Source organism: Microcebus murinus, chromosome 21 (assembly GCF_040939455.1).
Source record: "Microcebus murinus isolate Inina chromosome 21, M.murinus_Inina_mat1.0, whole genome shotgun sequence".
Taxonomy (NCBI): domain Eukaryota; kingdom Metazoa; phylum Chordata; class Mammalia; order Primates; family Cheirogaleidae; genus Microcebus; species Microcebus murinus.
Genome location: NC_134124.1, coordinates 3,695,092 through 3,756,039, shown reverse-complemented (window position 1 = coordinate 3,756,039; position 60,948 = coordinate 3,695,092). Strand labels below are relative to the sequence as shown.

The window sequence follows — 60,948 nt, the reverse complement described above, 5'->3', positions numbered from 1 at the left end:
AGCAATTCTGCTGCCTCAGCCTCCCGAGTAGCTGGGACTACAGGCATGCACCACCATGCCCGGCTCATTTTTTTCTCTATATAGTAGTTGGCCAATTAATTTCTTTCTATTTATAGTAGAGACGAGGTCTCGCTCTTGCTCAGGCTGGTCTAGAACTCCTGACCTTGAGCGGCCCGCCTCGGCCTCCCAGAGTGCTAGGATTACAGGCGTGAGCCACCGCGCCTGGCCTCCCCTAATGTTTTAAAATCGCTTCTTTTGCTTAATATTGTATTTGTTGTTGCAACAAAGCAGTTGTGGAGTATTGCATGCAGCAGGGTTTTTTTTCCTATATAGTATAGTACGCTTCTTTTTTTTAGTCGTAGCGAACAAGCACATAAACACGGCCCTCCGGACGAGCTCCACGTGTGTGGTACAGGCTGTGCCTATGCGCTCCCTGCTGTGCGCAGACCCCTGGCAGTGCCCTGTCCTGCCTCTGCGCCCACCAGGCAGTCCTCACCTCCTCCCTCCCCCAGAACCCCTGCTCCACTTGCTGTCTCCAGGAGTTTGACTGCTCTGATGCCTCTTACCCGTGGAATCATGCAGTGTTTCTCTTTCTGTGATGAGCTTATTGCACTGCGCATAATGTCCTCTAGGTTCATGCATGTTGTAGCACATGGCAGGATTCCCTTCCTTTTTAATGCTGACTATTCCATTGTATGTATATATACCACATTTCCTTCCTTCCTCCCTCCCTCCCTTTCTCCCTTCCTTCCTTTCATTCTTTTGTTCTTTCTTTCCTTTCTTGTTCTGTCGCCCAGGCTAGAGTACATTGGTATCAGCATAGCTAATTGCAACTTCAAACTCCTGTGCTCAAGCAATCCTTTGCCTCAGCCTCCCGAGTGGCTGGACTACAGGTGCATGCCGCCACGTCCAGCTAATTTTTCTATTTGTTGTAGAGTTGGGTTCTTGCTGTTGTCCGGGCTGGTATTGAACTCCTGGCCTCAAGCGATCCCCCCACCTCGGCCTCCCAAAGCGCTGGGATTACAGATGTGAGCCACTGTGCCCTGGCCTCATTTATCCACCCATCTGCCAGTGGACATTGATCTTTCTTGCACCTCTTGGTCGTTGTGAATAGTGCTGCCATCTCCAACTTGCCCTCTTGAGATACTGAGCTGAGACGGCAAAAAAAGAAAGGGGCTGTGGGCTTGGGGGAGCAGGTCCCTTCGAGGGTCTTCAGAGCTTCTGCTCAGCCTCGTGCTGGGACGTGAGACGGGGCGGCTGCGGTGGAGAGAGGACAGGCACAGGCTGGGCCCTGTGCTCCCAAACCACTGGCCGCAGCCCCCATTGTCCTCACACTGTGGGGGTCGTCGGGAGAGATTTGGGTCTGACCCAGCTTATAAAACAGGGAAATCACTCGCCAGCAACCGCCCCCTGCCCCGGACTCGGGAGCGAAGGACGCAGGCTTCCTTCCCACCACAAGTGCCAGGGGGAGCACAGGACGCACCGCTTGGAACGTGCAGCAGAGAACAAGTCACTTGTCTGAAATTCTAGTGTGACTCTGTGCCCTGTACGCTTATTTGTAAATCCGACAGCCCTCCCTCCTACTCACTGACGGCCTCCCCAGCCAGCAGCAGGCGCCTCTACCCAGGGTCCCAGAACTGCTGGCGTGGACGCCCCTGAACCCAGGCCTGGCTCGGAGCGCCGGGGACAAGCCCCTGCTCCGTTAAGCCCCCCGCCTGCCCAAGCCCCGGCCTTTCCTCCTCCCTCTGAGTCTTGGCGGGGAGTCTCCCCGAACCCCGAAGGCTGCTCTAAAGCCCATATCGTATGATCTCTTTTCTCACCAGGCGTGATACATGGTGACCATGAAGCCTCTGTCCCTCTGCCTGTGTCGTCACCATAGGAACGAAGCGAGGTGTCCGAGCGGACACAGGCGGTAGCGGGGCACTTGGCTTCACCGCGCCAAGGAGTCGGCTCTCCTGGCTGTGCTCCAGACCTGGCCACGTGACCTGGTGGAAACACGGGAGGGGAGGGCAGGTGCCCGACAGCTCTGAGCAAGCTGCATCTCCCAGCGTGGGGCAGAGGCACTTCCGCCAGTTCCGAAACCTTCATCTCCAAGAAAAGGCACCTTCGCTGCCTCCTCTGGCCGCCCGGGGCAGGGACGGCGGCTGCAGTTACAGTGCTCAGTGAGGGTGGGATGGATGCGTGCGTGATGCTCGCCCCATCCAGGCCCCCTGAGGTCCCTGTGCCATCAGCTGCGAGTCCTGGCTGGAAGGGAACTGGCCCCCCGTGGGGAAGCTGTGGCCAGGCCAGCCACACACACGTGCTGTCCGGCCCTCAGAACGCCAGGGGTCAGGGACAGCAGAGGGAACTGCGGGGCAGAAGGCTGAGACCCCGCCCTCAGGCAGTCACCAGGGCTTGGAACAGGTTAGGGGTCCTATGGCTGTCTGTCCCTTACTCTGTAGGGGCCTGGGGGGATCTTAGGCCACTCAAGGGAAAGCTGAGGGCCCCTAGGGCTGGGCTGCACAAGGTGGTGGCTTCTAGCCACGTGCCTCTGAGCACTTGAAATGGGGTGAGTTCGAATTGCCATGTGCTGTGAGTATAAAACGCATGCTGAGGCCAGGCATGGTGGCTCACGCCTATAATCCTAAGCACTCTGGGAGGCTGAGGCGGGTGGATTGCTCAAGGTTGGGAGTTCAAAACCAGCCTGAGCAAGACCCCCGTCTCTACTAAAAATAGAAACAAATTAATTGACCAACTAAAAATATATATACAAAAAAAAAGATTAGCCGGGCATGGTGGCACATGCCTGTAATCCCTGCTACTCGGGAGGCTGAGGCAGGTGGATCGCTTGAGCCCAGGAGATTGAGGTTGCTGTGAGCTAGGCTGACGACGCCACGGCACTCACTCTAGCCTGGGCAACAAAGTGAGACTCTGTCTCAAAAAAAAAACCCACGCTGGAATGCAAAGATCTTCACTGCTCTACAGACATACCCCGGGGGGGTCCCCCCAGACTCTCCCACTGTCCCAGGCAGGCAGCTCTAGGGTGGAAAGCGCAGCAGTCCTGCCTTTGATGTGGAACCTCCCCTCTTAGTGACTGCGTGCAGCCCTCATGCTCCCTGAATGCCAGGGGTGACACCGTGAGGGTCGCATGAAATCCCGCCCCGGAGCTCGTCCCTGGCGTGTACTGTGTGCACACTGAGACCGTCTACCATGATTCCCTTGGAGGCGGCAGCAGGGCGCTTGGGAAGCTCAGGGGACTCTGGCTGTCCCGCTGGGCCCACGTGTGGGGGTGTGCGCGGGACCCTCGGTCCCCCCGCCCTTGCATCCAACCCAGCAACGGAGCCTCACACCAGCCAGCACGGAAAACATTGCTTTATTACTGCGTCTGCCAACACACGAGGAGTGCGAAGGGCGCCCCCAGACCGCAGCCCTGGCGGGCGGGCCGGGAGCGCCGGTGGGTGAGCAGGACAGGATGGGGCTGGGAGCCACGCGGCGGCGGCAACACAGAGTCATGCAGGGCGCGGCGGGCGCTGGCCGCACGGGGCGGCCGTACATTCTATTGCTCGTTAAGGGTCGCACACATGGACGATGTACAAAAAGGAGAAATAGGTCTCTGCGTTAATGAAAAATACATTTTTTCTCTACAAAGGAATCTTTTCTAATACAAGAAAATAAATATTGCAACATAAGCCAAAAATAATTTAAAATTGCTCTTTTCAATATATTTTCAATATTTCTCTTGTATATTAACAAATGGCACATCACTTTCTTTGAAACAAAGACAGAAGGGTGTCTCCTCCTGTGACATTCATATCACCCCCCACCCCGCCGAACGATGCGGAGCACAAAGTACCCGTGCGTCTGAGGGAGACAGTGGCAGCAAGTGCCTAAAAGAACCACCGCGGGTCCCAGGCTCCAGCCCCGGCTCCTCGGCCAATGTGGCCAGCTGGGCCGGGGCACGGGAGAGTGGCCTCCCCAAGGGCCTTGCTACGGGGATCCAGATCATTCTTCCGAGCTTCGGCCGTGGGCGGCGCTCGGCCACATCTGGCAGTGAGCAGGGAAGTGCCGAGTGCAGCTGCTGCCAACGTCTGGGAATCGCCCCAGCCGAGCCCCACACGCGCCCCTCACCACACACGGACACGCGCTCACACGCACACACGTGCCGGGGCCTGGCGCCCCCAGCAGTCCCACAGCCGCGTCTGGAAACCTGGGCAGAGGAGGCCCTTGCACTGCAAATGCCCACATACGGTCGCCAAGGCAGAGCCCCTCTAACAAAATAAACCCTTTGCCTTTCTTCTCCTCATTTGTTCCAAAATACATTTATGATGCATAAAAATACTCTCCTCGCACATTTTCCTTGGTCATGGGATGAGGGGCACGCGTGGGGGATGACAGCCAGACGGGTGGCAGAGCAGCCCTCCCTCCAGGGTGGAGGAGCTGAGTGTGCGCAGCCGCGGCAGAGAGAAAGGCCAGCCTCGGCCTCTGGCCTGGAAAAGGACCCGGCCTCGGTCTCGGGGGCAGCAGGGCCCTCGCCACAGTGGACGGCAGGCTGGGAAAGAGTGACCCGAGGCCGTGGCTGGCGGGGGGCGGGCTGGGGCCGGGAGGCCATCCTTGTCCTCCGTGCAGCATGGCGGACAGCCTGGAGGTGGAGACAGCTGCCCGGCAGAGGCTGCTCCGGGGCCTGGCCTAGGAGGGAAGGTGCCTCCAGCCAGCCGGCCTCACGGATCCTGGCGCTGCAGGACACAGGCCCCAGGCGAAGTCTGGTCCAAAGCAGCAGCCAGTGGAGAAGAGGGCCCGGAGTCTAGGCGCAAACTAGAACAGGGACTCTCTGAGGATGACAGCTGCCCCATCCGCCTGCCCAGGCCAGGCCCGGCCCTGGCTGCAGAGCTGGGCTGCCTCCTGGAAAGAGGCCAGACTCTCGGCGTCCTCTCCTGAATTCTCCACCTGCCCGGGATGGCGTGGAGGGGGGAGGGGCAAGTGCTGACACTGCTTGACCCTGAGCTTTCCTGGCAGCCTGGCCCCTGGCAGGGTTTGGTTGTTCTTCAAGCTCACCCCTCTGCTTCCTGCGGGGTCAGGCCGGGCGATCCAGCCCAGACAGGGCTGCAGCCCGAGCTGACCCAAAGCTCGGAGAAGGAAGGTCTGTTCAAAGGCAGTAAACAGAGGCTGGGGCTGGCTGGGACGCTGACACAGACGCTGGTCACTGCTACCGAGGCGGGCGGGCGGACCAACTCTACATGGTGGCTCGTGCCATCCCGAAGCCCAGAATCCTCGCAGCCCACCCCGCGCCCTCGAGTCCCCTCGGACTAGACAGATCCGTCTGGTCCTCTGAACTCAGTCATCATCGTTGTTTCCTGTTTTGCTGAAATTCACATGAAATCGACAATTCACATTGTTGATGACAATGCCACTGCCGTACCTTGATAGTTTGGGAGTCGGGGCGGGTGAAGGTCGAGCCGTCCCCCATCCCGCTTATTTGCTTTGTGTGTTGGGGGGGTGGGACTGGGACCACGTGGTAAAGACTTTTCCATGCTGGTTTCACGGTCGGGATCCCCCTCTGTGACTCCCGGAGTTCGGGGAAGCTCACAGCAGGCCTGGCCCAGGATCCGAATCCGACACGCAGGTACGGTTCAGCAGCAGAAAAAGCATCCTCTTCCAAGAGCCTGGGCTCTCCTCCTCAAGCGTGTGCAATGGACGTCGTTTCCACACTTTGTTGCTAAAGAACTCCACTTTTTAAAAAAGTCCAAGTGACAGGTTGTCAGGTCCAGGCTGTGCTGTATAATGGTCAAAATATTCTTTGGCATCCACAGAATGATTCGACTGGTTCACTGGGCTTTTGCAAGGTTCTTGTTGGAGAAGTTCTGGCTTTACCAGTGGTGGAAGTGACCCAGGAGTAATTTGTAAAAGAAAAAAAAAAAATGTTTCACTGAATTCCTTTTGTATGTTCCCTGAGCTATCACCCTGGGGCCACCCCACTGAAACTCTTCAGACTACGACCTGGGGCTGAGGGTGGGGCGGGGAAGGCAGGGCCCTGGCGGGGAAGGGGTTAAGGCTCAGAGGAACAGAGGGACACGGGAAGGTCCAGCAAGACTCACAGCAGTCCCGGCAGGCCGATGCGGCCCGCCCTGGCCCCGGGATCCCACTGCTTGTTGGAAGGAGGCGTTTCCAGAAGGAAACCACGGAAGAAGCTCATCTCTTAGCAGGATTGGGAAACTTGAAAAGGCAAACGGTCTGGTCTCATCAGCTCTGTCTGGGCGTGGCCCCAGACACTGGCCCCGAAGGAAGGAAGGAAGTTGGAGCCCCAGAGTGATTCTCTGCGGTGGGCTGGTCTTCGCCCCACCACCCCGTCTGGGCACTGGCCTCCCTGGCAGCCTCACCCGCGGTGGCAGCCGGCTGTTCGGGAGTCCCCTGAGTAAACGGCACAGCTCAGGAAGGATTCCGGGAAGCCCTCCCCAGAGCCGCTGGGCTGGGCTGGGCGCTGGCAGGGGCAGAGCAGCGAGGAGGGAGGGTGGCGGGCGGGCGGCCTCAGGAGATGGGTGTCGATCAGGAACAGCTCCGGTCCCTCCGGAACCAGCGGGCCCCGTGCCCCTCGGTGCTTTCTCGCAGAAGCTCGTTGTGCTTGTGACAGTGAGTGGACTCTGGCCGGGGATCGCTTATCACACTTCCTCGGGGGTCAGTGGAGTGCAGCAGGACCCCCCGAGTGGGCCCCAGTGGGATTTGGGGGCAAGGCGGGGTGGGCCCTGGTCTGGCCCATCTGCCAGGAAATAATGCCCAAACGACAGTCCGTGTCACCCGGTGGCAGCGGGCTGGAGTCCTGAGCCCTTCATCCCCTTGCCTGCATCAGCCAGGAGCCCAGCGGCGCCACGCGGGCAGCGGCAGGGATGGTGCTCGGGACCCGGCCTGGTGCCAGCGGCCAGAGCCGTGGAAGGATCACGATGTCCTAGGCCAGCACGGAGGAAAGACGACAGTGTAGAATCCAAATCTCTCTCTATGTTAAAAATAAAACCACAACAGAGTGGCAGCCTGGAGGGTCTGGAACACTCAGCAGAGATTGGAAATGGCAGTTGTGACTGGGCTGAGGCCTTTTGTGGGGGGGAGGGCCCAGGGCAGGGCCCGGGGCAAGGACGGGGTGAGTTAGGAGGCCAGGACCCCCATGCGGACCACCTCCTCAGCCCCTGCCTCCCGGGGGCCTCGCTGCACCCCACTGTCCTCAGCCTCCACATCCGAGTCGCTCGTCTCCCCGTCAGAGAAGTAGCCGTCAGTCTCGGCGTCAAAATGCAAGCTGACCTTTGGCCTCTCGGCCGCGGCAGAAGGCGGCGGTCCAGTCCCAGCGTCGGGCCTGGCCCCCGGCGATCTCCGGGTGACCTTGCTCTCTCGAGGTGGCCGGAGCCGGCCCAGGGGCTTGGGGCTCGCTGTGGGGCCAGGCACTTGGACGACTGAGTCAGCAGCCGCCGGGGCCGCCTCGCCGGGGGTCTCGGGGGCCAGCAGCGGGGGGCTTTCGGGGGCTGCTAGCACGGGGCAGTCCCCCGAGGCGGGGCTGGACGGCAAGTGAGAGGACGTCCGCCGTGGTGGTGGCTTCCGGGTGGGGGGCCCTTGGCCGCCCCGGCCGCCGCCTGCGTCCTGGCCCCCCGGCTTCTTGGGGGGCTTGTCCGCAGCAGGTCTGTCCAGGGCCATCCGGGAAGCCGGCCCGTCCTGCTGGGCTGGGGGCGGCGGCGGCTTCTTCTTGGGGGGCGGGCGGGCCCGGCCGCGGGCCTTCCTGGCGGGGTCGCCGGGCCGCAGCGAGGGGTCCCGCATGAAGCTGAGCAGCGTCTCCTCGTCCTGCAGCAGCTCCTCCGACAGCAGCCCCGGCGCCGGGTCCTCGCGGTGGCCGTTGTTGAGCGGCCACTCGCTCATGGCCATGTTCTCCGCCGTGATCTGCACCGACTGCGCCAGCCAGCTGTTGAAGAAGGTCCCGTCGATGGGGAAGGGGGTGGACAGGCCTGGCCGGGGGAGAGAGCAGGCAGGTGAGCCGCTGGCGGGCGTGTGTCCCCCGCCCTCCCGCCTCCCGGGACCCTCCCTGCTGGGCGCAGGCCACTGCCTTCTTCGGTCCGTCCCCCTGCCGGCAGCGCCAGAGTGGGGGGCCCCAGCACAGACCCCTCCCCCAAGCAGGGTGTTCTGCCTCCAGGACTGGCTTTGTAATTTGGGGGGTAAAGTACATGTAGGCTCCTTGATCAAATATTAAAATATTTCTAAGATTTTCAGGGAGGATTGCTAAAGCAATTCGAGAACGCGTCTAGCAGGTTTTTACCAGAACGCTCACGCAGGAGAAAAAAAATTCAAGGTGGCGGCAGCAGAGCATCAGGCCAAGCGCGGGGCCCCGTGGGGTTACCTGCACAGGTTGCACGCCCATGCAGCGGGCGTGCCACCACCCCTCTGCTGGTGGGGACAGGGAAGGAGGAAAGGCGGAAAACATCCCTCCTGGGATTTTAGGAGCGTCTCCTCCCACAGTGCGCCAGCAAGGAGCCGGCATAAGCGGGCACAGCGAGGTGTCTGGGTGGAAGGCCGCTCTGGGACATCAGGGCCCGTTTTGCCTTTACTGGGGGCTTGCAGGGGCGGGGAGGCAGCTGGGGAGGCTCGCGTTCTCCCCTCTCGAGACAGGGGACACACGGGGTGACCTGGGCTTCTGTGCCAGAGACTACCGCCCGCTCCCTACGAAGAGCTCTGGGGGACGCACGTGACTTTCTGGGAGTCACAGCGCTCCCATCAGGCTGCTCTGCAGGAAGGAGACCTGGGGCAGAGCGGAGGGCGGCAGGGCACTGCTCGGGGTCTCCCTGGGTGGCTCCAGGAAGGTTGCTGGTGCTGAGGGAAGGGCCCGTGTGGAGGACTGCGGCAGAGTGGGGCAGGGATAAGGATTTCCCACAGAGCCTCTCCTCCCGGCGGGGGCTGGCCTGGGGCCTCTAGGAAGTGCCAGCACCCAGGACCCCTGCCAGGGGGACGAGAGGGCAGGGCCTGAGCGGGCTGGGTCCAGCTGCCACCCAGGTCTACAGAAGGCCCACTTCCCAGGATGTCAGACGGGGCTCTGAGACCCGTCTCCTCGGTGGGCGGAAGGTATGAGCATCCGGGCAAGGGAGGGCCCGGTTACCCCCTTGGGCCTCAGCCTCCCGCTCTGCGCAGTGGGTCGGGTGCAGGCGGGAGCCTGTGCCCGGGCTGGCCTGGCGCTTACTCACCCAGCTGCCCCAGCACGGAGTCGGGCCCCGGCTTCACTCTCTCCTTCTTCTCGGGGCTGTCCTTGGGGCCCTCGCGGCCTTTCCTCTTCGAGTCACTCTTCTTGCCCTTGGACCTCCTCCCAGACCGCTCTGCACCAGGGGAAGCGAGAAGAGGGACATGGTCACCCAGAGGGCCCCCGGCGGAACGAGGCCCCAGCCCCAGAGAGCTCCGCCAGCCGTGCGCACCCCGCAGGGAAGCCCGTTGGAGCCGGGTACGGCTGGTGTGGGGGCACAGGGTCACACAAGGAGAGGCCCCTGCAGGACGGGGACTGCAGTCTGACCCACACGACCCACAGGCCTTGGGAGAGAGCCCTGGTGGGTGGAAGGACAGCCGGGGGACAGGCAGGGCCCTGAGTGCCAGGCCGAGGAGCTGGGCAGGTGGAAAGCACGTGACCTGAGGGGTCAAGAGGCTTGGGTTCCCCTCCCCACACCAGTCTGCTTCCTTCAACAGTCTCCCGCCTCGGTCTCCCTGTTGGCTGTCGAGGTGTCAGTGGAGGCTCAGGGGGTGCACCTGGCTCTCGTGTCCTTTCGGTCCACGACCGTGCTAGGTGAGGGAGCAGGGAGGGACACGTCGGGGGAGGGGCCCAGCTGCTGCGAATCCTCCCAGATTCAACAGTTTAAGGGAAGGTCAAGGCACGTGGCCCCAGCTGGGGAAATCTTCCCAGCCCTGCTGTTGGTTCCCTGTGCAACCTCAGGCCAGGCCTCGGTCTCATCTGTAACCTGGGCCCACCGCCTAGTTACTCTGGTTCTTTATTTCCTCCCGAGACAGGGTTGCCTGGGATAGAGTGCAGGGCGTCATCATAGCTCACTGCAGCCTCAAACTCCTGGGCTCGTGATCCTCAGCCTCCCGAGTAGCTGGGACTACAGGTGTGTGCCACCACAACTGGCTACTTTTCCATTTTTTTTTTTTTTGTAGAGGCGAGGTCTCGCTCTGTTGCTCAGGCTGGTCTTGAACTCCTGGCTTCAAGCGATCCTCCCACCTCGGCCTCCCAAAGTGCTGGGATCACAGGTGGAACCACTGTGCCTGGCCCCGAAGCCTAGTTCCTTCGGAAGCAGGCTCCTGGGGCTCCCACTGCGCGCAGGACACAGGTGACCCGAGTTCCCTCTCAGCGCCCGTCAGGCGCGTACGTTCTGCCCACCCCAGCCTCCTTGCAGTCTCTCTACCGAGACGAGACGTGCTCTGATCTCTGGGTCTCCAGACATGCTGTTTCCCTGTCCTGTCCTTCAGCCGGCTCAGCTCACAGGCCCAGCGAGGGCCTCCTCCAGCCCCCAGGCCAGACAGCCTCAGCAGTGCGCTCATGGCCTCGTCCCACCCCGGGGCCGAGCATCGTGCCAGCTTTGGGCAAACCAGTCTTCTCTCCCAATGCCGCGTCCCAAACAAACGGCTGCCCGTGGCTGACACTCAAGACAAGCAGCGTGCGTGTCCCCAGGCCCGATGTGGCGATGCGGACTCCCCAGGATCGCGGCCATGCTTCCGGAACCCTGTGCTCGCGCTCGTGGCTTGCCACTCTCTGCTTCTGTGACTCCGGGCGCTTCGCAGGCCTCTGCTTCTGCAGGTGGATGTGTGGCCACAGCCGAGCGCTAGGAAGCCCGAGATGTCGCTCCAGCATCGCTGCTTCCAGGAAGCCGTCCCCGATGTCTGTCATTGCACTGGCAGGGCCTGCAGACCCTGGGACGCTGCTTCCGTATTTCTGCAAGGGGTGAGCTCCCCGAGGGCAGGAGCCCTGTCTATGCTCAGCTACTGCTGGCCCGATGAATAAATAGCAGACAGAGCCCGGGAAGCTCCCGCAGCAGCAGCCAGGAAGCGGCCGCAGTCGTCGGTGCGTGGTGAGCTCCACGTGGCTGTCGCCTGCCCCAACCCGGGCCCTGAGCTAAGTGGGGGGTGATCCCAAAGCACAACGCAGGCAGCTCAGCTCCGAGGCGCGGGGGTGGGTGGGGGAGGGCAGCAGAGGTCCACGTCTACTCCACTCCGCTCAGGGTCCGACCTGGCAGTGGCAGGCCCTGGCTCAGAAGCTCTCTGCAGCCGGCGATGTCTTCTGTTTTTTGTTTGTCTGTTTGTTTTGTTTTGAGACAGAGTCTCACTCTGCTTCCCAGGCTACAGTGCTGTGGAGTCAGCCTAGCTCACAGCAGCCTCAAACTCCTGGGCTCAAGTGATCCTTCTGCCTCAGCCTCCCCAGTAGCTGGGATTACAGGCATGCGCCACCATGCCCAGCTAATTGTTTTCTATTTATTTGTAGTTGGCCAATTAATTTCTTTCTGTTTTTTTTTTTTTTTTTTTTTTTTTTTTTTTGAGACAGAGTCTCACTTTGTTGCCCTGGCTAGAGTGAGTGCCGTGGCGTCAGCCTGGCTCACAGCAACCTCAATCTCCGGGGCTCAGCGATCCTACTGCCTCAGCCTCCCGAGTAGCTGGGACTACAGGCATGCGCCACCATGCCCGGCTAATTTTTTGTATATATATTTTTAGTTGGTCAATTAATTTATTTCTATTTTTGGTAGAGACGGGGTCTCGCTCAGGCTGGTTTCGAACTCCTGACCTTGAGCAATCCGCCCGCCTCGGCCTCCCAAAGTGCTAGGATTACAGGCGTGAGCCACCGCGCCCGGCCTCTTTCTGTTTTTAGTAGAGACGGGGTCTCGCTCTTGCTCAGGCTGGTCTCGAACTCCTGACCTTGAACAACCTTCCCGCCGCTGCCTCTCAGAGTGCTGGGATTACAAGTGCGAGCCACCGCGTCGGGCCCAGCCAACGATTTCTGCTCCATGTAAATCCAACACGAGGACACAGTTTTGGGGGTTCAGCATTGCCCTTCTGCACACCCCAGGAAGGGGCCTGCGTCTGGCCGTATCTACAACTAGCAGACGAGATCAACGCCAGAGTTTCTTTGGTCTTTAATTTCCAGATTTGTTAAATGCACGGAGTGGCAGGAGAGTAAGCGGAAAAGAGAGAAAAACGCTGCTGACGCGGGGCCTGAATCCCGTCAGATGGGGTCGGAGGGAGAACACACGGGCCCGTCCCATCTCTGGGGCAGCTGCCTCCTTCAGCATCCACTCCCAGGCACAGCAGGGTCCGGGGAAGCGCGCCACCTTCGGGCCCTCCCCGCCTCGGCGCCAGCGCAGAGCCACCGGGCCTCCAGGCCTGCACCTGCCCACACGCGACCTGTCCCGGCGCCGTGGCCCACTCAACCAGGGAGTCCCTGCTCCCTGCGGGCAGCCCTGACGCCACATTCCCACCTCTGGCTCCCCCGCGCCAACATGCGACCAGGGCCCTGCAGCCCCACCCGCCAACTGTAGAGCAGAGGGCACGGTGGCTGCCAGCAGCCCCTGGTCCCACACGCACGTCCAGCCAGGCTCCGAAGACACCTGTTCGGGGCAGTGCAGGGGCGGGGCGGGCGCCTACCTCGACATAGGTCCTGCTCGATGAGCTTCATCTGCAGGTGGAAGATCTGCTCCTGCAGCTTGCAGAGGGCGTGCTTCGTCCTCTCGCGCCGCGTCACCATGTAGCACAGGTTTCTAACCTGGGGAAACACAGATAGGTTTTCCGCCTCACTCGCCGCGGGCAGCCACCCCATACCTCCCGGCCGCGGGGGCCTCGCGGTGCCCAAGGCACAGGCTGCCACCGCCGCTTGTCCTGCCCAGGACATCGGGAGTCAGTTCCCTGACCCTGAGTGCGTCCTCAGCCCGTGCCCCACGTCCGATCCAAACCCAGGGCCAAGCACAGTCTTGGCCCCACGGTCCCTGGCTGGGCCGGCGTAGCTGCAGAGAGGGTCTGGTCAGCTCAGCCATCCTGCGTCCTAAGGCCCTTGCAACATGGTTGCTCTCCTCTAAATCCACAGTGCCCACGGCTTGTCAGGGCCTCTCCAGGTCACCAGGCCCATCCCTCTGCCTTCTGTCCAAGGCTGTCTTTCCTGGCCAAGACACTCTTCAGTCTTCAGACACACGCACCACGGCAAGATCTCACACCTGTCCCGAGCCAGGAGTGGCCCCGGTACTTGGAGCCTGATAGCTCCAGCAGGACAGCTTGGAGCGGACAGGCAGTCCCCACCCACCTGTGCCCAGCCTGCAGCCAATCCACGTCTGCCTGCGGGTTTGGGACCCGGGCCAGGCCCCGGCTGCTCCGGCCAGGGCTCCCCCATGCATGTGGCTGCACTCACTCAGCCACAGCCACGGGACGCAGCAGGAAGGGCAGAGGTCTCTCTGACGGACTCAGGCCAGCTGGGAAGAGCCCCTAGGGTTTGGAGACCAGCTCGCTGAGCCCCTGGGACGGGCACCCAACCTCCAGGGAGTCTGGAAGCACCTGAAGGACAGACCGTGCCGCTGCCCGCCTGGCACCTTGCCCCACTGCGCCAGCCCGCGCCAGCTGCTCTCGGGCAAGGCCACACTTCTCACACTTCTGGGGCCAAGACTGGGCCCCTCCCTGAGACACCTCCTTGCTCTGGCAGCATCTTCAGCTCGGGCTGGAGCCTCCAGTGTCAGGCACAGCTGCCACAGCTGCAGAGCTGGGCCCCAGGTCCCACCGGGGCTTCCCGGCTGAGGCTCTGGCTCCAGCGGGTTCCGTCTTTGAGGCCGAGTTCAGTGTTCACGTGCTTAAGCTTCCCGGGGTGACCCCTGGTTCCAGACCCTGCTGACATGACCACCCTTTCTCCTGGCCTGGAGGCACCATAACTGGACTTCTTTCCTGGGTGTGGGAACACTCCTTTCCTTCCTTCCGGAGCCCAGCTGTGAAGGTGTGCTCTCGTCTCAGGCTCCGCAGGATGGGCTCTCTGCGGCACTCCACGCCGGGCTGTGCGCCCCAGCCTGCCCCGTGGGCACCAGGCCCAGCTCCAGCCCGCCGGCACGGCCTCCTCCAACCCCCTCCAACCAGCGCACTCCCCACACGCCCTAAGCACCGGCTGCAGCTCTGGGAACCCGTGCTGTGCGAGGCCCTGGCTCGGCAGTCAGCAACGCTGCCAGGGTCCCTTTCTTCTTGGGGACTGCTGCCCGGCGGGGCAGGTGGATGCTGACCCCTCTTGACAGGGCCGGACAGCCCCGCCTAGAGCCGGGGCAGTGAGCACGGCTTCCTGGACAAAGAGGCAGCGTGGGGGTGGGAGCTGATCACATAGGGGGAGCCCAGGGCAAGGCCAGGGGGGCGAGACACAGAGCCAGGCCTGGTGGCTTGAGAGACAGGGGACAGGGAGCAGTGAGGACAGGCTAGGCCAGCGAGGGATGGGGGGCAGGCCTTGAGGCCAGGCCAGGGCAGCTGCACAGGGTTTTGGCAGAGCGGTGAGTGCCGAGACCTGGGACTCATCCTGGGTGACACGTCTCCTCTTCCTGCGTGCCCACAGCCAGCCCACCACCGCGGCCACCGGCCTGCCCTGGAGAGCAACCCCTTCTCATGGCTCCCTGCACCTCTCACGTGGGCAGCGGGCCATGCTGACCCTGTGCTGCCCCAGAGCAACCTCCTTGAAATGTAGGTCAGGCTGCTTCCCTCCTGCTCCTAGACTCTCCTCCAGCGGCTTCTGTACCAGGGTCAGTAACAATCCCTTGAAACTCATTTTTGGGCTGGGCAAGGTGGCTCACGCCTATAATTCCAGTACTCTGGGAGGCCGAGGCGGGAGGATTGCTTGAGGTCAGGAGTTCGAAACCAGCCTGAGCAAGAGCGAGACCCTGTCTCTACTATAAATAGAAAGAAATTAATTGGCTGACTAAAAATATATAGAAAAAATTAGCCGGGCATGGTGGCGCATGTCTGTAGTTCCAGTTACTTGGGAAGCTGAGGCAGGAGGATTGCTTGAGCCCCGGAGTTTGAGGTTGCTGTGAGCTAGGCTGACGCCACGGCACTCACTCTAGCCTGGGCAACAAAGCGAGACTCTGCCTCAAAAGAAAAAATAAAAAAGGTTAGGGAAAATCTAAAGTAGCCTTTACTTTGGAGGCTAGTTCAGCCCCATTACTGAGATCTGATCCTTCTGGGGTCTCTGCTGAATACTCTGTGTATCACATCAGGTCTTCCCATTCTGGCTTGTGGGAACCAGCCCCAGGTGAGCTCTAGTAATTTGGCTAACAGCTCCCTATAATTGTACTTTCCCGTCCCTACTGGGGACGGGGAAGAACGTCGCTTCCTGCCGTGAGAACACAGCAGTCTCAGGTCAGTGGCCCCTGGTCCCGTCTTTGTGCCTCGCCCTGGGGCCACCAAGTATGTTCCAGTCTCTCCAGAGACTCTTGGTAACATCCAGTCTTAGTACTAATACGTTCTGCTGGATGCTGTACGGTCCCTTTACCATGATGGCTCTTGGGTCAAAGAAACGACCACACCGTAGAATCTCGCCCAGGCTAACAGGCCCCTTCCACTGTCATTTGATTTTCTGATCATAAGGAGAAAACATTCTCACTTAGAAAAGCCTAACAGCACAAAAACGGGTCAGGTAGAAAAGTCTTCAATAACTAGGTCAGGGACTGATGATAAACACAGGTTCCACATTTTGATGAGGCTGTTTTGATGTCAACAAGTTCCGCAGGGAGCGGCTGGCGTGGGGCGGAGAAGGGGAGCAGGGCGACTCCGCTGGCTAGAAGAGACCAGCCACGGGGAAGGTGTGGGAGGCGGCGGCACGTTGGGCACCAGATGCCTGGGACTGGCGGTCTTTGAGGGGACTGGCAGATCTGCTCAGGTGGGAGGTGCTGGCGGGAGCCACCCCTGCCCCCACCCGATGCGGAAGAGCTGAGAGTGAGCGGGCAGGCGAGGGCAGGAGGGCAGGCGAGGGCAGGTGGCCGGGCAAGCAGGGAGGGGAGGAGCCCTGCAGCCAACGAGCAGCCAGAGACGGAGCAAGGGACCCAAAACATTAAGCACCACAAGGAAAGGGTTTCAAGACCAAGAGTAGGTCTGACTGTGGCAGCCACTGCCGAGGGCTAGGGGACAGGGCCGGAGGAGTGGAGGGGACACTGCTGGTGGCCCAGGTGTGGCTCTGTGATGTGTCAGGGGCGGGAGCGGAAGCCTGGCTGGAGCGGGAAGCCACCAAGCAAACACCGGGAGGGACAACACTAAAGGAGACTTGGGGATGGGAGTGGAGGGACCCACGACTGGAGGGACACAGGCAGAGAGGATTTGCTTTTGAGGACAGGAGAGGCTGAAACAGACGACGAAACTGGTGGGAGGGGACCTAGGGAGGGGAGGAAGGAGAGACAGAGATTCCAGGGCTGCAGGGAATGGGCTGGAAAGAGCTCCCTGTGGGAAGAGGGAGGAGACGGGAGGGAAGGACAGAGAGGGGCCCCAGAGGCCTCTGCTGGAGGGAAGGTGGCGGGTAGGAGGTTGGGCTCTGCTGAGAGAGGGGCGGGGTAGGGATGGAGACGCCAGGCATTCCATGGGGTTCTGTCCTGACACCTGCTGCTGTGGGGTCTCTCCTGGGGAGTTGGGGTTCCCCGGGCAGAGAGTGGTCTCTGCTGCGTGAGGCTCTGCCAGGAGGCAAGGGAGGGGCCTCGGGCCAACGCCACGCGGGGTGAGCGTGGAGACGCAGGACAGAGAAGGGCGGAGTGCCTGGGAGACACCTGAGCAGGTGAAGGGGAGTCCCCCGTCCCCGGGGAGGGTGTGGGGATCGCCGGGTGACTGGCGTGGGAGCAATCCAGTGGTGACCAGGCTCGGGTGGGGCGGGGGCACTGATGGGTTGAGAAGCCCCAGAGGCAGGAGGTGGGGGGGCTGAAAAGCCAGCGGTCTGGAGGCTGGAGCTGCCAGGACAAGGTGGGCTGCGTGTGACGGCACCCACAACCTGGACAGAGTGAGAGGGAGTGGCCGAGAGACGGGGAGGCAGGCAGCGGGCGTGGGAAGAGGGCAGGACCCGCTCCTCGCCGAGCCTCTCCCACGCGCCCCCAGCAGGTGTGTGCCTGAGAGCTGCCTCCACCCTCGGCCTCCTCCTCAGGCCAGGCCGGGCTCTCAAACTCCCGGCGACAGATCCAGAGCCAGAGGCAGCAAGTCCCGCACAGCATGCCCGCCCGCCAGCGCGGTTGCTAGGGGACGCCAGCCGGTGCCTGTCGGGCTGATGTCAGCGCTGCAATTTTTTTGTCAGCCGTGAATAACTCCGGGAGGCTGCAGTGGCCACGCCTGCCCGAGCCGGCGCCAGGGCCAAGGGCTGCGGCCGAAATTTTGGAAAAGCACATCTGGGCTGAACGGAAAACGGGGTTTCATGCTGGTGGCTCCTGCTTTTCCCAGCGAAATCCCCGCTCGGCCCCGGGGCGGGGGGCAGGGCGGGGATCAGCCTGGGAGGATGCTGTGTGTCCCAGGCCCTTTCAGTCCCCACGCAGAGCCACCCTCGGAGCGCAAGCCTCCTTCTGAGAGCCACATGGCTCGTGGGGCCAGAGCGGTGACAGTCACACCAGCAGCGGAGGGCACTGTGCCAAGCGCTGTCTCCCACTCTCACAGCAACCACGGATCCTTATTCCCGTTTCACAGACAGGGAAACTGAAACACAGCGAAGTGGAAACCGAAGCCGGAGGGCAGAGAGCCGGGAGTGCGGGAACTGGGCGCGAGTCCACGCCGCCCAAGATCAGGCTCAGGCCCTGCCCTGGTTTCCGAGGAATCCACGCCCAAGCTGGCCTCGTGCCCAGTCATGGGCTGGCCACTCTCGCCGCTGGCCCGGGCCGTGGCTGGAGACTGGGCCTGCTGTCCAGGCCACCGGCAGCCGCGGGTCTGTGCAGAAAGCCTCCCCCGTGGCGGAGTTCTCAGTGCTGCCCACGTACGCAAGTCGCCAACACGAGGCTCCGAAAGGCCTGGGGGCCGTGGGGCCGAGGGGGTCGGCCTGGCTGGTGCCTCTGCCTCTTCCCAGCCCTGCCAGGCTGCGCGTTCCTGCCCCTCCCCTCAGCTGGCACCTGGCACCTGCTGGCCTCGCTCGGGGGCTGCTCGGGAAGCATGTGACAACCCCCCCCACCCTGAGTCTCACGGGGTTGCACTGTCTTCAAAGTGGGCCCTGCTCCCTCTTCCTGCAGTGGGATGGGTCACGCTGGGCTTCGGAAGGCTCTGCACCCCCTGCCCCAAGGGGTCTGGTGGCAGCTCTGGCTGCCCTGGGACCCCAGAGCCAGCCAAGTGCAGTCCCAGGCCCTACCTGTGGCAGCTGACACTGGGGAGAAAGGGCGGGCGGGGGGCTGACACGGGGCTGCTTTTGCCCAGGAAACTTATTTTTTTTTTTTTTTTTTTTTGAGACAGAGTCTCACTTTGTTGTCCAGGCTAGAGTGAGTGCCGTGGCGTCAGCCTAGCTCACAGCAACCTCAAACTCCTGGGCTCGAGCGATCCTTCTGCCTCAGCCTCCCGAGTAGCTGGGACTACAGGCATGCGCCACCATGCCCGGCTAATTTTTTATATACATATCAGTTGGCCAATTAATTTCTTTCTATTTATAGTAGAGACGGGGTCTCGCTCTTGCTCAGGCTGGTTTTGAACTCCTGACCTTGAGCAATCCGCCCGCCTCGGCCTCCCAGAGAGCTAGGATTACAGGCGTGAGCCACCGCGCCCGGCCCGCCCAGGAAACTTAGAGTGGAGAATAAGCCAGCATCCCGGTCCTGCCTGCGATTCAGGTCCAAATTCCAGCTCCAAGCCTAGGGATCAGGTCCTCTAAGGCTCCCTGCCACCCTCCCTCTGAGCCCGGCTTCCCCGTCTGCTCCGCGGGGCTGGGAGGACCTTCCTCAAGCCTCTCTTTCCAGGTGACGGTGACAGAAGTGACAGCCTCTGACTGCCCTAACGACCCCGCCAGGCCCGTGGGCCAGCCGCCACAGCACAGGAACATCGGTCCTAACGCTCGTCTGGGCAACAGCAGGAGGAAAGTCTGCACTGGGGACCCCGGAGGCGGAGACTCGGGTGGCCCGAGGTCAACTCTGCAAGCAGCTCTGGTCTCAGGAGGGCTTGTGCCTGGGCCCCGACACGTGACAGGAGGCCGCGCTGCCCAGGAGGTGGCGGCTGCACTGGAGGTGCCTCGTCCTCTGCCCTGGCTGGAGCCGTGACATCTGTTCCCTCCCGCCCGTCCTCCTTCTGAGCCGGGGGCAGGCCGGCTGCCAGGCAGCGAGTGTCCTCCCAGGCCGGTAGGGTCATTTCCCCTGGACCAGGCCCCCGGGCAGCTGAGCTGGGTCCAGTCCCCACCTCCCACCAGGACAACACCTGCTTTTCAGACCCGCCCACTGAGACGCAGATTGGAGAAGCCTCAGGCCGCAGAGAGCCCCCTGGTGCTTCCAGCCGGGGCTGCTTCCTGACGGGCCAGGGAGAGACCGAGACCGTGTGTCTGTGCCCACGGAGAACACTGGGACGTGATGCCACATGCTTGGAACCCTAGAACTCACTCTGCCAGAGAGGAGAGGCCACAGCAGGCCCTGGGGCTCCGAGGACTGGACCAAGGACCCGGATATGTCCTGCTTCATCTCGCTCAGCCCCGACAGCTGCCATCCTGGACTGAGCCACTATCCTGTTTCCCAGCACCCAGCTGGGGCAGTTCCTGCCAATCCACCCACGTTCCAGACCCTGAGAGTCGTCCTCCAGGGCAAGTGTCTGCCGGAAGTCCCTGCCGCAGTGGGACAGTCCCTTCTTAAAACACCTCTGCAGCTTCCAGACACACTTGGATCCACCAGCCCAGCCTTGTGCGATCTCCTGGCCTCATCCGTGCACTCCGCACAGGCCGCTGTTGTTTCCCCAGCCCACACTCACGTGCCCGTTCTCTGCTGAGCACCCCGAGGACCCCAGAGAGGAGGAGTCACAAGGTCTAGAATGGGTGGGTTGGCAGGAATTGCCCCCAGCTGCATGCTGGGAAAGATGATAGTGGCTTAGTCCGGGATGGTGGCTGTGGGGCCCATCAGCCTAGCGAGAGTGCACGGGCTTCAGCCTATCTCACCCCAACCTCAAATTCCTGGCCTCAAGCGATCCTCCTGTCTCAGCCTCCCCAGTAGCTGGGACAATAGGCACCCGCCACCATGCCCAGTTAACTTTTCTATTTTTAGTAGAGACAGGGTCTCACTCTTGCTCAGGCTGGTCTCAAATGCCTGAGTTCAAGCAACCCTCCCACCTCGGCCTCCCAGAGTGCTAGGATTACAGGTGTGAGCCACCTCGCCCAGCCGGATCCTTGCCCTTAATGCCCACGGCTCTCGGCGCAGGTGAGGGGGACAGCTTGGGGAGCACCAGCTCCTTCCCTGCCTAGATTCTAAACAGAAGCTCACGTGTTAGGCCCGGGCACAGCCCAGAAAGGCCAGAGGCAACAGGTGTTGAAAGCCTGGGTCCTTGCCCCAGCTCTGGTGCTCCCAGCCTCGCCAGCTGGGCAGGGCCCCCCTCACCAGGGCGGTGACAGGGCCAGGACAAGAGTGACTCAGAGACTCGCAGCTGGACGCTTCTCTGTTCCGTAAAGTATCAGTCACCCCCACGCTGCCGAGGCCCGGAGGCCCAGAGCCTTGGCTGGCCCCCGAGGCAGAGCCCGCGGCGTGAGCGCCGGCCGCTCGGGGCAGTAGGTGTGGCATGGGAAGCCTCTCGGGCCGGTCGGGAGGGGCCGGGCGGCAGGACACTCACCCTTTCCAGGTCCTGCCGCAGGTGCGTGAAGAGCCGCAGGCGGCGGTAGAGCACGTCCTGCTCCTGCTGGGCCAGGTTGTCCACCTCGTCGGTCTTGGGAGTCAGCAGCGGCTGGTTGGCGTTGGCTTTCCTCTTCAGCTTCCAGTACTGGTAGACGAAGTCCACCAGCGCCTCGGCCAGGTCCAGCCGCTCGGCCACCTCGGCCGGCTCCACCAGCTCGTAGAAGTCCTCCTCCAGCTGCTGCAGCCGCTGCTTGCGCAGGGTCACCTTCTCCAGGTCCTCGCCGGCCTGGCCGGGCTCCGCAGGCTCCGACCCGGGCTCCACCCTCGGGCCCCCGTCACTGTGCTCCTGGCAGAAGGACTTGAACTTGACCTCGTCGTTGTCGGCTAATATAGTCCGCATTTCCAGGCCGTGGTCGAAGGCGCAGGTGACGTGGAACGCTGTGACGCAGGAAGGCATGGAGCACTGGAGGGAGAGGGGGGCGTCAGGAGGGGCCCCGGTGGAGGGGAGGAGGGAGAGGGGCTTCTCCCGGGGCTCCACGGAGAATGCAGAGTGCGGGTGAGACCCCGAATATCATGGCACGGACTCCCAACACCCTGCGCTGACGGACAAAGTTGCGGCAGGTGGGAAGGAAGGGCTCTGGGGCCCCTGGGGTGGGACAGATTCAATAATCAGAAGACAGCTGGGCAACCCCTCTGGGGACAAGATGCATTTCTGCATGGGCAAAATGACTTTGGGATCAAAGGAAAGGCTGAAGATGGGGTCACCAACTTGTGTACTCATGTAGTGATATCTAAAATGGGGACTACAGGCCGGGCGCAGTGGCTCATGCCTGTAATCCTAGCACTCTGGGAGGCCAGGGTGGGAGGATTGCTCAAGGTCAGGAATTCGAGACTAGTCTGAGCAAGAGCAAGACCCTGTCTCTACTATAAATAGAAAGAAATTAATTGGCCAACTAAAAATATATAGAAAAAATTAGCCGGGCATGGTGGCGCGTGCCTGTAGTCCCAGGTACTTGGGAGGCCGAGGCAGCAGGATTGCTTGAGCCCAGGAGTTTGAGGTTGCTGTGAGCTAGGCTGACGCCACGGCACTCACTCTAGCCTGGGCAACAGACTGGGGAGGGGAGGGGAGGGGAGGGGAGGGGAGGGGAGGGGAGGGGAGGGGAGGGGAGGGGAGAAGAGAAGAGAAGAGAAGAGAAGAGAAGAGAAGAGAAGAGAAGAGAAGAGAAGAGAAGAGAAGAGAAGAGAAGAGAAAAGAAAAGGGGGACTACAGGCCGGGCACGGTGGCTCATGCCGGTAATCCCAGCACTCTGGGAGGCCAGTCTGGGAGAGTCGCTCAAGATCAGGAGTTCGAGACCAGCCTGAGCAAAATGAGACCCCGTCTCTACCTTAAAAAAACAAAGAAATTAGCTGGACAACTAAAAACATATATAGAAAAAATTAGCTGGGCATGGTGGCACGTGCCTGTAGTCCCAGCTACTCGGGAGGCTGAGGCAGGAGGATTGCTTGAGCCCAGGAATTTGAGGTTGCTGTGAGCTAGCCTGATGCCATGGCACTCTAGCCAGGGCAACAAATAATAAAATAAAATAAAATAAAATAAAATAAAAATAAAAATAAAAATAAAATAAAATAAAATAAAATAAAATAAAAAAATAAAATAAAATAGGGACTGCAGGCTGGGTGCGGAGGCTCACGCCTGTAATCCTAGCACTCTGGGAGGCTGAGGAGGGAGGATCGCTCAAGGTCAGGAGCTTGAAAGCAGCCTTAGCAAGAGCGAGACCCCATCTCTACTAGAAAGGGAAAGAAATTACTTGAATAACTAAAATATATATAGAAAAAATTAGCCGGGCATGGTGGCGCATGCCTGTAGTCCCAGCTACTTGGGAGACCGAGGCAGGAGGATCGCTTGAGCCCAGGAGTCTGAGGTTGCTGTGAGCTAGGCTGACACCACGGCACTCTAGCTCGGACAACAGAGTGAGACTCTGTCTCAAAAAAAAAAAAAAAAAAAAGAAGTAAGACCAATGTATTCATGGAGCCCAGACACCTGCTCTCAGGGACAGCCAGAGTTCTCAGCACTGTGATGGGCGGTGAGCCTCAGCTTCCCGGGCCGTCCCCACTGCCTAGGACCTGGGCATGGTGCGATGTCCCCACACCCCGGCAGGCGGGCAGGTGAAGGGAGGAGGCAGCAGCTGGTTTTGAGGGTGCTGGAGGCACCTCTCTCTGCAGCTGGCCCTGGGTCGGTACCTGGATGCAGGTGCCCGTGCACTCCTTGCAGAGGCTGCAGGACAGAGCCCAGCGGCTGGCTGGGATGTGCGAGATCTTGGTGATGGGCTCCATCTTCTCTGGGCAGCCGATGCTGACCTGGGCAGGACACAGGGAGCTGCGTCAGGCCCCTCGTCCCCAGCCTGCCGCCAGAGATGCCCGAGGGGAGGGCTGTCTGCTGAACACAGGCGGCGGGCAGACAGGGCAGGGGCTGAGCCCCCGAACCCCAAGTCCTCCCCGACACCACGCAAGCACGGCTCAAAGGTCTGCATCCCTCCCAGCTCTTCCAGGCTGACCGCTGGTTGAACACGTGCTCATCTGTGACGCATCTTAAACTACCTATGAATGTGAGAGTGCGTGTCAGGGTGTAGCTGGCTAGATGCGTGTGCCCATGCGTGCACACACACACACTGCGCGCATACACGCAAGGTCTCCCTCCTGTCTGTGCCTCGGACCTTGGTTAATAACATCTTCAGAGTTCTTGTTTTAACTTGCATTAATTTTATCTACTTTTCTGGGCACCAAGGCAAAGCCTCACAGCAGCATCTCCTCTCGGGGGTCTGTAGGGCTCCCCTGGTCAGAGGGCTGTGCCACTGCCTCGCTCCTTCCGTGGGCGCAGGCCTGCAACTGTGCCCACGTCTGCTGGGCATGGCCCCCCCTCGGGCCAGGGACAGAGCACATCTGCCTCCCACCGCCCATGCCTGAGAAGGGAAACAGGGCCCCCTCTCCCCAGGTCCTGAGCCAGGGACCCTCGTGATGGGGTCCTGATTGGTTCTGTCTCTGCTGTGGCCAACCCAGGGCACACTCAGTCCCAGCCCTTGAGATGCTGGTCTGGGAGCATGTGACCCCTGCTGACAGAAACGACTGCCATCACCAGAGCCTGTGACGCGGCCCAGCAGGGACCTTCGGACCGTGAGCCCAGGCAGGCGAGGGCCTCCTTCCTCCTAGGCCTCGATCTGGGTCAGGGCACCAGCAGGGCTGGGGCTGAAACTCCAGTGAACTCCAGCATTGCACATTTCCAATGAACCGGACAGCCCCCGGGAGCACAGGGCTTCTGCTGACTCACCCACCGTGGACCCGGCCTGCTGCCCTGGCCCGCCCTGCGTCCCAGCCACAGCCGTAGCACTGCCCACCTCTGACTTCGGCGTACTGCCTGCTTTTCTTTGAGCTCAGCTGGCTTATCTGTGTTCTCAACATGCAGCTTGACTTGGGCAGGAACCACTGCCTAGGTTTGGGTGGACCCCACAACCCTGCCGTCCGCTGCCCGACTTCCATCTAGATACACCGACCTCCCCTGTGCCCCAGTGGCCCATCTGCCCTTTTCCCATAGAAACCACTACCTGGGCTCTGCCCAAGTTCAAAGGCAAAGTTCTCTGTGGGCTGCTGCCTCCTTCCCTGGCCTGGCACCTGAGAGCCCGCGTTTTAAGGTGGCCCATCGCCCTCTTTCCCCAGCGCTCAGACGCCCAGGTCCCACTTCCCCACGGTGACCCCCGGGGCTGCCGCACCCCCGACGCCTACCCACCTCCGGGATCCACAGGGCGCAGCTGACGTGCACCCACTTGGTCCCGCTCCTGGTGGGCTTCAAGGCTCCTCCTCGCTTGGGGCAGAGCAGGCACTTCGGCTGGACACCCAGGGCGCACGTCCGGCACAGCCAGCTGCCCATGGGCACCTTGAGGATCCCGTAGCAGGCCTGCGGGGGCAGGGTGGTGTGAGCCACACTGGCCACGTGTCTGGTCAGCGGCCAGCGGCCCCATGCCCGGGCCACAGGCTGTGCACCCCCAGTCTCTGGCCAGAAGAGCTCCTAAGCAGCTGTCAGGCCCGGAAGGGAAAGCCCTGCGCCTGCCTGTGGGACTGAAATGTCCCCTTCCCAGGCCTCTGTGACAGGGCTCAGGTCTGCCCTCTGCTGGGAGGAGAGTCATTGAGCCAGAGGTTCCTGCCCGCCAAGGGCCTCACGAGGCTCAGGGCCCCTCAAAACAGAGGCAAAATTGGGGGTCTACACCTCCTGGGAACGAGGCCCAGAGCTGTCCTCCTCTCTGTCGCGCGGGTAAGTGGGGACGGGGCTCCTCCTGCTCACGCCTCCAACTTGGGAAAGACACAGGGACTGAAGAGCGGCCGGGTTCAGGGACGTGTGTGAACGTGGGGCGCACGGCCCACCCAGGAGGCTGCAACGCCAGTCTGGGGGAGCCTCGGGCTCTGAGCCCCGAGGGGCTATTCCAGCAACCGCGGTGAGGACAGCCTCAGAGTCAGGTCCTCTGCAGACAAGGGCCAGAGACGCCCAAGACCTCGAGCCTTAATCCTGAGGGGGCCTGGCCAGGCTGCCGCCGGTTAGTAACTCCAGTAACGGTGACAGATGCTTCCAGCCCTTACTGTACTGTTCTAAGCAGAGAACACACAGTAAACAACTTAATCCTCACAGCGATCCACTTTTGCTTACAGTGAAGAAACAGAGGCCCAGAGCAGTTAAGAAACACGCCCAAAGTCACACAGCTCGTGAAGGCCAGAGCCATGATTCGAACCCAGGCAGCCCAGCTCACGGCTTCGCTCAGCCACTGCCCTGCGTGCCTCTTTGTGTGTTCAGTTGAGGACGCGAGGACGCGAGGAGAGGAGGCGGCACGGGGCGGGTGCGCACGCGGGAGGGTCTGCCGGGGAGAGGACAGGAGGACCACCCAAGGGGCGTTTGCTCGAGTCTGAGCCGAGGGGCCCGGCAGCCCTGGCAGCATGGGGTACTCGCGCCGTCCCGTCCCCTTCCTCCCCGACTCCCTCCGCAGGGCCTCTGCCTGCGGCGCCCACACCCAGGCAGGCCCCGCCTGCCCGCCCACCTGGTGCACGCAGACGTTGCACTTGTCACAGAAGACCATCTCGTTGCCGTCCTCGCCCTCGGGGGAGCGGCACACGTCGCAGACCACGTCCTCGTCGTACTCGATGCCCAGCCCCTCCTGCGTCTCGATGGCCCGCGCCATGTTCTGGTGGCACAGCGTCTCCAGCTCCTCCAGCACGCGCTCCAGCGTCAGCTCGTCCAGCTCCGGCCTCTCTGCGGGCGGGCGGGGCGTCAGGGGCGGGGCAGGACCCGGGCTGGGGGCCGGGCGGGGCTGTGGGAGGGCCCGCCCTCCGCTGCGTGGCCGGAGCGCCCTCTGCCCAGGGCTCGGCGCCAGCCTCTGCCGGCCGGACCACTCAGCCTCAAGGGCCCCGGCCTGTCGTGGGGCTCTGCCCGCAGATGGCCTGCCTGTGACCACAGGGACACCTGTGTGTGCAGACACCACGGAAGCGTCTCCGGCTCCACGGGCAGCCACTGAGTGTGCTGTGTGTCGGGGCCCGCCTGGGGTGGCTGGACATGGCAAAGCCGCCGTCCTGGGGTGTGCTGGCGAGCTCCAGCAGGCCCATGACTCCTGACCCCAGCCCCACCTGTCTCCCCAACTCACCTGCGTGCTCACTCACTCCCCACGTAACCCTCGTACTGACTACAATCCCGAGCCACTGCTGCCCCCACCTGACAGCTGGAGAAACTTCAGGAGGCAGAGGCACTAACGAGTGACCTCACCAGTCAGCAATGCAGTGGGGACCCCCCCCAGGTCCACGCAGTACCCCAGCCCGGTCCTGGCTGCTGCCCTTCTGCGGGTGAAGATGCCAGGGGTGGGAAGAAGCCCCCCTGCCCTGCCTGGTCCCGCTGTTAGCGCAGGGGGTCACCCACCCATCTCCTTGAGCTCCGAGTTGATGAGCTCCAGCCAGTAGGCGTCAATCTCGTCCAGGTCATAGCGGCTGCCCCCTGGCCACTCGGGCTGGGAGCCCTCGCCCGGCACGGAGCCACTCGGGGACACGGGGGTAGAGGGGCCTTCCAGCGGCGGGAGGATCCTAGGAAATCAAGACAGGGTGTCATGAAGAGAGGGCCCTCGGCCGCCACCGCAGGGGCCCCCGGGCGTTGGCCAGCCCAGCGAGGAGCTGGTGGGCAAGTGTGAGGTGTGAGACTTCGATTCCAAGCACGGCCCCTCCTGCCACCCTCCTTCCCTTCCTCCTCCACCATCCACCCACCCCACGGGACGCAGATGACCGCAGGCAAGAAGTCTGAGCACAGAGGACCTCCTGTGAGGTGAAGGGCAAGTGCACGATGGCCAGTCCAACTCCAGGCCGGGAGGGGCCGGGACACTGCACACACCTTCCCAAGGCCCGGGCCCTCCTCACCAGCAGCCCGAAAGCCCCATGGCCTCGAGGGGAACTAAGACCATGTCTCCCCTCTGGGGTCAGGAGGATCACTGCTGCGGCCCGGGTGACCCGCTCCAGACAAAAGGTCCACTGCCACAGGGACCGGTGCTGCCCTTGGCCTCGTCCTTCTCCCGGACACTGTCACCTGGCAGGGCTCCACCCTCACCTCCCCCACCGGGACGGAGGCCAAAGCCCCTGGACACACAGATGCGCCTGCCGCAGTCCCAGGACCACCTCGGCTCAGCCTCCCACAGGGCCACGGCCCTGCCTCTGCAACAGCCTGGAATGGCCCTGGCTGCGGGTGAGGACCGAAGCCCAGTTCCACCCAACTGTGACGCTCGGGGCTCACTCCACCTGTCTGTGCCCCGGCGCCCTCTCCTACAGAACAGGCTCGTGATAGTAATGCCTGCCTCGTATGGCTGGGGAGAGGGTGTGATCCTCTCACTAATGCTTGTAAAGCTCTTAGAAAAGTGCTCCCGGCACATGGTAACCACTGTGTGTGCATGTGAATGCATGCATGCGCATGTGTGTGCATGCATGTGTGCATGTATTGCATGTGCATGTATGCATGCCTGTGCATGCACGTGTGTGCACATGCACACGTGTGTATTCTGAGACTACCAGAGATCACCTTTCTCCCGAAACGGAACCCGGGGGGCATTCTGCCTTGGCTCAGCTGTGCTGGTCCTCAGCTCCTGATCCCAGTTAAAATGCCAGCTCTTCCCACCCCCCACTGGTTGCCATGGTTATTGCTTAGCCCGGCTTCCTCCAGCCGGCCCTGCAGGGCTGGAGGCCCCTCACCTGCCCAGGAGGCCTCCCGGGGTCAGAGGCAGAGCTGTCTGGGCTGTGACTCAGCGGAGACCAGGAAGGGGAGGACAGGACCCTAGGTGGCACGGGGACGTGGCTGAGCTGCGGGGAGGGCTCCTGGGCTCCCAGGCGTTAGCGAGAGGGGCAGGAAGGATGAAGGGGAGAAGACGCGCCCCCCCCCCTCATTGCACACACACAAGAGGCCCGTGTCAAGGAAGGTCTCAGGGAAGGATGACGTCTGCTTCCCGCACCAGCAGACAGTTCCAAACAGAGGCAAGACCAGTACTCTTCAGTCTGACGAAATTCTGCCTTTCCCCATGAAACTGTCATTTGAATTAACATATTCTTAAAAAAAAAAAAGTGCAGCCTGTAATTTGGTTGTGACCTGGCTTTGTTTGTGCCCTAAGCACATGCTGCGTGCTTAGGTTGTGACCTGGCTTTGTTTGTGCCCTAAGCACATGTGGCTTTGGGGCAGCCTCTGGTGGAATGGCCACCACCTGCCAGCATGGCGTCACTGCCCGAGCCTGCCTGCCTCGCCAGCTGCCACCTGGCCAGGCCCCTTGAGGCTGAGATCACTGTCCCCTTCTCTGGGGAGCCAGGGTTTGGGGACTCACAGAGGAGGCGTTTTCTGTGCTTCCTAGGTCTCTCGTCTCCACCTGTCTGCGCCCTTCTGGCTCTGGCTAGGGAGTGAGGTTTTCCCGTCAGGTGTGGGCTCACCTGACCCCAGGCCAAGGCCTCATCAGCAGGACAGAGGTCAGCTGGGAGGGGGAGGGCGCTATCTCAGAAGACCAGACACCAGAGGCTGGCTTTGCCCTAGGCTGAGACTTCTGGCCACGAGGAGGGGACATGAAAGGCCCTCATTCATTTCCTAGCCTGGAGGGCGAGACAGGCTCTCATAGCTCAGCCAGACGTCAGACCAGCAGGAGGGACGACCTGCCCCGAGGCCAGGGAGGGAGGGACAGAGGGGAACCGGGCAGTGCTGGGGGAGGACAGTCACACCGGCATGTCAGGGTGACGGGGCACAAGGCTCTCTCTTGGGGCCTCACAGGGGCAGCCCGGGGCTTGTTCCTGTGGCCTGTGATTTCCTGGGCCAGCCCACCGCCCCGGTGGCTACGCAGGGAATTCCCCAGAATTTCCCAACTTCCTCATCTATGAAATGGGGACTGCGATATGCGAGTTCTAAGGCTAATACGGTCATTAAATGAGGACCATAACAGGCCCGGCACAGGAGCGCTCGGGACAGGCTTCCTCTAACAGTCCCCACCCGGTGGGGCTGCGCAGGCTTCCAGGGGAGGGCGGCCGGCGGGAGGGGCGGGGAGGAAGGAGGGGCGTGGAGATGGGTCTGAGAGCACCCTTCCCGCCCCGTCTCCCGTCTGTCCTCTCCAGAGAACACGGGCAGGCCGGGGGCGCCTGGCTCCCGTCAGCTCAGCGCAGGCACGCGTGTGCTGGGAATGCACCTAGCGCAGCCAGGGCAGTCGGGACGCGTGCCCCCCTCTCGACGTCTACAGATAAAGCACCCTACGGGCAGACTGAAGCCAGCTACCGGTGTGGAAGCAGCTGCAATTGATTACCCAGGCCGGTGGATGTTTCCGGAACCACCTGACATTGACAGCAAGTAGAGAGGACAGACCGCTGGGCCGAGCCTAATCGGGACTCACCTGGCTCTGCTCAGGTGGGGGCCTGCCCTTCCCCCGTCGCCCTGGGCCCCGGCCCGCATGGCGGTGACTTGGCATGCTTAGTCCCACTTCATCCTTTACCCTCCCGCACACTGTCAGGCGGTTACCGTGTTACCCCCATTGTAAGAGGCGCAAACAGGCTCACAGAGGCCGAGCAACAGGTCTTTAGGTTGCAGAAGCGAGGGCGTAAAACTTGCCAGGAGCCTGACCCGATTCTGGCCCTGGGCAGGGGACGTGGAGAATGAATGGTGCTCTACACCCTGCATACACTCCCAAGGGGGCCCCCAAGCCTTCTGGGGAGGCCTGGGGCGCCCCTCATTCTCAGAGGGTCACTCAGCCCTCAGGAGGCACGGGAGGAGGACTGGCCCTCCCCAGTGTCCAGTCCCCAAAGAGCACCAGCCATTGGTGCAGCTGCCAGGAAGCTCCAGTGCCAATGTCAGGGGAGGTGACAGCTGTGCTCTTCGCCCCAGGCCTGACCTACACGGGCTCAAGCACGAGCCCCGCGGCGGCCAAGTCTGGGAGTGGACCGCCAACGACCCAAGCTGCCCAGACCAGGCAGGCTGGTCGGTGGGGGGAGCCAGGACATGGGACCCTTTTGTCCTGAGATGTGACTTGGAGGGTTTCCCAGGGTGCATAAAGAAGCACTTGGCTGAACTCTGCAGCTGCAGGCAAGACCCTCGGCCATGTGGCTGCCTCCTAACCAGAGCAGCCGGGGTCTCGGCCCCGTGAGGGCAGAGGGCTGTGACGCCCAGAGAGGACTCCTCTCCGAGCCAGCCCCGGCAGGAGAGCCTCCTCTCAGGCTGGGAACAGCAGCTGCTTCCTGAGCTCCCCCCGTGTGGCAGGCGCTGGACTCCCCACTCAAAGGGCTCTTAAAAGGTTCAGGAAGCCAAGAGCATGGCTCACCCCTGTCTTAAAGACTAGTTAAAAGTCTCCAGAACTCCCTGATCAGATCCACATCGGCATAACCACGGCCAGTCTTTGCGGGGTGCACACTTCCATGCGTCACTTCACTGCATCGTCCCAACGCTACCACTGCATGAGGCAGAGTAGCTATTATTATCATGCCCATTTCACAGACAAGAAAACTGAGGCCCAGAGATGTGACACTTCCGGTCCACAGTCACGCTGAAAGTGAGTGGCGATCTAAACCCAAGCATTCTGGCTCTAGAGCAAAGCCCAAGCCCTTACCCCCTCGGGGAAGCTGCCAGTATTTCTGGAACTTTTCCATGGTTTATCAGACAAGAGAATCGATTGCGGAATAGAGACGGGCAGAAGGGAGTCCCAGGACTGGTGGGTCCCTCACCCGGGAAGCGGCCTCCCCTTCCGCCCTGACCCCGACGGCCCCCCGCCCGGGCCGCCCGGCTCACCTCACCACGGGCTCCGGAATGGCCTCCGCCCCGGCGGGCACCTGCACGCCTTTCTCCCACTCCTGCCGCCACGGGTCGGCCAGGATGTAGTAGTCATCGGGGCTGAGCTGGCACGAGTCTGGGATCTTCATGGCAGTGATCAAGTCTGTCCGGAAAACCTGGCCGGAGAGACGGGGCAGAAAACGGTTCAGACCGGCCGGGCCAAATGCACGCGTCGCCGCGGCGGCTTCCGGCCCGCGCTCGTGAGAAGACAACGGAGAAGCCGCCACCGTGACCGGCGGCGCGTCTCCTCGGGACCCAGCACGCGCTGGGCTGTGCACAAGTAGCTGCCTCACAAGTGCGGGCGACTGAACTCGCACGGCTCCGACTTAGCGAAGGACAGAGTTTGAGTGACAGATGGGAGTGGCCCTAAGACAGACGGAGAAAGACTTGTACAGAAAAGAACAAAAAACAAAAAAAAGAGGAAAAGCTTAGAGAGCAGCAAGGCTTCTGTTTAACCACTTTGGAACGAGCGTCAACTACAGGCGACACCCACAGACGCACGCGCACGGCTGAGCGCCGGCTTTAGCGTTAGCAGCAAAACTTGACTTCTAATTTTTCATTTATCAAAATAAAATTGTGAACATTTAAAACTAAGGCCGCGAAAACACCTATGTGTACGTCGCCTACTCTGACTTACACGGTAAGTCAGGCCGCCTGCAAGGTGGAGCAAGCTCTCGGCGCTTTCAGGCTCTCCGCATCACGCCAGAGCGACCGGATCGCAGACTGGAGTGCGGCCCGGGCAAGGCTGCGCGGCCGGTGAGCGCCCTGCCGAGGTGGCTAGCAATACTGCCATTGTGTGACCGTTCAGGCAATTCCCACTGTGGGGTTGCAATCACGTTACCTGTTTGCACTGGCAGGCACAAGTAAAGGCATGAAACAGCACAGGGCACCAACCCCAGGAAAACGAAAGGCCAGGGCCTTCCGCAAATAGCCGAGGGATGGCTGGGCTTGGAGCAGCCCGGAGAGTGGCCTGGCCTGAGTCAGGACCTCCAAGGTCACTCAAGAGCAAGGATGCTCTGTCTTCTACCTGGGCAGGGGCTCCACATGGCCACACTCTGTGTGTGACGGGGCAGGAAGGACACAGTTGTCTTGTCCTCCTTCTTAACAGAGGCCATCCACGTTTCAGAGCCAGGCCGTGAGTGGTCACACCCCGGTGCTTTTGTTTTTCTTCTGAGCACCTGCTCGCTCTCGGCAAACTGCTTCTCCGGGTTCTGTCTCCTGCCCACCCCCCCCCAGAACATTCTCAGAACCCTGCCCGGCCAGCGCTGCCAATGCCTCCTGCCCCAGTCGCCTGATCTCACCGTGACCCCCACAAGTGCTGCTGTGCAATGTGGTGGCACCTCTGGACTCCATGTGACTTGCTCGGGTACCAGCTTTCCCAGTGATCATCACTTGAGAATCACAAGTTGAAGAACTGACATCGCTGAGACTAGAGGAGAAACCACTTCAAGGAGTACTTGAGGCTCCAGACCCAACTCCAAACCTAACCTCCCCAGAGCAGTCAGCACGCACAGCTGTGCCGGGGCTAAGTCAGCTCACTGCAGACCGCTTCACGGTCACCTCCGCCTGCGAGGGGGCGGGGGGGGGGTGCCCAGTCCCTCGCTGCGGGTGCCCCGTCTGGATCCAGGTCCATAACCACAAGGAAACACTGAAATGGGCGCACGGTGAGGCCTAGGAGCAGCATCTTGCAGAGTCTAATTAACGTCTGCATCTAGCTAGAGACAGCCCTGGCTTGGAAAAGGTCAAGTTTCTTGAAGACTCTATTTGCCAATATAATTTAATTGTTAGGACTAACACCCTAACATTTAATTAGGGTGCCAGTGTGAAAAAATTAAAATCAGATTACAATTAAATGCTAATTAAGCAGAAGATGGAATGTGGCTAAGATTTCACAGCCCTGATCATTTGCATATCTTATTAGCAAGTAGTAAGAAACCTAACACGAGCGCATACATTCAGGCCCTGGGTGCTTTTTGGGGCTCTTTGGTAGTCCTCGTTTGTTGGCTGGAGCCTTTCCCAGCAGAGGCCTCTGGAGACTTTGCGTCAAGCCCAGCAGAGCCTGGGTGGATTCACGATGGGGCCCGGCAGGGTGACCTGCCCCCCAAAGTGACTCATGAACTGCCCTCAAAGTGCTCCCAATCCAAGAGAGCCAAGTGGGGCGACATTCCAAAGCCCTGTTGCTCTGACGCCTCAGGGAACCAGACACGTGGGACAGCCCATCATCCCGCCCCAGACACCAAACCTGCAAGAGACCAGTGTCTCCGTGTGCCCTCTGAAGACACGAGTGGGCTGCAAACCTCTTGCTGTTCCTTATCCGGGCTGTGACTTAACTGTCACCCCCTCAGGGGTTCCTTCCTACTCACCAGCTCGGGGAGTGCCAGCTGCCCGACTGAACCACTTCTCATCCCATCCTTTCCCCCCAGCTCTTAAACTCCTGGAAAGTGTCTGGTTGACTCACATTGCCTGTTTTTATCTCTCCCCAGCCACACCTGTCCTGCTGCCGGCTATGTTCTCAGTGCCTGGCACCGAGCACCAGGGCCTCCCGCCTCCCTGGGGAATGAGCTGACGAGTCTGAGGCCCCTAAGCTGGCTCCGGGCAGAGTCTTTTGAACCCCCATGGATGGGGTGAGATACCTCCTGGATACACCCAGAGGCTGAAATCCCCAACCGCATGGACCTGGATGAGGGCCTCTGACCAGCGTGTGGCCCAAGGCCAGCGCTCAGGCCCAGCTGGAGCTGGAGGGCCACACCGGCCTTGAAGAGGTGGCCCTGACCTAGGACCGGGCTTGGCATGCAGCAGTCAGAGCAGGAAGGAGGGTCCCGGGCTCTACTCGAGAGTCCCTTCCCACTGCAGTCTGGGAGACATGGGAAAGACAGAGGAGTCTGGTTCCACGAGAGGTCCAAGTTCCGTCCTGAGTTAACATTGGGTCACTCAGGGAGCAGGTGGCATACTGGACACTGGTGGCCCTTTCAGGCAGTACTCACGGAAACACAAGGAGGGCAGCACTGTCATGCAGTATCAGCCAAGATGCAGAGCACACCATGTGCAGAGTGACAGTCTCCGGGCTATTCCTGAATTAGGCTGTTATTAGCCCCTGTGCCAACTCTGTGAGGTGGGTACTGCCATCATCCCTGTTTCACAGTTGAGAAGCCTGGGATTCGGGTTAAATAACCTACCCAAGGTCTACATGCTGGAAGTGACAAAGGAACCCAGGCCAAGACACCCCCTGAGGCACCCAGCCCTCCCCGCAGCCTCCTTGCCCCTTCCAACCACATGCTCACTGCCCCCAGCGCCCTGCAGTTAACTCGAAGGCAAATCAGATGGCTTCCCCAAGGGCTGGGATATGCAAATCTGGCTGCGGCCTTTGCAAGTTCCAAGCCCTCCAGTGGCTCTCCACTGTCCTGCCACCACGCTGGGACCGAGCTGCACAGCTAATGAGGCCCTGCGGCCACATGGACGCACTTTCAGTCCCCGGGCACTTTTCAGCACTTGCACACAGGAGGACCCTGCCGGGGACACCCCGCCCGTGCCAGAGTGGGGCTGGCACGCTGTGTCCTCAAGGGCTTGGTGAGCCCCACAGCCGCTCTGGGCGGCCTTCCCAGTCCCAGGCTGGGTCCTGGGCTTTGAACGCCCACAGCCCCCGTATCGGGATCTCTCGGTTTCTTGTCATGTCTTCCCCACCAGAAGGACGTCTCAGTGACGTCTGGCTGGGCCACAGGGCAGGAGCCCAACAGTGCAACCAGGGCCTGGCACACGCGAGGTGCTAACAAATGCTGAATGAGTCAAGATCCTTCCGTGGATCCACCACCACCTTCCCTGGCTGCTGTCCAAACCAACAGCCGGGCGGCTGGGCGCTCTGTACCTTCCTCAGCGGCCCCCGCACACTCACAGAACCCCGGCCACAAATACGGCAGCCCAGCCGTGCCCCGGACATCTCTGTGTTTTGAATTGCCAGGCGTTAGGCTTGGAAAAGGCCTCATTATTCTCTTAAATAATGCCTTCGGATGATTTATGAAGATTAAATAAAAAATTAAACGGACACCGATGAACAAGGAACCTTGCTGCGGCACGAAAGTTGGAAGCTGAAAAATAATCAATTTTCTTTGATTGTGAATGTTTACTATTTTTCTCTCTTTTGGCAGAAATTGACAGACTGCCTTTAAAGGTCTGCTGCCTTAGCAACCAAGTTCTTCTGAGTTGCTGGGGAGACGTTAATTGTAGCTCCTTCAAAGAGGATGAAGAATGTTTAGAGGCCTCAAACTCTAATTTAATAACCAATCTGAGTGCCAGGGGTGCCCGGGTAGCCCTGGAGGGTGCTGGAGACCCTGCTCTGCCCAGAAGTAAGGACGCTGCTCCAAAACACAAAACATGGCCTCGCCCTCCTGCTCCTTTCCTGAGACGGAAGATCACAACCATTCAGAAGTCTACCCTTCTGCACCTAGTTCCCAGGAAGAACTAAAACCAGGGTCTGCAAGAAAGCATCCGTGGAGTCTGAATGACCTCCGAAAGCAGATAAAGATAATGACAGCAGCAGCTTCCAGCGTGCACTGACCACACGGCCGGCAGACACCGCACTAAGTCTTAGTGCATGATTGCAAGATTTGTACATGTTGGCCAGCAGTGGCTCACGCCTGTAATCCTAGCACTCTGGGAGGCCAAGGTGGGAGGATCGCTCGAGGTCAGGAGTTCAAAGCCAGCCTGAGCAAGAGTGAGACCCCATCTCTACTAAAAATAGAAAGAAATTAGCTGGACAACTAAAACATATATATAGAAAAAATTAGCCGGGCATGGTGGCGCATGCCTGTAGTCCCAGCTACTGGGGAGGTTGAGGCAGAAGGATTGCTTGAGCCCAGCAATTTGAGGTTGCTGTGAGCTAGGCTGACGCCACGGCACTGTAGCCTGGGCAACAGAGTGTGACTCTGTCTCCAAAAAAATATAAAAAGATCTGCAGATGTTATTTGAACATTTCATCCTGGGACCTTGCATTTCTGCTTTCTTTTCTCAAGGGGTGAATTACTCTGTCACAGAAGATTTCAGACTAAGAGGCGCCAAGAGGAAGTTTACTTACTTAAGGAAGAGCTCCGGCAGTTATCACACAATTACAAAATAGAATTATTTGTGTAATTATTTGTTTAATGTCTATCTCCTCTGACAGACAGACTCCGCGAGACGACAGACTGCACGTGTGCTGCTTGTTACTGCGCCTGTTTCTGGCATAGCTCCCGGCACACGGCAGGTGCTCAAGAAACGCTTGCAGAATGAGTGCGTGAGTGAATGGACGGACCCCAGGATGTGTCTGAAGGATAACTAAACTCTAAAACCTCCTGTCCTGCCCTAATGGAAGAGTGGAGGCAGGAGGCTGGCCCAAAGGATTCTTCCAGGTGGAGCTGAAAAACTGGGCTTGGGCACCGACCCAAAGCCAGGGAAAACTGCTTTGGCCAGGACCGTCTCTCCGTGACCTCTGTCTACACCAGGAGTCCTAATGTGGAGCTTGAAGTGGCCTTTTCCCCTACAACCCTCAAGGAATGTTTTAGGGTCTTCCCCTGAAAGAGCCAACCTCATCAGACTCATTTTCTGAGCACCTGCTCTCATTAGAAACCACAGCGAACAAAGAAGAGTAATTCCCCTGCTAAGGCATTCTAGGTATTGTGCGTTAAACACTTCACACACATTGCCTCACCTAATTCACGTTGCCCCCATTTCACAGAGGTGGAGACTGAGACGCAGAAAGGTTAAACCACTTGTTTGAGGTCTGTGCTCACTGCCTGCAAACTAGCCAGGTCGTTCTTTTAAAAAGAAACGTCTTTCCTGGGCTGGAACCTGCTAAAGAGTAGCTCAGCCAAGAGCAAACTTAGTTCAAATTAAGCACAAAACACCAGAGAAGGGCTCTGGGAATAGGCGCCCTCCGCCCAGTCATGTTTCAAGCTACCGCTAGGCTGAGTTGGTAAGATACTTAAAAAAAAAAAAACCAAAAAAAAAAAAAAAAAAAAAACCACTCTACATCTCTTTCTTTTACTTTCATGAGGATAACAGCACTTCCTGCTCTTAAAGAAAATTTATTGCACACATTTCTTTTGCAAGACAAGTCCCAGAGGCCAGGAGGCTTTTCCAGCTGGCGGGAACAGCGAGGTTTCCGGCTCTACTAGAAGTGGATGCTGCCCCGCACCCCGAGGGAAGGCGGCGTGCAGGCTCCCCCAGCCCGCCCACCCTGGGGTCTCAGAGGAGCTGCTGGGGAGGGGGCTGGACACTTGGCTGGAACCCCAGGGGCACGCACACAACCTTGTTTTGGGTTCTCCTGTTTCGGCTCCCAAGTTTGTGGGCATTCAGCATTTGACTACGACATATGCTAGCACTGCTTTAATATAAAACACGTTATTTCAAACATCTGGCCGACGCCTCTGCTCCTTAGGAAAGCATCCTATTTGTCCTGCAGTTTTGAGTCCCCAGCACAACCTGGCCACCCCCACCGTCACCCTCCGCCCGGGGCAGAAGTATCCCATCTTCACTCACTACCTTTCTTGGGGTGGGGATGGGGGAAAGCAGTCTTTATACAGGAACTTTGGGGGACACTGGGTCTGGGGGACACCCCTTTGCTGGTAGCAGAGGCTGCTCAGCTCTTTCCTCCAGGCCCTGTCCCCTGGGACAAGGGGCTGGGCGCTCACGAAAGGGCCTGGTGGCACATGCAAATTGCCCTCATTCCCTCATCTGGGGACATGAGAATTTGTCCCCTGGGCCTACAAAGGAGCCCGCAGCTGAATCCCAGCTCCCAGCCACCCTGTTCTGGGACCGCCCAGGCTTCCGTCTCAGGATGGCCAGCGTCACTGGACACTCCCCGCCCCCTGCCCCGTTCACTGCTGGAACCCCCCCCCCAGAGCTCCAGGTATCCCAGGAAAGGACAGTCACACCTACAGAACACAAGCTGCATTGCAGGGCCGGGCAGGGTTGCACAGATACAACACCGAGGCCCATGTGCGGGCTCACAGACCTCCTCGGTGGCAAGGCCGGGGACTCTGGCAGAGCCGGCTGCGGCCCCGCCTGTAACGGACACCTTCCTGTGCCGCACCTGCATCCTGCTGACAGAGGGCAAGTTCCCCGGGGACAGGGCCTGCGTGCTCTGTCCCCCAGCTCTGAGGAGCCGGGCCTACTGGCTGCTCGCTGATTCTAATCAGCGCCTGCAGCTCCCGTCCAAAGACCCGCGTCTCTCCTCTGCCTGCTGGCTGCCTTCTGACTTCCTGAGAACACAGCTCTCCACCCTGACAGGCTGCCCGGGAAACCCCGCTGCCTCTCTGCCCCGCTCTGCGCTGCCCCGGGCCGGGCCGGGCTGGCCTCCCAGGCTCCACCAGAGGCCTCCTTCACACCCCCGGCAGGTCGAGGGCTGGGCAGAAACTTGTGAGTCCCCTGTCCCCTGCGGGAAGGGGATGGGCCGGGGGGACTGCCCCCACCCACACTCGCTGCCTGGGCTTAGGTCTTTGAACAGCCTCCCTTCCTCCTTCAACCCAGCCACGGCGTCCAATCTCACCCCCAAAAAACCCCAAGAAGCTTTCGGGGAGCAACGAAGCCAAAAACTCCTGTCTTGGGCAAAAGGAGGCGGAGAAGTCTATGGAGTGGCTCCGAACCCTGGCTCCCAACGGGAGGTCTTTTAAAAGGTACAGGTTGGGGGGCTCAGAGGAGGCTGGGTGGTAGGAAAGCCCTCAGTGGGTCCATGTGTGCTATTCCAGTGACAGGCACACTGAAAGCTGCACTGTGCCAGCACGCAACATAACCACGTAACAAAGTGACACTTGTGCCCCAGACGTTTATACCAAGAACAACACAGGTGCCTGGGGCACGACAATGACAGACCATTTAGATCAGAATCCCTGGGGGTGGGGTGAGCTGGGTCCAAGGAAGGGTTAAGCTCACAGTGGCTTCACCATTTGGTGAAAGAGGCCAGACCAGAAGCCCAAGGCCTAAGCATGCCAGGCCAGGCCAGTCCCCTCCCTCCCTTTAGGACTTAAGGGCCGAGGGACAAATTTCAGTTTTGCTAGGATCCCACAGGTGGGGGAAGGCAGCAGCCTGGGTGCCCGGGGCCAGCCCCACCTTTCCTCCCGCTGCCCAAGGGAACCCCGGGACAGACGTCAGACCGTGTGCCTGACCTCTCAGTCTTGAGTCCCTGGGGCTGTCCTTCCGGCCTGGTACTGAGGCCTCACTGCCCTTGCACTACGGCTGATGCTGAGGGAGGGGTCACCCGCTGGGCCTGGAGGCCTCGGCCCTGTCCAGGGTCCTGACTCATCCAGACGGGGCCCTGAGCACTTTCCTCAGCTGTGGGGCACCTTGCTCACTCAGTGCAGGCCGCCCCGTGATTTGCACTCCTGGGGGGCCCCGCCTGGTCATCACAGGGCGCCCTGCGCATCTGACCCAAACCCAACCCAAGCCTTTCCCAGCTGCGGGTTCGCCAGGCCCTGCCTGCGCTCTGCTGAGCGCCCCTCACCCTCCAGTTTAGAGAGGAGACGCAGGAACCACAGGTTCCATGGCTCTGCGGCCACGGGTGGGTGGGTGGGGGCCTGCAAGCGTCCCCCGCCAGGGACTCCTGCCAGACTAAGAGCAGACCAAGTGACCAGCCTGACAGCCACTCTGCAGGCTTCACACTCCAGAGCCCTGGGCAGGCGGCCTCCCCAGGGTGTCCGAGGCCCTCGCTCCAAGCCCAGAAGACTACATACAAAGGGCCCCCATCTCCAGCCCATTCGCAGAAAGTGAAGACAGCAGCCCAGCGAGCAGATTCCCTGCAAACGCTTTCTCCCGCCGCGTCCTCGCTGTCACCTCCAGCCTCTCGTGAGCCAAGTAACTGGGAAGCTCTCACTGGAGTCTCCCCTCTGCCCACGGTGACTGGGAATCAGCCTTCCCACTTAGGGGACGGGGGAGGCCCTGCAGGCTGCTCCCCAGCCCACGACAGGAGGGAAGGCTCGTCCTCGGCAAAGGCCAAGGCTTCCAGGCGGGGAGGCTCCCTCGGCCCTCCGGGACTGGGACTCCAGAGGGTAGGTGTCTCCCAGGCAGACCTCACGTGTCGCCAGTCCCCAGCAGGGCCGGCCATCAACACTCTTCTCATGGTTTGACTGTTTCCAGGTGGGGAAAGGTACAAAGGCTCTTGGCTGGAAAACCCAAGAGGGAATCTTCTGCCCCATGCAAATTTTGTTTTGTTTTGTTTTGCTTTCTGAGACAGAGTCTCACTCTGTCACCCAGGCTGGAGCACTGTGGCCCCATCATAGCTGACTGCAGCCTCAGACTCCTGGCCTCCAGCGACCCTCCCACCTGAGCTTCCCAAAGTGCTAGGATTACAGGCTTGTGCCGGCCCTGCCCCATCCTGGCCTGGCCCCATGCAAATGGACCTTGTTTCTCAGCCTCTGTGGACACCTATTTCCTCCCAGGCAGCCTGATCCTGGGCACTGGGGGCAGCCAGGCTGCTGGTGCATGGAGAGGCAGCCCCTCCTCCCACCGGTGCCAGCAGAGAGCGGGACAGGGGAGGGACAGAACTCCCCCCCATGTCAACCAGAACCACCCCTGACAGCAGGAGGCAGGTGGATGCTCAGAGGCAGGTTCCTTATTTCCAAAACCGGCATGACAATTCCTGCCTCCTATGACCGGGAAGGCACAAAAAGGTGGCTACTGTTTTGCTAATTCAACAGCTGCAACTGGGGAGTCCCTGTGGGTCACAGGACTGAGGAGTCCCAGCTAAGAGGGGGCAGGGCCCCCCAAGGCCCCACCTGCCTTTTGCTTCCCAGGCTGCACTGAGGCACGCCCCATCCCCCACCCAGCAGGGCGACTCCAGAGAGCCTTACAACTGCATCCTCTGCCTCCCCCCTGCACTCCCCACCGTAACTGCTCTCCCAGAGATAATCCCGGCCACCTCCACCCCTCCCCCACGGGGCCTGGGGAAGGACCTCAGACTTGGCAGGGGGCAGGGAAGACAGGGCATCAGGTCTCAAAGGCCCCCACTCCCACCTCCCAAGGGGAGGATCTTAGGGTAGGGCAGCTGGAGGAGGGTGGGAGGAGGAGGAAGAGAGGTGCTTTTTCAAATGCAAAGCTCGGTGGAAGCACCCCTCGGGGCTGGCTGAAGAGGAGGCACCAGGATTGCCCCAGCGGAGAGGAAGGGAAGAAGAGGCCCTGGCTTGAAACAAAGATGCCCTCCCCCACCCCATGGCATGGGCTCTGCCCCAGAACTCTGGGCCTTCCTGCCCTTGGCATGTCAGCCCATGGACTTAAGTTCTTGGCTATTACAACCTTGGGGTCCTACAACAGGACTGAGAATGTGGGCGAGTTTCAATATCCCCAGTAGTGTCCAGCCCAGCGCCTGGCTGCTCTGTAGGCTGCAGCACAGTGTCCCGCTTATAGGCCAGATTTGGGGCCAGGCACAGTGGCTCATGCCTGTAATCCCAGTACTCTGGGAGGCCAAGGCAGGAAGATTGCTGGAGCTCAGGAGCTCAGACCAGCCTGAGCAATAGTGAGACTCTGTCTCTACTAAAAATAGAAAAAATTAGCCGGGCATGGTGGCACATGCCTGTAGTACCAGCTACTCAGGAGGCTGAGGCAGGAGAATCGATTGAGCCCAGGAGTCTGAGGTTGCTGTGAGCTAGGCTGATTCCACGGCACTCTAGCCCAGGTGACAGAGCAAGACTCTGTCTCCAAAAAAAGAGGCCAGGTTTGAAGCCCCACCTCTCTTCCCCATTTTTGGAAATAGAGTCTCACTCTGTTGCCCAGGCTAGAGTGAGTGCCATGGCGTCAGCCTAGCTCACAGCAACCTCAGACTCCTGGGCTCAAGTGATCCCCCTGCCTCAGCCTCCCCGAGTAGCCTGGTCAAAGCCAGGAAGGCTCCAAACGCAGGTGCACATGACTAACTGGGTGGCTCTGGGAACCCCTCTTTAGTAAACCTTTGTCACCCTTGGCTCAGCCTCCAGAATGTTCCAAACTTGACTGTATTTTTTTTTAATTAATGAATTATTTTTTTTTTTTTTGCAATTCAATCTGAGCACCAATCCTACTGCTTCTGACTCCACTCCCACCAGCCAGCTCTAAGCTCTGCTGGACGACTGCACATGGTCTCCCTTTGTCACAGCGGCCGGCCATCCGGACTTTCCGTCACAACATCAGACTGCCTCATCGCCCGGTTTGCGGTCCTTGCAAAGCTTCCCCTCTCGGATGGACAGGAACACCTTCGCCCTGTTCATCCACTCAGCCACCCCCCCCCACCACCACATCCTCACTTGGACCTGCTCTCCTCCCCATGGCCTCTGGGAAGCTCGTCACCACCCACCTCCGAGGGCTTCTTTTCGTTCTGCCGGGGCCAGCCCGCCTTGGTGCTGCTGGGCAGTTTGGAGCATCTTGACGCCGACGTCGACGTAGCGTGACCTGCGAGGAGAGGACAGTCCGTGAGGGGTCCTGGTGGCCAAGAACACCGCCCACCTGTGTCCAAGGACAGGAGGCCTGTAAGGGAGCCCTGGCTTGAACGTTCAGGAAGGGGGGAACTCTGCGCCCGGCTGATGGACTGCCCCTGCTATGGGCCTCAGTCTCCCCACTGATGAATGGGCACACGAAGCCTCCTCCGCTCGCCAAGCAGAAGGGGCTGGGGAAATCAAAGGCAGTCACTAGGGCTCAGGATTAGCCTACTGTGTGACCCCAGAAAAGGTGCTGGGCTCCTCTGGGCCTCTGTGTCTTCCTTGGTCACACAGAGCTGGAATAAGCCTCCGCGCACACTCTCCGCAGCGCCCCAGGGCAGGCGCCGCCAGGATGCTGTGGGGCGAAGCCCAGTGCCCACACGGAGGCAGGGCGGCGGGAAGAGTGTTGCTCTGCATCACACCCGCAGACCACCAGCCTGAGCCCGGACCCTGCCACTCACTAGCTTGTCACCCTGGGCAAATAACTTCACCTCTCCAATCCCTGGTTAGTTCTTCCGTAAAACAAGGGCAGGAGAATGACCGTCTTCAAAGGGTTGTTGTGAGGACGAAATGATAACGCATCTGCTACGTCTTAGTGCTGTCCTGGCATTCAGTGATTCTTCAACAGATATTAGCTATTATCATTAGGCTCTAAGGCCCCTGCTGGACTTCAGGGCAGTGCCTCTGCCCCTACAGTTAAAGGAACAGCAGGAAAGGGGCAGAGGGAGACCCCGAGGCTTTGGCTGAACAGGGGTAGCCGCGGCAGGGGTGCACAGTGGTGGGGGCAGGTGGGGAGGGGGTTGGCCCCAGCCTGGCCCGAGCCTGATGCAGCTCCATGCACACACCCTTCCAGGGTTCCTCTGCCTGCAGTAAGGCTAGAAGCAGAGGACGCAGCTCTCGGTCCCACTGAGCCAGGCCGCAGGCAGCACGCTGCAGCCACTGAAGGCCGGATGCCGTGCTCTCGGCTGCAGGCAGGGCGGGCTGGCCACGGCCACACCACGGCCACACTGAGCGAAAGAGCCCCAAGGGGAGGGACTGGGACCTGACCAGCTGTGTTAGTACATCTGCCCTCAGGCTCTGGGGGGCTATGGAACTCGGGGTGCTAGGAGGGGCCTCAGAGATCCCCTTAATCCCACTTGTACACCACAGGTGTGAACGAACAGGTCTAGACTGCAGGGTTCCAGGCCTGGCCTCCTGGGCGGTGCAGCCTCTTCCTTGGCCTGGATGTCCAGCAGGGCGGCCACTGCCGGGTGGGATCTTCCCGGCAGCGCGCCCCTCCCCCCACGGCAGAGGGACTCCTCCATACTCAGATACTCCGGCAGGCGCAGGCAGGCCTCGCTACTCAGGGGCACCTGAGAAGAGCTGCCCTGCGACCTCATCCCAGAGCTCTCACCTTGGGCAAACCTCCTTTCTCTTCTCAGATTTCAGGGGAGGCGCCCTGAACTTCATTTTTCCCTTGCCGATGCAGCCCTCTGCCAGACATCCAGCTGGCACACGCACCCCATGCCCAAGTCTGCCTCTGCGAGTCTACTGCCAAGATCCCATGAAGGAGCGGCCTCTGTTCACGGTTCAACAAACACTCACACTGAGCACCTACTACGTGCCAGATCGTAAAGCAAGACGTGAGCCCGCTTACCCATGAGCTCACCGCTGGTTAGGAAATTTTTCTTATACAGTAACCACGCATCAGGTTTTGTGTCTGTTTCATAGAAATTTCCTCTAAGGGCCCTGATTCAACACATGCAAAGGCCCAGAGGGGAGTTTTCTGTTCCGACCAGAGCAAAACAAGTGGACCTGAGACCTAGAGGGTAAAAGGGAGTGGAGTGAAGAGAACAAGGCCCTGCAGGCCATGGTAAGGCACAGGGACTTGCTCGGGGCAGAGGGTCCTGAGTTCATTTCTGCTTTCATCAGCGTGCCCCTTGGTCAAGCTAAGACCATGGTGCAGCCTCCCCCTACCTGGGCCTGACAATTATTCAAATGCCTCCCCTGCAGGAGCCCCGAAATGCAAGGCCTTACTGTCAGTGGTGTCCGAGTTGTCGCTGCTGATGGAGTATTTCCGTCTCTTCTCTTCCATCTGCAACAAAAGGCAGGCCCGTTATACTCGCGCCTTGGGAAACCCTCAACCTCTCAGAAAATCACCCCACAACCTAAACCGCCCCACGACCTCCCACCCCACGCACGACCTCCCACCCCCACGGTTACTCCACCCCAGAAACATCAGCCCCTGCCCCAGCCTTTGTCTAGAACAGCCCCACCCTCTCCCACCCACCCACAGAGGTGCTGGGTTGGGAGAGGAGGCTGGCCAAAGCTGACAGAGAGAGAGGGAGAGGGCATGCGGGGTCGGCAGGCTCACACTTAACAGTGACCGTGACCTGCCCAGCCCGGCTTCCACTCCAGGAAACCCAGGCCCACCGGCAAGCCCACTTCCCCCGCTGCAAAGGCCTCCTGCGCTGCACCCCGCTGAGGCGCGGGGAGGGCAGAAACAAGGCTGATTTCTCCAGGAGGGCCACACCATGCAAAGCTGGGGACAAGCCAGCAGGGACAGCACTGAGGGCACAGTCCTGAGCGTGGGGCCAGCAGGGTGCAGAAATGGGATGGGGGGAGGGGAAGTGCCAGCTGCCCCCCCCAGATACATGCGCTCAGGTGTCTGGCCCTGGGCTGGGCAGCCCTGCCCTACCCCCCGCCCCGGATAAAAGCACAAACGCACTTCATCTCACCTGGAATATCTAACTTCAAGGGAGTAAGGGCGGCTCTCTCCAGCCGGCCTCACAGGGAGGTCCCTGCACAGGGAGCTCCCGCACGGGCAATCCTCTATCCACCCGCACTGCCTCCTGTTCCTAGCCCGGCAGCTGTGACCTGCCAGCTCCACTTACAGGCTAGTAATGGGCCGGAATGGGACTTGATGCGAGGTCTGATCCCCGGGCCCACGCTGGGCTGCCTTTGAGGCCTCCATCAGCGCCTGCAGGTGGGAAGTGTTTTCCCGACATTATCCCATTATTTGCTCTACTCCAGAAGAGTCCTGGGTGGCGGGGCCTGCTCTGGGCCCCCCAGAGGGGAGCACACCTTGCTCACCTGCTCTAGGTCTTACAGCCTGTGGCTGAGCCCTACTGTGACAGCAGACCCAGGGCTCAAAGTTCAGAGCACTTCCCCCCACCGTCCTGTTCGTCCTGAGACTGCCCTGCTGCCCACAGCAAAGGCCACAGAGGGCGTCTGTCGGGAAGAAGGCCCCATGGCCCAGCCACTTGCAGGTCAGCCAGGCCCCCACCCCAGCGCAGGACCCTATCTGCTGCCTAACACCCGCCGCCCCCACCCCCGGCTGCTCCTGCTGAGCCCCGGGGGACCCCTATCTCACTGTGGCCCTGCAGAGACCAGGGAGCATCTGTTCTCCTAGGCCCACGTGACTACCCAGATCTCTGAGCTGACCAGGATGACCCTCCTGCCTCGGGCTCGGCCTCGGCCAGGAGTTTCTTCTCTCCACCCAGTGTCCCCCAGCGGCAGGATCAGGATGGCAGCAAGGCTCAGCGGCTGCTGCCCAGCTCCAAAGGTAAAGTGCCCTCCAGGGGGCGAGGGACCAAGGGACACCTGGGAGTGCCAGTAGCTTGGATGCCAGGGAGGCACGAAGAAGGACGGCTAAGACCGCTGAGCACCCACTGGGGCAGGTGGCACCATGGGACACACAGGCCTCCCTGACCTTAGCACAGCCCTTCTTTGTGGGTGGGTATGACGGCCACCTGGCTCTTGCGGAGGAGAAAACTGAAGCTCAGAGGTTAAGTGACGTGCCCAAGCTGACAGGGCTTGCACACGACTCGGGAGCCCCCGCTCCTGACCTGCAGACTGCCCTGCCTCTGGGAAGCAGAGCGCAAGCAGCCCAGCAACCCACAGCCGCCAGCCCCGCTGCCCTCCAGGGTCTAGTGTCCAGAGCAGACGTCCTCAAACTATGGCCCGAGGGCCACCTGCGGCCCGCCAAGGACATTTATCCGCCCCACCGGGTGTTTCTGCCGCTGCTGCCTGTCCTGCTTAGAAGCCAACTTGTCCCGGGCCCACAGTGCGCATGTGTGGAATGTGCGCCGCACTCTCCAACGGCCTTCCAACGGTCTGAGGGACGGTGACCTGGCCCCCTGTTTAAAAGGTTTGAGGACCCCTGGTCCAGAGTGTGAGGACCAGCACTCTGGGAGGCTGAGGCAGGAGGATCACTTGAGGTCAGGAGTTTCGAGACCAGCCTGAGCAACACAGCCAAGACCCCATCTCTACCAAAAATACAAAAAAATTATCTGGGCGTGGTGGCGCATGCCTGTAGTCCCAGCTACTCTGGAGACTGAGGCAGAAGGATCGCTTGAGTCCAAGAGTCTGAGGTTTGCAGTGAGCTATAATCATGCCACTACCCTGTGCCCGGGCAACAAAGCGAGGCCCCGTCACTAAAAAAATTAAATAAATAAAATAAAAAATGAAAAGAGGGCGAGGAAGGCTGCCTCCTCCAGCCCAGCTCTGCCCCGTGGCCAGCAGGGCAGGAGTCAGGGGAGGTGCTGCAGACAGGCCCACCGTTTCCCTCCTGCAGTCGTGCACGGGGAATTCCGTTTCTCTTCCTTTCCAGCGAAGGAAAAGGGCGCTTCCCAGCCAGGGTCCCCCACAGCAGTAAAAGTCGGGGCTGTGGATTCAGGGGTGACAGGTTCGGATCCTAGCTCCAGCCCTCGCTAGACCAAGGACGATGGGAAAGACATATACCTCCCAGAAGACTGGGTCTGGCTTTTTTACATAAATTTCCTGAATTTAAAATGTTGGCAACTGAGTCAGAATTTTTAAAACACTCAGCGAGGGCCAAGCTAAACATATGTGCGGGCCAGAACCAGCTGGGGAGCGGCAGCGAGAGCAGCGTGCAGCCTGAGCTCCGTGGCCGGAGAGCCACTCGGGCGCCAGGTACTAACCCCGCGGCAGCCCCGGGCCGGGTCGGCGAGTCCCCACCCGTGCTCACCTGGGGGGCTCCTCTGACAGGGGGGGCAGTGGCCTTGCAGAGTAAGGAAGGTCCCCTAGAACAGGTGCCTCGACTGCCCACGTCCTTCTCACGATGCCGCTGCCTGCTGTCCAGGGCCCGACAGGTGACTGACTGCCAGCACGCTGCCCTCCACCCCACGCCGAGCCAGCTCCCCGTCCAACCTGCCCTCCACGAAACGCCCCAGAGTGCCCAGCTATCGATCGTGCTTCTGGGTCAGGGCTGCCCCGGGACAGGCTATCATTAAGGGAGCAGGTCGAGAGGTGGCTTAATTGGAGTAATAACTAGTTCTCGGAGGGAAGCCACCGTGTTGTAAGTGAGGCTTCTCTCCTTTGAACCAAGTCTTTCCCAAAGGCCCACCTGCCTCCAGTGAGCCCCACACACACACACTGTCACCGTGGCTGATCAAGTTCCAAATGAGGCCCGGGGCCCCGTGAGACCGCCTTTTGTCCTATGAATCACTCTCGTCCCCAACCGAGCAACGGTGCAGGGAGGGCCCCTTTACCAAAGCCGAAAAATCCAGGACTGCGAACAAACGCCACTGGGGGTGGGGGTGCCGAGACTGGATCTTGGCCTTTCCCTCTCCACTGGCCCCTCCAATCTCCCTCACGGCAAAGTCTGCTCTGGGAGAAGAGTGTCTCCGTGTCACAAGGCACTTGCTTTTAGGGACAGGAAGCGCTCCTGAAATCCTACCTACACAGGAGACTCTAGGAAAGAAAGGCTCTCCTCTTCCTGCCATTGCACCTGTCCTGTCGACCCCAGCAATGCAGACACCTGTAGGAAGCTTTCCTTTGCAGGAAAGCTCTGGGGGTGCCCCAAAGCCCCCTCTACGGACAGGAAGCCACGGCCTCTCTGAGCTTCCTCGCCTGCAGCCAGGCCTTGGCAAGTCCTCTGGGCTCTGCCTCCAGAACACATCCACGTTCTTCATCTCTGCTGTCAGCTCGCTGATCCAAGTCACCCTCATCTCGTGCCTGGAGCCCTTGTTCATCCCCCAGCTTGCACCACCGCTCCCCCGTAATCCAGACACCACACAGAGCGAATCTTAGAAAGCATAAAGCAGAAGCCCAGAGCAGTGGTGCGCAGTCCCAGCTACCCAGGGGGCTGAGGTGGGAGGGCCACTTGAGGCCGGTTTGACACCGGCCCTCGCAACATGGCCAGACCTCATCTCCAAAAAATAGAAAAAATTAGCTGGATGTGGTGGCTTGTCCCCATAGTCCCAGCTATGTGGGAGGCTTAGGTAGGAGGATTGCTTGAGCCCAGGAGTTCAAGTCCAGCCTGGGCAACACAGCAAGACCCCATCTCCAAAAAAAAAAAAAAAAAAATTAAAGCATAAATCAGATCACATCATGTCCCTGTTGAAAATCTTTCAAAGGCTTCCTGCTGACCAAAGGACAAATCTCAACCTCCTGACCACAAGACTCTACTCGATCTGGCCCCTGCCTACCTGGACAAGCTCATATTACCCCTTCCTTACCACTTTCTGGCCACACTGGCCTTCTTTCATTCCCTGACACGATCCAAGGATTCCAGGCTTCAAGACCTTTGCACAGGGGACTCGCTGCCTATCATGCTCTTCTATGTGGTCTGCGCATGTCTGACTTTTCACCCTTCCACTCTGAGCTTCAATGTGGCCTATGCCAGTCTATGCCGATGTCCCTATCTAAAGAAATTCACCACCGGTGTCTTCAGAGCACCCACCACAGCTGTTGTCTGTTGGGCTACTTGTTGAATGTCCTTCCCCTTGGCGATGTACATGCCACAGGGGGCAGGGAGCCTTCCGTCTCGATCTCTCAGCAGCCCCCTCGCCTTGCACCCAGCTCATCACAGGGAGTGCCAGGCGTGCTCCTGTCCCCTCCTGCCAGCGGCGCTGGGACCACACAGCCCAGCTGACCTGCCCGTGGCTTGCAGGAACAAACACCCCAGCCCAGGATCTCGCCCTGTTTTCACAGCCTGCCTTCCCCGTCTTAACCTCACACATTTTCCAAGAGGCTTTATTTGGTTGGGCTCCTGGCTAATGATCAATGTCAACTCAGTAATAGGGCAGCAATTTGGTGGCAGATGTTTTCTTGGCAGCACTAGCCATTGGTCTTGGTGGGGGCCTCAGGTCTGGACTTGAAACACCAATGCCCAATGCCAGCCCCCTTTAAAGACCTCTCTGCAAACAAACTCAAATAAACACCCCGGGCCTCCATTAACGCCCTTCCAGCTGACCCTGGGAACAGTGGGCCTTTCAGGCCGGCTCCTGCAGCCGCTCCCAGGGCAGTTAAAACACCCCGACCTGGCCTCCAGCTTCTGCTCTCCCGGGGCCACCAGGCCTGCCCTGCCCGCCACCACACACAGCAGGATTTCGTCCTCCTCCTTAAAAAAAGGGGGGGAAAAGGGCTTTCAAGCAGGCAATTTACCATTCCAGACACAATCTTTCAAAGAGAAACAAAAACTCTCCCTGTCTGAGGCAGACCGCTAAGGCGTGTGTGTAATAAGATGCTAATACAATTTAATGATATTTCGGCTGGAAAACCTGTCCTCAGAGCCCCCTTGTGTCGGGAAGGCCAGACATTCAGAAAACAAGAGCTGCACACTCTTAAACCACTTTAAACGGGGGTCAGAGCCCCGCTCTTTCCTATCTCTCATTAACTTTAATGCCGTCTCAGGGACAGCAACTGCAGTCACAGAAATGATCCCGTGCGCACAGAGGGAGGGCTGCCGCCTGGAACCCTCGGCCTGGCCTCGAGACCTGCTTCTCCAAGCCTGGGGAGCTGAACCCTCCTGCGACACCCATGACTGCCCACCTGCGATGCCAGTGTCCCCAAGGGCACCTGGCTGCCCAAGCACATGCCGCCCACGCCCACCCTCTGGGCCGTTGCTGGGGACACCCCGAGTGGTGCTGGGAGAACGAGGGCTCGGTCTACTTTGTCCTTGGCCCCTTCTCACCCTACTCTTCGCCTCAGAGAGGGCAGAGCTCAGGCCGCTGGCTCCCACATCTGGCTGCCCGCTGGCCCCGGCAGGATCCTCTGACCCCTTCTTCAGAGAAGGGAGCTGGCTCTCTGGCCTAGCCTAAAGGTGAGAGATCAAAGGTCAAAGCTGCACTGGGGCCCTCCCCAGGTCATTGATAAAAACAGTAAGAATGGCTAATACCAATCAAGTACTTACCACGTGCCCGGCTTTGGGCTTACGTCTTTCTTAGGCAACATATCGCTCACTCTGCACACCCGCCATGGGGCAGGTGCTGCTATGAAGCAGATAAAGAAACTGAGGCACAGAGCCATCATCACAGCTGGCAAGTGCACAGGCAGGACTCACACCTAAGCTGACTGCAGAGGGTGTACCCCATCCCCGGTCGGCTGAAGTGCACAGGCCTGTGAGTTCCTGGGCCTGCATGGGGGTACTCCTGTGGGCTGTCTGAAGGTAGACTTTGAGCTGGGACCTGTGGCTTTTGAGCCACACGGTACAGGCCCTTTCTGGAGGACAAGGCAAGCCAGGGGTACCCTAACCTGCCCAGCTCTCACCTGCCCTCCCTGTCAGAGAACCTAAGGAGAGAACTGCGAGCTCCCAGAGAGCTGTGCTCGTGCTGGGAAGACTTTGGACTGGAAGCCGCTCCCCAGGTCACGAGCAGAAGACAGCCACCTCCGTGTGGACAGGAGCACCCTGCCCCCAACCGAAGGATGTGAGAGTCAGTGTCCAAGGCCTAGCCGCAAGACTGTGGTGTGTCTGGCCCGGGGCCAGCGGTGCCAGCTCACCTGTCAAGGAGAGCTAAGTGGAGATTTCTGACAGCCTCTTGGATGGCCGGCACTGGCTGTTTGGCCAGGCAATTTAGGGGAAGGAAAAGCATTTTGGATGGGAAAACGTTCTGGAAACGTTTGCTGCATCCTGAGCCCAAATAACTCTACCCTTAAACACTTCATCTCCAAAAGTGCTGGGAAGACCCTTGGCCAAACAGTTTCAAAACCAACATTCACTGTGAGTCCCGCGGCCTGGGGCGGGGACTTCCCTCTGAGAGGCATTTGCTGCAGAACCAAACGCTTTTCCACTCAAAACAACAGCCAACAGCACTTGGGACAGCCGAGAGGCTCCAGATCAAACAAACATCCCTTTTTTCTCCTACCATGCAAACTTTCTCAATAAATTATTCGCCCACTTCGGATCAAAGCCTGTTTTTGCAGCCTGTGACCTAAAAAGCAAATAGCATCTCTTAAACATGAAAGCCCTCCTCCCTGCCTGGGTCAGCTTTATTACTCATTCCTTCCTTCTTACAGTTATTCTGTTGTTATTTTCCTCCTCTGCTTGTTAGATCGCTGTGCGAGTCCCAACCCGTCTGGGGAAGACGGGACAGGACGGATGGTGCGTTCATTTGGGGCCCTAAGGTGAGAGAGGAAGGCAGGGGTGGGGAGAAGCCAACACCCTGGGAACCCAGGAAACAGGGCCAGGCCCGGTTGGCAGCTCCCTGCCCAGCCCTTTTGCCAAATGTCCTACTGGGAATTTTACCAGTTAAGGGAGGGAGTTAATGCTACTCTGGGAGGAGGGGCCACGCGGCCCTACCACCTCCCGGGCCCAAGACTCAGTCTGCAAACATAACCGTGAATAAGGAAGCGTCCTGACAGCTTCCCTGGGCTCAGCGCTCAGGGCTCCTCCCCCTTGCAACAAAGGCAGGGAGCGGGCCCATCCAGCCCCGTCCCGACTCCTTTGGAGCTGCCCTGGAGGCAAGCCAGGGCATCTCCGCATGACCCCTGCAAACTGGCCAGCATAAAACTTTGTGCCTCGCCACCCTGCAGAAGATGAGCCTAGGGTGCCAGGCGCAGGGCGAGGTGCGGAGCTCTGCAGTGAGCCCTGGCCAGGGCGGAGCGGGCGGCACCCCTCCCCCCCAGCCCCCGCGCGAGGCCAGGGGCCAAGCTGGAGAAACAGCGCCGGGCCGGCGGCGGCGGGGACGGGGTGCGGCCTCCAGCCCGCCCCTGGAGGCGGCCCGCGGGAGCGCAGGCCCGCGGCGCGCCGGCGTGATTCCTGCCGCGGGAGCCGGGAGGAGGAGGAGCCGGAGGTGGCTGCGGGGGGCTCCGGCCCCGGCGAAGGCAGGGCAAGAGGCGGCGCGGGCCGGGGGCGGCGCCGGGCGGGGGTGGGCTTGCCGCCCGGGCGGGGAGGGGTTTGGGAGCCGCCGGAAAGGGCGGCCGAGCCCCGGGGCGGGGGCCGCGGCGCCTAGTTAGGGACGGCGTGCGGGGCTGGGCCTCCGGAGGCCCGGGAGCAGCCTGCCCGGCGGTGTCCGGCGTCCTCGGCACCCGCAGCGCAGCCACGAGCCGCCCAGGGGACCCCGCACCGCCTGGCCGCGGGGAGAGGGCGCGTCGGGGCCCGGGCTGGGCGGGAAGCGGCCGCGGAGCCACAAGTCTGCGCCCGGCGGGGAGGCGGCGGGCGGGAGCCGCTCCGCAGGCGCAGGCGAGTGGGTGGGGAGGCGGGAGGGTGAGGAGGAAGGAGGCGAGGCCGGGAAGATGCCGCTGCCGGGGGCGGGGCGGGGCCGGGGATCCGGCGGAGGGACTGCAGCAGAGCTCGGTGGGGGCGGGGGCTGCAGTGTCACTCATCTGGGAATCAGGTGTGCGTCCCAGACGGGGTCCGCCGCCGGCCCTCGCCTGCGCACTCCCGGGCCACCCGGGGCGCAGGGGCGGAGGCGGAGGGCAGGGGGCTGCGGCTCCGTCCCCAGAGCGGGACGCGAACCGGCCGAGTTGGGAGAAGGTAAACAAGGGCCACGCCCCCTGCCGTCGCCCCGCGGGCGCGCACCCGCCGCTCCGGCCGCCGCCGGTACATTTCCACTCTCCCCGCGCCGCTCCCCCGCCGGGCTCCCGCGCGGCCGCGGAGGGGGCGCTGCCCCCGGCCCCAGCCCGCGCCCTGGCGCCGGCGCTCCGCACCCGCCACACTCACCTGGAAAAGGTGTCCCCCGCCCTCCAGGAAAACTGTGTCTAATTTGTGCAGAGCCTCAGAGCCCAGAAGCCGAGCATGCTGCCCCCGCGTGCAGCGCCCGCGTGCAGCCGGCCCGGAGAGGGGGCGACAGGGCGGAGGCGGTGGCCCCCGGAAGGTGTCTGGGACCGGACCGGCTGCACGTGAGCCCAGCGCGAGGTCATGTGCACCGGCTCAGCCCGGTTCGGCGCCCGGACGTGCTGCGTATCAACAAAATGAAACTCGGGGAGACAGGAGGGCAGATAGCTCCGGGTTCTCCGAGCCCCCTCCCCCGGCCGCTCGACCCCCGACCCCTACCGGCACCCATCTCCAGTCGCGGCCCGCCGCCCGGCCGGAGCCCGCGGGGCAAGTTGCAGCCCCGGCGCGCCCCCGCCCGCCCGCGCCCCCTCGCCGGCCCGGGGGCGCTTTGCCGCAGTCATTAATAAAGAAGGTCGCCAAGCTCACCCTTCCAAAAGTTGTTGTTGCATGCGCCCCTCTCGGCCTCCCCGCACGGTACTCTTTAAAACACGACTGACCAACATGCGCAATCTCTCCCCGGTGCCGTGCATCCCCCCACCCCCCGCGCGCTGGCTTCCTAGAACAGGCAGCCAGCAGGAGAGAGAGGGAGCGAGCGAGCAAGCGAGAGAGCGAGGGAGCGAGGAGCGCTGGCAGATCTGTTGCAAAAACACCAAATAACGCCGCGGAGATGCGCAGGGCTCCTCCGCCGGGGGCCGGGTCTTACCTTGCTCCGCGGTGCCCTCCCGGGGGGCGCTGCCCTCGGCTACGCGCCGCGGCGGGGGCCGGCGCGGGAAGGATGCTCCCGAAACCAGGAGCTCCCGGGGCCGGCGCGGGAGGGCGGGGGGCGCGCATCCATCCGGGGTCGCGGCGAGGGAGGCGGCCGGGCCCGCGGCGTCCCCGGCCCCACGCCCCTGCCGGGGACGGCCAGCCAGCCGGACCTGAGCCGGTGCTGCTAGGAGTGGGCGCAAAGTAACTCCATGGACGCTGCTCGCCCCCCCAAAATGCAGCCTCCGACTGCGATGGCCGCGGTCGGCACCATTCACCAACCCCCTGTGTATGTTTCTGTTTCTTTTTAAACCAAGACTTCCTTGTGATCTCTTTAGAAAAAAAAAATGTGTTGGGGTGGGGGTGGGGTGGGGGCGGGCAGGAGGAGCAAGGGAGGGGGAGTAGCTACTTTTTTCTTATTCACTCGGATCTCCGCTCGCGACACCCCCGGCGCCCCCCTCCCCCCGCCGCCCAGTTGTTTGGCTCCCGGGCAGGTCCAGGTAGCGCTGCGGGCGCCGGGGGAGGGGGCCCGGCGGCCGGCCGCCCGCCCGCACCCTTGGCTCGGACGCCCCATGGGCTCTGGGGCGCCCCCAGCCCGCGCGTCCCCAGGGCCGGGCCGAGCGGCGGCTGCGCCCCAGCAAGTCCCATCAGGTCCGCCCGCACTCCGCACACTCGCGCGCCGCCCTCCACTCGCCACTCGCACTTTCCGCTCACACCCCGCCCCCTTCGCGCCCCGGACCCGGGCGGCGCCCCCCGCAACCTTAAAAAAAAAAAAAAAAAAACAGAAAAGAAAAAGCCAGCAAGCAAGCTTATACTTAAAAAAATCTTTTGGCGCCATATTAATGACGTACTTAAAATTTGCCATTTCTCCCTGCGTCAAAAAGACGTTTCTTTGCAAATAACAGCCTGGAGGCGACACTCGCGGAGGGAACGAGGTTTGCAGCGAGCACCCCGCCCCCCGGGGCTCGGCTGGGGAGACCCTCGCCCTAGGCCCCGCTTCGGAATCGCCGGCTTTAAAATGCGAACCGAATAAATCGCGTGGCGTTTTTGCAGCGCCAGAAGTGAGCAGAAAGTGCTGGCAGGAGGGGAGCGGAGGGGAGGGGCGCGCGCCAGCCTGGGGGAGGGGGCGCGGCCCTCCCCCCAAAATGGGAACATCCCGGGCGGGGGAAACTTGAAACTGTGGGCGACCTCGAGAAACGGGGGGCGGTCCGTAGAGAGGGTCCCTAGTGGGCTCGTCGCCCTCTCCCCCTCCCTGGTGCCTCCTGGCGCCTAACGCTGCCCCGCATTTCCGGGGCTCGGGGAACGCAGTGATGGGTGGGTGGGTAGCCTGGCTGCACGTCCTGGCCTCTGTAGGATTTCTGCCCCGGGGCATCCCCTTCCCCCTTGCTAATCCCTCCCTTCCCCCTAAAGGGTTAAATAACGAGGGGCAACTTCCAAGGGCTGGCACTTGGCGAGGAAGCGGGGCGCCCCTCTCCCCACCCTCGCCTCCTCGCCCCTCCTCCTCCGGCTCCACTTCCCGACTTGACCTTGTGGTGCACAAACAGTGCGCTCGGATCCTCGCAGTTTCTGGAAGAAGAGCCTGCGCTCGCCAGGCGGGCGGGCTGTCGGGCTGCTCGCCGGCGCTGGCGGGGCCTTGGGTCGGTTCCCAGAGCCGCGGGCCACACCCACCCAGCCCGCTGCGCCCGCCGCGCTCACCTTCTCTCGAGGAAGGGGCAGGGCTGGCCTCCGGGATGGGGAGGGATGGGGGTCAAGCTTCAGCCTCCTCAGAATGCCCTTAGCTGGGGAGGGGGTGGTCTGGCTTCGGGGGCAGGTTGGGGGAGATCGGGGAGCCTGGGCCAGCATCCCCAAAGCACCCTTGCCAACTTTTTCTCAGCCCCTCTCTGGGCTATCCCTCAAAGATGATCCAATAATTTTTTTACGCTCACCTTTGGCTTTGAAGGCACATGGGTGAGTGAGTTGTGAATGGGGACGGGAGTGGCCTGGGTCCCTCTGTGAGACTAAAGGTTGTTTTCCCCTCCTTTCCTCTCCACCCCCTTCTGTGGAAAGATAAATATTCAATTTACATAAGATGACATTTATGTGACAATTAGGAAGATTCCCCGATGGAATGTTGTGAACACATTTGCTTATAGGAGAAATAAATCTAATAATAAACAAACTCATAATAACAGCACAAATCCTCCGACAGGGTGGATCGTCTACCCAACAAAGAGGGAGATGATGGATGCTGAAATAAGCACTTTTTGCAACAAGAAAGAAATATGAGCTCAAAGGGAATCGCTGCAACATTTCTCTTCCTTGGCCTTCATTCACAAAGTCTGCGGAGAATCTCGTCTGGCAGGAGGAGGGGCTGGGTATCACCTCCCAGTTAAACCTAGCTCTGGCTCTTAAACCTAGCTCTGGCTCTTGGTGGTCAATTAGTAGAGTTTTTTCCCAAGCCAAGCTCAGTGTCTGGAAACAGGTGTCGCTGACTGGGAGTGTGTAACAAGATGGTTAAATACCTGGGTTCTAATTCTGGCTTCGCAGTTCAGAAACTGTGTGATATGGGCAAGCGAATATCATCTCTCTGGGTCTCCTTTTGCTCTTGTAAAAAGGAGTAGTTCGTGGGTCTCTTGAGGCCATGTGTGCACACGTACATATATGCATATTTGCACATCTGTGTGCTGTATGTGTAATGCAGGGCCTGGCTCAGCGGGCACGTTAGCACTTTGCCTGGTACCTAAGTTCTTTTGGAAGGATGAAAGCACCCTCTGAAAGCTCATTAACTGGGGCACAATAATTTCTGTCTTGCCTTCTGTGAGGACCTAGGCAAGGTCTCCCCGCGTAGGCAGAAGGAGGAGAGAAAACTGATGGTGGTGGGCTTGACAGTGAGGCCCAGACAGCAGTGTCAGCCACATGTCTGGGGTGGGAGTGAAGGCACCAGTTTGCAGTGACACAGTCTTAAGGGGACTGCTCCGGCTGGGTCTGGTCACGAAGGGTTTACATGCAGGAGAGGCCAGGACAGTCCTCCTCCTGCTAGCCGTCAGGATCCCACCAGCTGGAATGGGAAGATGCCTTGGCAAGCAGTTATGAAAAGATCTCGAGAGGTGGAAGACGGAAGGGATGGCCGTTTTACAGAGCATCTGCTCTGGGCCGTGCACGGCGTGAGCTGCTCCATGTCATCCTCCCGGCAGCCCCGTCTTACCTGTTCAGAAAGGTGTAGCAGCTTACCGGCAGTTACACTGGTAAGTGGCCGCAGAGTTGGCTCTTGGGCCCAGCTGACCTTGAGGCCTGTGTGGTTTCGTTTTGCCCCACTGCCAGCAACGGAAAGTACTAGTGTTACTGGTTTGACTGGGGATGGGGGGTCCAAGGAAGAGAATTTTGCAAGCGCCACTTTGCCTCTGAGATGGTTCCCTGAACTTGGGGTGAGGCCCAGGCCCTCTACCAAGGCCTTGGAAAGCCCTCTTGTCCGGGACCTCGAGCCTGGCCAGAATCTCTGGACTGCCATGGCTCTCTGCTACTGTTTGAGGTTAACCTTAGAAGCGTTAACGGAATGATAACGATAAAGCTAATTATAACTCTTTAATCTATTAAAAGTCTCCCAAATCATTCATTAACTTTTTACAGGAAAATGAGAAGAAGCAGAGTTCTTGGAGATGTTAATCATTCATTTTTTTCCAACAAGTATTTATTGAGTGCCTCCTGTATGCCAGGCTCCATTCTAGGTGCTGGGGACAGGACACAAACCAAGCAGAAAAAATGCCTGGTCTTGCGGAACTTACTTTCTTGTGGGCGGAGAGACACAATTAAAAAATATGTGATGTTGACAGTCATTAAGTGCTATGGAGAAAAATAAGTCGGGAGGGGTGATGCGCAGTGTGGGGCAGTCGGGGAGGATCTCACTGAGAAGGCAGCTTTCGAGAGGAGGTGAAGGAGCAGGCTGCAGGTAGGAATCTATCCGTGCGTGAGGGTGTGTTCTAAGCCTGAGCTTCTTTACCTGGAGTCCACAGACTTCCCTCTCCATAGGTCTGTAAACTCGGGGCATCTTGACCTTAGATGGGGAAAAAAAATTACAACTTTATTTTCACTAATTAAAATCTAACATATTCTTCAATTATGAATACAGGCAACAAATCAGTGATATTAACAGCACCTGTGACATTGTTGCTAGTAGAAATCACAGATATTTTCATATCATAGCTGTTGCAGATATCTTAAGATATCATAACACTCATCACCACTGCAAAATTATGCTGCTAGCTCTTGTAATTTAATGAATTAATAAAGAAGCACATATATTACTATATTACACATTTTTAAAATAAAATATTTTGAGAGTTGTATTTCAGTATAATTGATTTTCTTTATAATTTATGGAAATTTTTGTACAGATTTATGGATACTCTCCTCAGGAGGAGTCCATGGGCTTCACAGACTGTCAGAATGGTCTGTGACACACACACAAAAAAGTCCGGGACCACTGTGTCTGCAGAGACCGGCAGGTGTACAGGCTCCGAGGCAGGAATGTGCTTGATGTGTCAGTGGAAGAGGTTAAGTAGGGCCTTGTGGGTCGTTGTTAGGAATTTGGCTTTTGCTGGAGTGATATGGAGGGTCTTGAGCAGAAACGTGAGTGACATCATCTGACACTGGATTTCACAGGTCACTCAGCTGTTATCTGGAGAACAGGTTGAAGGGGACAAGGCTGAAGCAGGAAGACCATTTAGGAGGTCACTAGAATAAACCGGGTAAGAGATGATTGGACCAGAGTGGAAGTGGTAAGAAGTGGTCAAATCCTGTATATATTTCTGAAGTAGCTGTGACAGAATTTGTTGATGGAATGTGAGAGAAAGAAGGAAGTCAAGGACCTTGATAAGAATTTACCTTGAGCCAATTGGAAGGATGGAGTTGCCATTAACTGAGTTGGGGGCAACTGGAAGGAGTAGGTTTTGGGGGGAGGATAAGGAGCTCAGTGTTGGACATGTTAAGTTTGGGATGCCTATTATTTTTCTTCTTCTTCTTTTTGCTCTCAGTGCTGCTATATTGAGATGCCTATGAGATGTCCAAGTTCAGCCATCCCATAGACAGCTAGACATGACAGCCTCAGCTCAGGGATGAGGTCTAGGCTGAAGATATCATTTGAGAGTGGTCAGCAGACGGGTGGTATTTAAAGCTCTAGAGCAGTTTGTGATCAAAGAAGTGAGTGTAGAAAGAGAAGCTCAAGGATGGCACCCTTGGCCACTGCAAGGTTTTTAAGAGGTCTAGAAGATGCATAGGAATCAACAAAGATGTTCTCTTAAAAAGAAGCATCCAGAGATAGAGGAGGAATGTTCTGGAAGCCAAAGGAAGAAAGAGTGTTAGCAGGGAGGAAAGCCCTGTGTCCACAGCTGCTGGAGGGTCAGGTAAGCTGAAGACTGAGAATTGGTCACTGGGTTCAGCAATGATCCCAATCACTGGTGACCTTGACAAGAGCCATGTCCGTGGTGGGGTGGTGCCAGGAGAGAGTGGGAAAGTTGATAGCTGTCAGAACTTGTCCCAAGATGCTCCTGAAAGTGAGACGTCCTCCGTGTATGTTTCTCTGTGAATGTGTGTAGAGATGGGTAAACATGTGTCTGTAGAATTCAATTCCAACAACATTTGCTGAGGATCTATGTGTTAGGCTCGGCGACGGATGCTGCAGACACCGAGAGAAATACAACACACGACTGCTTTCCGAGGGTTCTCAGTCTAGCAAACGTTATTGACACATGAAATACACACAGAGCTGAATACACACAGTCAGCCTGGACACCAGTGTTTCCAGTGTGATAGACTACGTGGTTGAAGCTATGGATTTCAGAGTTAGGCATTCCTGGGTTTGAGTCCTGTCTCCACCGTTCACCAGCTCTGTGACTTTGCACAAGTCAGTTAACCTCTCTGTGCCTCGTTTCCTCTTCTGTAAACTGGGGATACAGTCTTTTCCAAACTTTAGCCTGGGATGTTTGTTACAAATATAGATTTCTGGGCCTTAACCCCAGAGATTTTCAATGGGCAGTGCTAGGGCAAGGTCCAGGGATCTGAACTTTTAATAAGCATATGGTCATTCTTGATGCCCTTGGCCTTGAACTATACTTTGTGAAACCCCAGAGCAAGTCCACATGGTTCTACGGACTGGCCTGGCACTGTAATTGCCCATTAGATAATAGCTGTTCTTCCAGGGGTCCTTACTGGGAACAAAAAAATCCTTTTACATAACTTCCAGTTTAAATGTCTAGACACAGAGGTCTAGCATACCTTAAACACCCTAAATTGAGAAAATAGCGTAAGATTTGTCAACATTCATTCTTTGAATATTTACAGAGTGCCTGCTGTCTTCCAGGCAGTAGTCAATGGCCAGAGAGACAGGAAATATCTGGCTCAGTAATTTGGCTGAGTCATCAAGGTGGGCAGAAGCCCCAGGTGTAGTTAGCCACACTCCCCTGCAGCCCGTCTCTGTGCCAGGTGAGAAGTCCCCATCTGGGTTCCAGGCCTCTGTTCACTCACTCGCTGCTTAGGGCAATGCTTGTCCAAATACAACATGCACACACATCACCTGGGATCTTCTTCAGGTGCAGATTCTGGTCATTAGGTCTGGAGTGGGGGCTGAGAGTCTGCATGTCTAACAAGCTTGCAGATGATGCTTATGCCGCTAGTCCACAGATCACTCTGGAAGTAGCACGAGTTTAGAGGTTAGAAACGTTGGGTTACAACAGCTGCTCTGTAACCGTAGGGTTCCTGGAGAATTCCTGAGAATCCTCAAGGGGAAGAACGGAATCTGGGCAGACTTGCTGATTGCAAGGG

At 59.7% G+C, this 60,948-nt stretch overlaps 1 protein-coding gene across 4 annotated transcripts; it reads right to left on the bottom strand.

The window, feature by feature from the left end:
• Positions 1–3,336: 3,336 nt before the first annotated feature.
• Positions 3,337–55,800, bottom strand: JADE2 (jade family PHD finger 2). 4 transcript variants are annotated; one of them, XM_075996057.1, is made up of 13 exons: positions 50,608–52,331; positions 50,389–50,511; positions 44,487–44,544; positions 42,350–42,444; positions 31,021–31,178; positions 26,662–26,822; positions 25,793–26,004; positions 24,496–24,663; positions 22,956–23,072; positions 20,713–21,177; positions 12,613–12,730; positions 9,183–9,311; positions 3,337–7,955 (listed from the first exon to the last, which is right to left on the bottom strand). In XM_075996057.1, the coding sequence occupies exons 3-13, from the start codon at positions 44,542–44,544 to the stop codon at positions 7,111–7,113; spliced, it is 2,526 nt and encodes an 841-aa protein (XP_075852172.1). In that variant the 5' UTR covers positions 50,389–50,511; positions 50,608–52,331; the 3' UTR covers positions 3,337–7,110. The 4 variants fall into 4 exon arrangements, with proteins under 4 accessions (XP_075852172.1, XP_012617639.2, XP_012617638.2 ...); XM_012762185.3 differs by lacking the exons at positions 50,389–50,511; positions 50,608–52,331 and adding an exon at positions 55,680–55,800; XM_012762184.3 differs by lacking the exons at positions 50,389–50,511; positions 50,608–52,331 and adding an exon at positions 54,113–54,843.
• Positions 55,801–60,948: the final 5,148 nt, after the last annotated feature.

Excerpts from the sequence above, each read along its gene's own strand:
- JADE2 (XM_012762185.3), bottom strand. The coding sequence starts at position 44,544 with ATGGAAGAGAAGAGACGGAAATACTCCATCAGCAGCGACAACTCGGAC. Across the intron at positions 31,179-42,349 it reads ACGAAAAGAAGCCCTCGGAG|GTTTTCCGGACAGACTTGAT; the intron begins GTGGGTGGTGAC and ends CTCTCCGGCCAG. Across the intron at positions 24,664-25,792 it reads GCAACGTCTGCGTGCACCAG|GCCTGCTACGGGATCCTCAA; the intron begins GTGGGCGGGCAG and ends CTGCCCCCGCAG.